General features: G+C 36.0%; 2 protein-coding genes across 2 annotated transcripts; both read right to left on the reverse strand.

Annotated features, from left to right (window-relative positions):
* Positions 1–6,875: 6,875 nt before the first annotated feature.
* On the reverse strand, positions 6,876–17,865 carry LOC111505084 (uncharacterized). The gene is made up of 2 exons (XM_023159830.2): positions 17,713–17,865; positions 6,876–10,691 (listed from the first exon to the last, which is right to left on the reverse strand). The coding sequence occupies exon 2, from the start codon at positions 10,646–10,648 to the stop codon at positions 8,405–8,407; it is 2,244 nt and encodes a 747-aa protein (XP_023015598.1). The 5' UTR covers positions 10,649–10,691; positions 17,713–17,865; the 3' UTR covers positions 6,876–8,404.
* Positions 17,866–18,467: 602 nt separating this feature from the next.
* On the reverse strand, positions 18,468–19,046 carry LOC141482853 (uncharacterized). The gene has a single exon (XM_074176716.1). The coding sequence runs from the start codon at positions 19,044–19,046 to the stop codon at positions 18,468–18,470; it is 579 nt and encodes a 192-aa protein (XP_074032817.1).
* Between the last annotated feature and the right edge of the window lie 53,043 nt (positions 19,047–72,089).

The following is a 72,089-nucleotide window of genomic DNA, read 5'->3' on the forward strand; positions in this document are numbered from 1 at the left end:
GAGAAAACGCTTGACCAAAAATTGATGTTAGAAAATTAATATGCAAGAAACAAATTTTTGTCGCCGAAAATGAAATGAAAAACACTTTTTTGGTGAACTAACTTCTATTGTTGGTATACAGTGTCCTCCCCAAAGTATGCACCAAATGGGAAACTTCTTCATTAAGAGTTTTTATGATTGATAAAAGTTTGTGCATTCCCTGAAACTAAACATTCACCAACAAAATACAGTGAAACCCACGTAATATACGAGGAGTCTTCAAATATTTGATTTTGAGATGAGTAAAGTACTTTTATTTTGAAAAATCTTGGAAAATGTTATGTAAAAAGTTGTTCAACATTGGAAAATACATCTAGATTGGAAGTCATGGCCATCTAAGTGGAGTTTTATTTTTTGTGCCCATTTTTTTTGAATGGGGACTACGAAAAGAAAATTTTAACGATAAAAAGACACCATTCTGTATACGAAGTTTTATATTGAGAGCCTGCAATATTACAAATCACACAACTATAGTGTTAACAACGGTTAACTTTTTTGAAGAGTAAAATAATTTTAAAAGTTTTTGGTGCAAAGTTATTTTTATTTTTTGTTAACGCCGAAAATTACTCAAAATTATACAGTATTGTAACAAGAACTCAATATTCAATAACATGAAATCACAAAACATCAAAATAAAATAAGTATTTCGAAACAAACTCATTGATATTCTGGAGATTTTTTTGGAGAATTATTTTGGACAAGAAAATCTTCAGAAAATCAACGAGTTTGTTCCAAAATACCTATTTCATTTGGATGTTTGATTTTGAGTTATTTTTGTTGTTAACAAAAAATAAAAATAACTTTGCACCAAAAACTTTGAAAAACAATTTTTCTTTAAAAAAAATTGACCGTGGTCAACACCATAGTTATTTAATTCGTAATATCACAGGCTTTTAAAATAAACCGTCTTATACAGGATGCTATCTATCGTTTTAGCAATTTTTTTTTCGTAATGTTCATTTAAAAAAAATTAAACTATGGCCATGACTTCAAATCTAGATGAATCGATATTTTTCAAAATAAAAGTACTTTACTCGTGGCTCAAAATCAAATATTTGAAGGCTCCTCGTATATTACGTGTGTTTTAATGTATTTTGTTAGTGCATTTTCAGTTTTAGGGGTTGCACAAACTTTTATCAAGAACAACTTTTTGTCGAAAAACCCTCAATAAAGAAGTTTCCCATATGTTGCATACTTTGGGGATGACACTGTATAATTGACATTTTATTGTTCAATCCCTTTACTGATTCATTTCCAGTTCTGGTCATTATTTTAATTTTGAATAACTCACCAGAATAATTCGATCCGGTTAATAATACAGACAAGCATATCATTTTGATTTCATTCCTTCTTTCACAGATTTCTGAACTGTTGACTCCTTTTCAGACAATGGAAATCGGAATTTGTAACATTCTGGAAATGCGTGGCTTATCCGGATAACTACCGTTCTTGTTTATAATTTCTTTCTGTTAGACTTTCATTAACGGTTTTACTAGTGAAATCACAACATGGTACTAATTGCCTATCACTTTTGAAATATTTGCTGCTCGATTGAAAAAAAGTTGAATGAACAAAGATTCCGATTCCAGTTCCGATTCCAGTGGCAACTGTTGCACTTGTAGTTTAAATCTAGCCCCTTTTCAGTGGGCTAGATTTAGACATTTGATAATCATATTTTGTAGATAAATTCACCGAGATACCTAACCAAGGTTTGGTTGATTGGCTTTGAGTTTGTGCATTTATATTATTCATCTGAAATGTGGCTTAGAATATTTTTTATTTTCTTATATGTATATGTTTGAAAATTGATCCTTGATAGTATTCTTCTAGAAACTGATGTAACGAACAAATTAGTAGTATATTTATGTTCTGACAGACATATTTCTGTTTCGTGAAAACCTGTAAATAAAATAAATGAATGAATGAATGGTTTGAATAAATGGTTTGATTTTTCAGAAATTTTTTCATATCTATATTCCTTTGACCAAATGGAGATACAATATAAACAAGTTTATTTTTCAGTGATATTCTAAGTGGGACAATATTGGTTTTTTCTGAAATCAACGCGACAATTAGCCATAACAAATTTTCATGAACATTCTTTTGAAATATCAATATTTGGAAAACTAAGTTGAGATAAGGTATTAATTCCATTCATATCAAACAACAATTTGAATTCAATCCATCCTCTGTGAAATATATCTTTCAATAAAATTAACAAAAAATTAGACTAAGAATTAACAAAGTATATATAAGTACACAGAGAACACAAAAGTTTTGGAAAAAATGTATTCATTCTTCAACATATCCTTGCAGCTCTGTACACGTTACCGCCATCTCTAGGTCAATCTGTGTACTTCTGCGACCACCCTGGTATAAATATCAAGAAGTTATTTCAAAAATAATTCTTGGTTTCTCTGTATAGCATTTTTTTTTAGAAATCAGGCAGATGTGGAAAGCTCGAAATTTTTCAAATCATTCCAAGTTACCATAAATAAGACTATACACTGCATTTCTTTAATGCCATTCTTTAATGAAATTAATGCATGAATACTTTATTTTGAAGTGAAATTGACAGACTGCGACTGGGCGCCACCTGAGAAAAAAAATTAAATAGGAAGAGGGTTCTTGTGACACATTATTTTGAAGCTCCTGACGAATACTTCACAACCCTAGAATATGAAGTCAATATATTTACCTACTACAAAATGGCGGAACATTTTATAATTTCCTGAAGACAGACATTAATATCGATATTTTTAGAAATATTTATTTTTATCGGCCATATGGCAATTCCAATAATCCAATAAGGTTGTTGAAAAAGTTATTTTTTGTTTATAAAAAATTGAAGGGACACCAACCCCTACATTTTCCAGGAAACACATACCCAATATCCAGTAAAAATTAACGTTTGGGAAGGAATATTGGAAAACCATATTGCAGGATCTCTATTTATTATTCAAAATTTAACAGAAGAACTGTATTTGAATATGCTGGAAACTACTATTGACCCTCTCATCACTGAAATCGTCGAAGCGAATACTAATCAATTCGATATGGATGTTTCGGGCATTTCGATAAGTCCGGGCACTATCAATAATGGCCGGTTTGTATTCATAATGCCCGACTCAATTGGGCAATGTGATTAAAACAGCATGATTAATCACTTTTCCCCGCCATTATGAATAATGCCCACCCTATCTTGGGCAAAGTAATAAAATAGGTGAACTGTAGTGTTTTTGTTTATGAAGAGTAACATCAACTTTTGGCACATCGTCGATCGAAATTAACTTTTCTTTGCACACAGTAAACTCATTTCTGGAGTACAGTTGGTTTAAAATACCGTGTTTAGTTCCAAGTTTGTAAAGTTTTTCTTTTTCGACAGATATAATAATAGCAATTAAATTACGATTATCCGTCTTGGCTCTATCTAAATGTGGTATCCCAACGCGAACGCTTTGGCCTATTTCTGCAATAGGAAATTTTGTATTTGAACGCGCCAACATTTTTTCGGCTTGCTTATTAATTAGCAGCGTTACGAGCCTTCCAAATTTTGTTTGATTTTGCGTTGAGTAAAGATGCATCCTTTTTATTATCAGAATTTTCCTTTTCATTGCTCATATTGGCAGAAGGTTGTTGATCGGCTGCTCGCGGGTTTCCATTTATTATGTCCACACTCACAGTGGGTTGCTGATTTTCTGGTAGACTATCGGCAGAATGTTGTTCCAGTTCAGAAGGCTGTTGATCGTCTGGTCGAGAGTTTTCATTAATCATGTCCAAAGTAGGTTGCTGATTTTCTGGTTGAATATCGTCAGATTGTTGTTCTAGTTTGGAACGGGGTTCAGGTTCAATCGTAACAGAAATAGAACCAGTAACAGCGGCTGAGTTTTCATCTATGTTATCGCTGTCTTCGTATACGGCATCATCCGCTCTGTCCATAATTACGTTTTGACCTTCACCGGAATCACCATCTTCCAACATTGCCTTAAGGTCATCTCTACTTACTCTCTCCGTTAACCCGTCAAATGATGGCAAGACTGATTTTAAACCTACCTTTAAGATTGGCTATGACGAGGTTTGCCGTGTACCAATTCATCACATTGCCCGACAACAAGAAGAGAATTATTCATACTGCCCGGTCAAAGTCATAAATTCAAGCTATCTCAAACACTGACTTATTACATGGACCACGGGCCGTCGGGCATTATTGATAATGTCCGGTCAAAGTGATGAATTAATCAATTTGCCCATCGCTCTTGGGCATTATTAATAATTGCCGGTCCTTATTAATAATGCCCAGTTGATCACGTTGCCCGTAACATGGATATTGTATTCCAAGAAGATGGAGCACCACGACATTACTCCAGACAAGTGATAAACTATTTGGATACTACTTTTCCCGGTCGTTGGATTGGCTGTCGAGGCCCTACAGAATGGCCAGCCCGCTCGCCAGATTTGACACCGTTGAACTTTTTCTATGGAGCTATTTGAAGCAAAAGGTGTACGAAACTGAAACTGCTTCAATATCGGATATAATGTAGATAATGATAAATATTTGTAGATATATTGACGTTACTGTGTTCGAAAATGTTCAGCATGAAATATCGGATAGGCTGTTCATATGTCAAGAAGGCAACCATTTCGAGCATCTTCTGAACTGACCTCACACTCATTACCTTATATTATGTAGTTAGATGTCAATGTATTCAAGCAATTATCAAAAGTTCCACCATTTTGTAGTAGTTGAAGATAGTGACATTATATTCTAGGATTGCGAAGCATTTGCCGGGAGCTTCAAAAAAATGTGTCACAAGACCCCCCTTTTCTTTTAATTTTTTTCCCAGATGGCGCCCAGTCGCCATCTTAAAAGTTTCATCTGTAAATTTCACTTCAAAATAAAGTATTCATTCATTAATTTCATTATCTGTTCAAAAATCTGTTTCTCCGTTAATCAGCTGTCGCCCCCATACGAAAGACAACTCTCAGAAGTTGAGAAACTCGTGCGAGCTAAGGACTAACGAGGTCTCACCTTTTAACGTGTGATTCCCAAATTTCAATTTTTTGAGTTGACCCGTTCAAAAAATAAAAGGGGGGACATTGAAGAAATGCACATTATGTGAATCAGAATAACGAATTATAATGAAAAAGTCAAATCTCATACTGAACTCAACAGGAAACAACCTCGTTCATGGTGATTTATTTGACGTTTTGTTTACACTTCCATCATCAGTCGACATTGTCGCCATAGAAATATTACAATATTAACCATTCAACTTTGGACGGTAGCCTATCGATTCGACGTGAGTGCTTTGTTCACTCAGTCAATCAGCCAAAGTGTGAGTCGATAGTTCAAGCCACAGACTGAACGATCGATTTTCACTTGCTATCGTCCAACCCGTGTTAGGAATCACACTTTGAAAAGTAAGACCTCGTTAGTCCTTAGCTCGCACAAATTTTGACTTCTGAGGGTTGTCGTTCGTCGGGGTGCGACAGCTGGTTAACGGAAAAACAGATTTTAGAGAGATTTTTTTTGAACTTGATAAAAATCACATGTGAAACTAAACTACTAGGACATGTATACTTACTGAAAAATAGTGATAATTCCAAAATGCTAACATCTTTTATTTAATTGTATATACATTTTTCGTATCACAAGTCATAACTGCAAGGAAAAACACTTTCTGCCAAAAATTTTTGTTTGTAAAGAAGGCTCAAAAAGTATTGTGTATATGGTTCAAAAGATGGCGGATGAGCCGGACAATACTATATTTATAGAACCGAATGAATTGATTAATGCAAAATTGATTTAATTTGATTCCCATACTAGTATTGATGCATTCAAATGAGAAAAATTCAGGAAATTTTCTGTGGAGATTCCTGCACTGACGCCTGTCGGATATAATCCAACGCCCTTCGTGGTATTAGCCAGGGAAGTAGTTGTTTTCTGATAGGCGTCAGTCCATTCAACCTACTGTGTAGGTATGTATATTCGAGACTGGCTTGAGCGTTCAAAGTTCATTTCTTTAGATTTGTTCACTGCCAGTCTCGAAGCATAGCCCACTGACTAATAAGAAAAAAGTAATATTGACTAGTATAACTTGACATGAAATTGTCTCAGATGAATGTTTTTTTCAGATAAATTTCGTTATTTTTGAGCAATTCCAATCGAGCAACAGACAATAGATACTGGTCCTATGATCTCTTTGTTTAATCACGCTGGTTATGTGATGGTGTTACTATAGAAATGTCAAATTATTTGTTACAAAATTCAAATTCATGGATACAATTTTGAGGTTTATGATATTATTTTCGATTCAACTTGATGCACACGGAATATAACCCTTGATTATTCCACGAAGTGATCTAAACATGATTTCATGAATTTGGAGACAAGTAAGATTTTTCTTTTGATAAAAGGCAATCGTGAGGAAATAGACCACTGTGAAAAATATGTTGAAAATCAATAATATACATTATCATTTGAAAATCTAAATTTCAATAAGCTCACTTGTATTTTGGAATTGTTTGATATAGCTCAGTAAAATTTGTATTTTGTGAGTTGAATTTTTTCACATGTCACACACATGTCATTAAAATGGAGAAAACTTTCAAAATAACATAATGATAATGATGTTATGTTACTTTTATTCGAAAAGGTTCATAGGTGTTGTAGAAAATTGTATTCTATACTATATAAAGTTCTTCTTGACAATTCAATTTTCAAGAGATTGTAGAAGATTTGGCAAGATACACTGTTATTGTTGCTGCCCACTTTATTGCTTCTTCACACAGAGTTTTCTTGTCGTGTTTACTATTTTGTGAAATGAAACAATATGAATTATAAATATATTATAATTGTTGTGAATAAAACAATAAGTGTAATGATCATACATCAGTCACTGAATGGATGAAAATATGAGACATATAAGTACAAATAGGTAAAATAAGATACTAAAAACATAAATAACATATTAAAACAACATTTTCATTGAAGGAAATTCTTATATCTATTTTTTAATTTTGTTATTGTAATATGTATAATTTTCCTTCCTAAATAGTCTTCGTGAATGATTATAGTTTGAATTCAATAAAAAATATAAAGAAAATATCAAAGACCTATTCAAAAAGAAATTTCAATAATATCACAGATTTATATAACAAAAATTGTGGTTCAAAAATTTTCATTTCCATTTCATATAGCTTCAATTTGATTCAGTCACTCCTGGTTGGGTCAATGTTAAAGCATTATAAAAATTAATTTTGTTTCTTCTACATCATTGTCAGAAACTTTGTTTGAAAGTTGTGTGTGCCAGTCTAAATATGTGCTGATCTCTTCTCCAGAGCTCAAATACAATTTCTACATGAAAATGGAGGCTATTAACAGAACGCTTTGAAAAACAAAATTACATACAATGCTAGTCAAATTTGAGTCTATGCATAGGTATCTCAGAAACAGTAAGAAAACGAGTCGAATCTTGGGAAAGTTGACTATTTTTAAGTACTTTTGAACGATATTAAAAATCGACTGTTGCTCTTTTGGTCTTGAAGATTCACGAAAAAAAAAACCAGAAGAATCACCAATTTCATTTTTGACTGTATTATGACAATATTTACATTTTGGATTGGCTTTGATATTCCTGAGAAAAAAATTTGTTGATCATCAGTTGAATTAATTTTTTTCATCATGGCCCTGATAATTCACCCCATTCAGCTTTCACGGTGTTCAATAGAAACTTTAGGCTATGATATCTCGTGGAAATTGACTGGTAATGAAAATATGACATTTTTGTTGAAGAGAAATGAGCTGGCGATGATTCAATTCGTCTCATGTAAAGCTCATCCAAAGTTCTTGAGAGGAATTGCGTGCCTATTCCAGAAACCAATAATTAAAATTCCAGCACATTTTTTGTTATGAAGGTACTACTGAAAGAAAATTAGATATTAACTTCTTTTAGTACTCCTATTTTGGTGAATTTTCTGATCCTTAGAATCCCTCAGTAACTTCGTATATTATTTTTTCATATTTCTAAAATAATGAAGAATTCATGATTTTTTCGGTATATAAATGAACATAACCTCACTACTATCCATAGGATTGGCAGGGCGGTATTAAACAATGATAATTTATTCGATGCTTGTCGAATGCTTGGGAATATTGGAAAGAAATATCTTCGCAAATAAAAAAAGTGTCAACTTTTTGGTATCGTTCAATAGTACCCAAAGAGGCATAATGCGACAATCACACCTATTACATCTTCAGTCATTCACGAAATCTTCATGAATGAACTCTATCATTTTGTCGATTGTTTACTGTACAGCCTCAACGAGACATTTTTCTTTCCATGTATTCAGCTCGTTCACTCTGTCATAACGAGTTGTTGAAAGAAAAACTGTTGGAAAGAGAACTACTGGAAGAACTACTGGAATCTGACCAACTTTCAGAACAGCCTTTTTTTTCAGAACATCTAGAACGTTTTGATTTTGTGCTTAAAGCCGGCATAGAACTGGAACGTTTCGGTGCCTTCCTTGCAGAAGTGGAGGGAATGGGAGAAATAGGTCTGTTCACGTTTTCTTCCGTATCTGCAGACGGGGAGGGAGGCGCAGAGATTGTGTTCGTTGAACCAACTCGATTAATATGCCTGGACCTGAAGTAACCTACAAGTTTATCTTCACTACGACAAACTAACCGCCATTTGAACAGACTCAGAATGTCGTCATTCTCATAACGAATTCTGGACGTGGATGCTCCTTCGGGCGTTTCACTTTGGGCGCGTAGTCTATTTTCAATTCTTTCTTGGATCAACCCCAAACTATTGAGTCTGTACCTCCTCCGGGGACTGGACTCATTCTCTCTCTCGAACCAGGGAACAATTGTTTTACTAGAATGAGTTCTGTCTTCGAACCTACTCGGAGAGCCTGTACTACAGCTTGGCAAGCTACGTCGTAATTCATTCTGTTGAAGAACCTCATCGGCAGAAGTAGATGGGGCAACGTCACATCGAGAAGGGTTATCACTGACATTGTCGTCATCTTTCATACGTTTGCCATATAAAGTAGACATAGGCAGACCGCGCTTCACAGGTTTTCTCTCAGAGGGTGGGTAGCTGTCTGGTTGTTTAGATGTTGACGTGAATCCGAAACTAGAGGTACTCGCCATCGCAATGTCCTGAGGAGCTGTAGGCCTCGGTTCATCCCGACTTGCATCTCCATCTACATTAGAAATATCCTGAGAGGTTGCACTATCCCCTTCGAGGATTTCCATATTTGCTGGTGAAGTTTTGGATGTGCTCTCAGACCTGGACTCTTCTAGATGACATGCACTAGGACTGAATGAACCCAATCGAAGTTCATCTATTATTGCCTCTACACTACTAGAGTCAGATGTTTGCGGATGACAACTCTGAGAGGAGGAACTGTCTTTTGTCTGGTTGAGACAATCACTGTTTTCTTCACTTTCGAAATGACTGCGAGATCTGCGACGAGATAAACGACTGCTTGAACTCGTTCTGGATTCATTTCGAACAGCTTCTGCATTATCAGTACGAGATGTTCCAGGTGAATTGTTTCGAGTTTTCTTGATTGCTGTTGAACTTTGAGAACGATTTCTAGGCCTAGACTTTCTTTGAGAACGAAGGAGTTTTTTTCTTGTGTCGTCTAGGTCTACTTCCATACTAATCGGAGGAGATGCCGCTGTGGACTGCCCTTCATGGGAGACCTCTGTATTATTGGAACGAGTTGTTCTGATAGGACTCTCCCGGGAAGAGGAGCTACTTCTTGTTGGGCTGTGGGATCGTGGATGGGTAGAAATCAATGAGGTATTCCTTAGCAGATGGGCAGAGTTGCTCTGAGATATAGAACTAGATCCGTCTGCACTCTCAGAATTGTGTGCTCTAGAACTATTCTGTGAAGACCTACTCCTGGATGAACTGTCTGACATGGGAGGGGTGCTTCTTCCTATCAAGTCTTGTTCTATGCGGGAACTATGGCTACGTGAGCTCAAACTAGATACTTCTTGTTCCTGTAAACTACTAGAACGACTGTTTTCAGGGGAAATATTGGGAGGAGATCTACTTATCGATGGGCTATGTGATCTAGAAGAATTGCTTTGTTCTCCGAGTTCGCCAGAACTAAGGCCGGGTATCCCAGATTCCCGTTCAGATGGAATTAAACGAATCCGTGTACCATCCAGTTCGCTTTCCTGCAGTAGTTCAATCGCATTCATCATCCCAAACTGAGAAGTAAAATATACCCTTCCTTCATTTCCCTGATCGGGGTTGACTGAAACGAAAAAAACCTCCCCAGCTCGGTTCATATGATCTCTGAGCTCCCTCCAACCAATATTTGGTGTTAAGTTTCTAACAATCAGGCAGCTGTCGCCATAGAAAGCACTAGGAGTTGTATCAAGTGTAATACGTTGTCCCAGAAAATTTGCAGTGCTTAGCTCGGATATGGCAAGTTCAGCATTGGCTGTACTTCGGAACTCTACGAAAGCATGCTGGTTTCTAATGAAAAGTACCCTTATGGGGCCATAAGGTCTGAAAAAAGACTCCAAGTCTCTGTTATCCGTCTCACTGGGAATTCCAGTAATGAAAACTCTATGTCCTTCCATTGGGGAGATTGATATTTTTCTTTTTCAGGTTTCTAACTCTATCCTGAAAACAAAAAAACTGAATAAAATCACACAAACCTTGTGAGGTTTGAAAGACAGGGAGGTGTGCATGAAAGTCTCGCTGTAAAAATTGCCCCATAATATTTCACTAGCGGAAGATATAAAGTATGTAAGAGCCAAATGGAATAAATTCATTATTTCGGTTACTGTACATATATAAAAAAATCCCGAAACACGTCGAATGTAAATTATGATTTGACATTCATCAACATAAAAATGCCACTCCTCTCTTCAACCCCCTTGGAAATACAGGTACAACCCTCAATTTTTTAAATGGAAAGTATAGGTTTGTGATATATCGTTCGAAAGGTCTCTCAATCCCCTATTTGAAAATGTTATCGCTTTCAAATTTATTGCAAAAATTGAGATAAAATAAATTAAAATCATGGGGTTACCGAAATTCTATAAGATACAATCAAAAACTGAATGAAAACGTAATGAAATGTAGAATACGAAAAAGAACTATGTACGTTAACAAAGTAGATGTTCAAAATGTTCACCGCGAACGTCTTGGCTACATCCTAATCTCAAATAAAAATGTCTTATAACATTATTTAACATATCAGGCGTGACCAACCTGATCGCAAGCGTTATTTGTTTTTATAAAGTCATTCAAATCTGAAGGTTCAGTTCTATACACATTGCTCTCCACATATCCCCATAAAAAGAAATCTAATGATGAAAGATCAGGTGATCGCGCAGGCCATTCAATCGATTCTCGCCTCCCTATCCACCGATTGTGAAATGTTGTATCGACGTATTGCCGGACATTAACTTGGTGATGTGGTGGTGCTTCATCCAGCAGGATGAACTTGAGGGTTTCCTGGATGAGGATAAACATTTGCTAAACTTAAGTTGCCCTCAATGAAAAAGGGACCTGCCAAACCTTAACCTTTTGAGGGTACTGCGTGTGTTTATCTCTCATCCCGTGAAGATTTTCCGTTAACCAGTAGCGGCAATTTTGCCGATGAGCATGACCGTTAAGAGACAAAATACACTCATCAGAAAATATAACGTCTTCTAATTGGATGATATTGTTATCCAACATATCCATCATTTGCTGACAAAAATAAGTTGTTCTATCAAAAGCCTTCTCCATGATCTCCTGAGTAGGTATCAATTTATAGAAATCGATTTAATTTTCTTTTAATATGTTTACCATTGATATATGGCTAACATTGAATGTAGTAGATGCCTGTCTTTTCGATGTATGTGCGTTTTCCTCAAACTTACATCTAATTTTAGTTCATCACTTATTGCATTGCCAGCTGCTTCTTTTATCTGCCCCATATGACCATCAAATTCTTGCTCCGCTACTCTTTATTATCTACACATCTGACTTCTCCAAGGTTTTTAGTTATTCAACATCCATACATATGCAGACGACACTAACCTGTATTAGGTACTCCGATGGAGTTAGTCAGCTTATTGATCATGGAACATCACTCAATAATGATATGAAAAATCTTGTTCAGATTTCGGAGCATCATTGTCTTAACCTTAATCTGAAATATCTGTATTCAGACACTATCTTAGCAGGTCTTTTAAAATTACTCTTTCAGACGTACTGATTCTATCCTGTTCAATTATTGCGATGTCGTATATGGCCCTTGTATCAATTCTATAACTACTACAAGAATTCAGAAAGTACAGAAAGCCTGCATTTCAATAATATTCAGCTTGATTTACAGAGATCATGTGACCCCTTCAATCAATCAAATAAACTGATTAAAAATGCAAAACAGAAGAGAATTGCATTTCACTTGTTTCATTCACGAACTGATAAAAAAAATCAACCTACTTATTTGGTGAAAAAACTCCTTCTCAGATATCAAATACATTCAAGAAACCTTAGATTCAACAATAATTTTGACATTCCGAGTCATAACAGCACCATCTATGAACGGTCCTTCACGTATCATGCTGTAATAATGTATCATTCATTCAGTGAATCTTTGAAAAATTCATCACTACCGCTATTCGAAAGTAAACTTAAAACTGAATTGCTCAGTCAACAGCGATCCAAATACAAACATTTGTATTTAATTTTACTTTTGTTCTGGAATTGCCATTTATTTTTTGTAATTTTTTTTCAAACGTGTTTGAGTGGAAGAATATCACTTTGCTAAACTCCGGCACGTAAAATGAAGCCTATTTATTATTATTATAAATATGCGAGCTACTTCCTGTTGTGTTCGTGTTCTATTTTCGTAACCAATCATTTGTGAAACTGTTATTTCACGCATTTCCGTTAATCTAACCATTTGTCAGACTTGAAGTTAACGAACTTGAAACTCAAATTGAAATACTGACAACTGATGTAACAAGTTGAAAAGGCGTTTTAAACTAACGTTGCCACGAAAATTATTTACAGTTTTTTAAAGGATACCATCTAAAAAGATCATTGCTATGTTTTTTGCTTAGGTACTTTCTTATTATCAATACCTCAACATGAAATAAGTTTTGAGTATATTTCAATAAGTTATGAGTGTATTTTATCGAATTTCAGTAACCACATGATTTTAATTTATTTTATCTTAATTGTTGCAATGAACTTGAAAGCGATAACATTTTTGTATAGAGAATGAAGAGACCTTTGAAACGATATATCACAAATCTACACTTCATATTTGAAAAATTGGGGGTTGTACCTGTCATTCGACGGGGGTTGGAAGTAGGGGTGACATTTAAATTTGACGTGTATCGGAAAATTGTTGAAATATGTACCGTAACCGAAATAATGAATTCATTCCATTTGGCTTCTACACACTGTATAGGGTTTTCCAAAGAGACTTCTGAACTTTGACAATCGAAAACGGTCATCTTGTTGAAGCTACATTTGTCAAATTAGTTGTCACTTATTTAGTCTGCTTTTCCAAATCATCATCAAACGTGCAAATAATAGAATGATTTTATCAAACAATACGTGATATGTGAACAAACAAAATTGTCGAATTTGGGACGATACCAATCCACATAAGATCCAAGAGCATCCAATGCATGCGAAAAAAGTCACTGGTGTGTATTTTGGGCTGGCAGCGTCAACAGTCCATATTTTTTGAGAACGACGTTGGCCAGGGCATCGCTGCCATAGACCGGGAGTCCGTGACAGAAATTTTGACTCCATTTTTTACCGTCTGCCTTTTTCAGAGAACATATTAACAGCTACAAGCAACAGTATTATGCGTTGAACGAATTTTTTTCTCATGTTACACATGCTTAAACATCAACTCTAGTTTGCACAAAAAAATCTTCTTTGACCACCATTTTACCGTCTGCCATTCACGCGACCAAAAGGCTAGTTTACGCAACCCACAAAAAATAATTGGCAGACGGTTACATGGTGTTCTGGCTAAAGCATGCATTTTTAATATAACCAAAATCAATTTTTCACCGTCTGCCAAGCACAACGTAGACTAACAGTGCCATGAAATAAACGAATGTTCATAACGCAGCCGGTTTGCCGGTGTATTAATAATTTATAGCCATCAGTTGATTAACAATTTTTTGCAGTGTCTCTGAACATTTTTTTACCGTATAAAACTTGGTAAGATATAAACTTCAGTATTAAAAATACAGAGAAAAATTAATGGCAGACGAATAGATCGTGTTCATACAACTGAAAAAAATTTTTTGATTTGTTAAAAAAAGTAATAACTTTTACCGACATTTTACCGTCTGCTATTGTTTCCTTGCAATATATATTATTATTAGGTAGACAAATCGTCAATCGGCAGACGAGTAGATCGTGTTTATACAACTGAAAAATATTTTATAATTTTCAGAAAAAAAGTAATAACTTGGACCAACGTTTTACCATCTGCCGTTGTTTCCATCCAATATATGTAGATGAACTGTCAATTTTCAGAAGAATCTTTATTCGAGAGTGGTAGACAATTTGTGATGATACAAGTGTTAATGTTACTTCACAATTTGGTTTTGGAAACAATTGCAGATTCATAAATGCCACATAAATCGGCCGAGCTCTTGGCTTTCAGCTTTATGCTGGTTTACCTGCATTCCATGCCTTAACCGGCTGTTATTTTACAGCAGCTTTTTACAAAAAGGGTAAAAATAACCTTTGTCGATTTTAATGGGCAATGCAAAGTTTGAAAAAGCTTTTGCTTCTTTGGTTGCCGACACTGTATCAATAATCTAAGAATTTATGTGCCGTATGTGTTAGGAATCATACCTCAAAAGGTAAGACCTCGTTAATCCTTAGCTCGCACAAGTTTCGACTTCTGTGGGTTGTCTTTCATAGGCGTGCGACAGCTGGTTAACGGAAAAACAGATTTTAAAACGATTTTTTTTGAAGCGAGAGTTTGGATATTTGAAAGACATTACGGAGTGAAAGATGATATGGCGTCTTTCAAGAAACAAGTTTCATTGTTTGACGCTTCCAATCTACCACCATGTGCCAGAGAGTTACAGCAACAAATTTGAAGAACAGCATACATTAACATCTCGACCAATTGTTTTGAAAACATTCCATCTCAATTAGACTCATTGAATTATGGCTGGTGTCACAATGATAATGGACAGTATACATTTAACTGGTACGAATGACCTGATACGCCTGAAAATGTTCAAGAACCAACACCATCATGTAACCGTCTGCCAATTATTTTTTTGTAGGTTGCGTAACCTAGCCTTCCGGTCGCATGAATGGCAGACGGTAAAATGTTGGTCAAAGAAGCTTGTTTTTATGCAAACTAGAGTTAATGTTTGAGCATGTGTAACATGTGAAAACATTCGTTTAACGCATAATACTGTTGTTTGTATCTCTAAATATGTCCTTTGAAAAAGGCAGACGGTAAAAAATGGGGTCAAAATTTCCCAGTCTATCAACAGCGAGCACTATAGGTCGATGATCACCAACTATTTTGGCCTGAATTGGATAAACTGGGCATCAACAACATGTGGTTTCAACAGAACTGCACTACGTGCCAAACAGCTCATGTGACGGTGATGTGAACTGGCCACCAAGATCATGCGATTTGACCCCTTTAGACTTTTTTTGGTAGGGTTTCTTAAGTCGCAGATGTATGCAAATGCCACAGACCATACCACAGACCATAGCCATAGCCATAGAACACAGTCAACATAACCCATGTCGTTAGTACAATTCATCCTGATTTATGTGCCAGAATCATGGATAATTGGACGTTTTGGAGGCGCTCCAGCCAGAGAAGCCGCGGCGGACATTTGAACGATATCGTAGTTCATGGTGGCATCAATAAGTCTTTTGAACGATCCTGTATAAGAAGTTGGAAATCAAATACTATTTTTATGATTTTAAAATGAAGTTGAGGGGTTCGAGGCAGAATGATATCAAAACAGTGTGAACATGAACGAATAATATATTTTTTTAAACTAAAAGAAACACAAATACAGGGTGTTGCATTTTGAATCCACCAAGAGCGTACATATCAGAAATACGCAACGGACTGTGGATGCTCATCGTTTTGAGGTTCAACCTAGAACACCTCGAATTTCACTGTTCAACAACTTTTATCTTGTGAAAAAGAAGGCTGAAACTTTTCTGAAGTTTGAAGGGTTGTAACTTGGTAAATAAGGGAGAACGCAGCTTTTTCCTTTCGGATTCATAATCTACACATCAAAATACGTAAGTACGCTAAAAAATTTTTTCAAAATCGCCGAGTGTCCTTAAAACGAATATTTACCCAAATAAATTACAGTGTGACATGAAAAGGTGAATTTTCACTAAATTTCATTTATTTTTTCAATATAAAAATAAAAAATCAAAACTTTGGTTATTTGAACTTTTCACATAAATTGTGAGATTATGTAGAAAAATTGTGAATACAAAAGTTGTGGATCTTTTTAATGCCTACAACTTTGCCATTCAATTTCGCCCGTAATTTATTTTTCTTTAAATTTTCATCATATTCTCCTCCTTACTGAATGCGTTAATGAAAAATGCTTTTTGGGGGAAAATTTTGACCAAAAATCGCTAAAATTTGAGTTTTGTGCAAACGCTGATAAATCCAATAATCATTCTATTTTTGAAAAATGCTATAGAATCAATTTCACCAAAATCTCGGGATTACAAAGATTAACCTTCATCACGTAGATCGCCAAAAAATTACTCAAAAATATACCAACGATTGCATATAATACACGTTTTCTTCGATTTACTCAAAACTACAGAGAAAGTGGATTCATCAAATTCGCACTACACCGCACCAGTTCGCAAATATCTCAATTCGCAATACCCCGGTCGTTGGATTGGAAGAAGAGGTCCTATGGAGTGGCCTGCCCGAGCTCCTGACCTAAACCCTCTGAACTTCTTCTTGTGGGGACATCTCAAGTCCAAGATTTTTGTGATTCACCCTGAAAATTTGGACGAACTACGCCAAAGAATTATGAATGAGTGTCGTCAAATAACTCCAATTATGCTGAACCATGTCAGAGACGGTTTTCAGTCGAAATTGTATTATTGTATGGAATTCAATGGAGGACAATTTGAACATTTGATTTGAACACGCAGATTTGATTTTTTCGATTGCAGGCATGATGATAAAATCATTCAATTTTTTCAAGAATGTGATTTTCTGAAAATTGTTTCAGTTTGTAAAGAGGGCTTGATATCATGAGATTTATGTTTTTGATACACCGTTGTAAATAGGCTTCCAAGTCCTTTCGAATAAAATATCAGTCAACCCCTCTCCCCTAATCAAGTTGGAGGGGTTGAAGTGCCCCCTATTAGGGGGTTGCTCGTTCAAGCCTGAAATATACGTCAAAAGATGTCCCCAAACAAAATGATTCGACGTGTTTCGGGAAATTTTTCCACTCACTATAGGATAAGAAATATACGGGATGGCTGTATATACTTCACCAGAAACACCTTTATAGTTTTCTTTTGAAACAAAGCCTTTCGGAAGGCTTTGTTTCAAAATTTTGAAATTTCAATATTCATTTACGACTGATTTCAAAGATATATATTGATCTAAAAAAATCACTTGATAAAACATTTAAGTTACCTTAAATTGATGTTTTCGTAGATCATCCAGCTTCTTTCGTTCAACTACTATATCAATTAAAATGGCGGATTGGAACACTTCACACTTGATCAATTGTACTGGATAGCAAACTATTCATGACCTGGGAGCCGAATGATTTTTTGTTCCGTTTAGTCCACTTTTTCACGTTTACGACTTAAAAACCATATTTTTTCGATAAATTATTAGAAGTTGAACCGAGCGTTTCTGAATCTCGTGACAGGCCATCCATTTTTCTCATCTTGAAGTTGGGTCAAAATGTGTAATAATAAATACTAACATTTTTTATAGCGGTTCAGTATTTGACATACTTTAACGGCTGCACTTTACTTATTGGGACAACACCTACACAAGGAAGCGGCATATCAATCGAAAGGAGATGATAAGAGGAACAAGATGGTAGGGATTTCAGAGCGATAGAATAACTATTCGAAAAAATTCTCAAAATATGAAATTTGATATCCCTTAACCTCACCTGACCTAACCTAATCTGACCTGACCTAACATAACTTAACTTAACTTAACTTAACTTAACCTAACCTAACCTAAGATAACATAACCTAACCCATTCTAACCTTTTTTTTTTGGTGGGGTGGAAACCCTCATGGGCACTGATCGCTTGGTATCCATCGCGAAACCAGTAGTGCCGGACTTGTACCGGCTAAAACCACCCCTTGCCTTCCCTCATACCCGGAACTGTCCTCACGAATATACTCAGTATGAAAACTAAAACTGACTTAGCGCTGGTCCTGTCTCCGTTTCTCCTCGGCCTGGGACTCCCTTTCTTCCGTCTCCTTCTTCTTCATAATAGTACTAATATAGTTTGCGGTCAATTCATAATTCGCCGTTGACCCTAACATATATTGTACGATGTTATCTGGTGTCAGGTACCTCCCAGCATCCATTTCGAACCTGTGTCTATTGCTTGCCCACTTAAGGCATTCGAATATGGTGTGTTCTGCGATGTCTACGTTTTTGCAGTATATACACAGATTGTCATTAGCCTTACCAATTCTGTTTGTATAGACCCTGAAAGATCCGTGTCCTGAGAGAAACTGGGTGAGAAAATATCCTGTTCTTCTTTGCCTACACTCCGTCCACGCCCCCAGATGTGGGATCAGTCTTTTGGTCCATTGGGCTTTATCGTTATTTCTATCCCATCTTAACTGCCACTCCTCAATGGTTCTGAGTCTTTCACGTTTTTTAAGGGCAGTTGTGACTTCAACATTGGCTTCATCAATTCGTCCCCTTTCCTGCACTAAAAGGTCAATTGGGGGTATCCCGGCGATAGCACAGAGAGCCTCTGCCGACACCATCCTGTATGCCGAAACCGTTCTGAGTATAATTTTCCTTTGCGATGCAGTTATCATTCTTCTGTAGGTGTCAATCCTCATCGCATTTCTCCACACAGGCGCAGTGTACAGCAGGACCGACTGTACAACCCCGTATAACAGGCGTCTCTTTTGAGTACTAGGTCCTATTACGTTCGGCAGTAGCTTGGACAGTAGCGGACAGTTTGCCTGTCCGCTTTCTCACAGGCCTTTCTCGTGTTCTCGTTAAAAATTAGCTTGTCGTCCAGCCACACTCCCAGGTATCTAACGAACTTTTTCGGGACTATACTCGACCCGTCCAGCTCAAAGGCTATACCCTCTCTTTTCCTGGGCCCCCGCACGATAATCGCCTCTGTTTTATTTGGGGCAATTTCCAGTTTTACCACGTTCATCCATTCTTTAATAACTATTAGGGATTTATTTGCTCTCTTAATAAGCGTCTTTATGTTGTCAGCTCTCACTATTAATGCGAGGTCATCCGCATACGCAGCTGTGTAACATCCCGTAGGAATGTTTAGATTCAAGACCCCGTCGTAAAGGATATTCCATAACGTGGGCCCAATTATACAGCCTTGCGGGACGCCCTGCGTCATCTCATGGACGTATTCTCCACTTTTGAGTGTTCTCAGCGAGAGATAGTTTGCCAGGACTACTCTGAGATAGTCGCTGATACCAATTTCCTGCAGCTTCTCTATGATTTTTGGCCACTTTGCAGTGTTGAAGGCGTTTCCGACGTCTATAAAGATTTTTGCCCCCCAGGTGGTATCTCTGTTGCTAGCTAATTCTAGGACGTGTTTAATAGCGTGTACCGTAGATTTCTTTGGGCTGAATCCTAATTGTGTTTCTGATATACCATTCTTTTCCGTCAATTCCGTCTCCAGTCTGCCTTTCAGAAGATATTCGTAAAGCTTGCCAATGATATCAATAAGACAAATTGGCCTGACCTTTGACCGTTGGTCTGCAGTGTTACCTTTAGGAATAAGAATGATTTTTGCTATTTTCCACCTCTCGGGGAACAAACAATCTCTCAGCAAATCGTTCATAACTCTCAGAAACACTTCCGGGCACGTGTCGGCCGCAATTTTCACAGCCACGGGTAGGATTCCGTCCGGTCCGGCTGCTTTCCTCACCTTTATGTTCGACACGGCTCTTCTTCTGTAAAGGCCATCGGGGGCTCATATTCTATATACCTATATCTATTTGGAGAATCATCGCTATTATCTTATCTTTTATAATTTTCCAGGCTGGTGTTAGTGGATACATAACAGCTAAAAATCGTGAAGCTGTCAAACTTAATCAATACATAACCCAAGCCAGACGAGTGCGAGACAATCCCACATCTCGGGTTCACACAGAAAACTGTAGCGCAACCCGAGCAGACCACAATCCACTTAGGATTATTCGACGTCAATCTAGAATTTGGTTCTTGCACCAGTGCTAAGTCTATGTCTTTTTCAACCGCCACTTTACTCAAAAAATGATGGGCCGCCACCCTTCTATCCACATTAATCTGGATAATTTTTAGGGTCATTACCGTGTCATAATTCGGCCCCTCCGTAGCCCGTGACCCGTGACCTAAGTTAACCTAACCTAACCTAACACTGATCATCGAAAGCAGTTGGAAGTGGATCTGGCTATGTACACGTGAGAATATCTCTGCCGTCTAGAAATCCGCAACAATGAGTGAGATCATTCTTAGAACTGATTGAATGTATCAAAAATTCATTCAAACCAAAGTACACGTAAATGTTGAGCATTGATAAAACACTTTTTCCATTTCCTTGCCCTGAAAATCCTACCATTATGTTTCTCTCATCACTCCCTTTCGGTTGATAACCCACATCCTCTTGTGAGTGTGGTTCCAGTGACTGAAGTCATTCTGCTTCCACTTTCAGCAATGCATTTCGGTCAAAATTGTTGTGAATCTGTTGCTGAATGCTGAATGAAACAATCAAAACCAACATCAGCACCATAAACTAATAAACATACAAGGCATGCATCTAAAGACTAAATGCATAATTGACTGCAAACTTTTTGAAGACCTCCAAGGAGTGAGTAAAAAATTAAGTTCTGATGCATTAGCTTTCCGTAACATTCATGACATTGGACTATTGAATCCATTATTGGTAGAATGTGAGTTATCACCGGAAACAGCTTCATCCCTTGTTACTCTTTGCTTGACTCTCAGGCCAACCAAAGAGAGAAGTTCTGGGAAATTAATTTGACCTGATGAGCCCATTTTGTATGCAGCACTACACAAAAATTTATTTTGAACCTTTTAGTTTTCTATACTAAGTGAGAGTGACACCACGCAATGGATTCATATTCTAAATGTGACCTAATTAATGAACGAAACAAAATTTCAATTGTGCTTGCCGTTGAGTCTTTAGCAATCCTACCTCTATATTCAAGAAGTTTGAGTGATTTCAAAGTTATTTTATTGATATGGAATGAGAATTGTTATATGAAAATTGCCAAACCGATTATCAACAGCATACTTGGCTACAAATAAAGAGGATCAGATATGAATTGTCAAAATATGGTCATATCTGAACAAAAAATGTATTATTGTTTCATTCAGATATATACGCCTACATAACACTATGAAAAAATCTAACGGATTCAGGTCCGGAGATTCTGTTGCCCATTCTAAGTACCCATGTAAATCATTTATAATATCTAGTTATAATAAAAATCACCAATACTCATCTAGAACTCCTCAAAATGAGTTTTTTTGCAATATTTTTTTTAGGTTCTTCGGATTGAGGGATTTCAATGTCTTTTGTTTATTCTGAAACAAACTGATATGGTTGGTTATTCAGTCCATAATATAATCATAAGTTTCAAGGAGCATCTTTTGATTTTGATCAGAAACAAAGGAAAGGAAAAGCATTTTCCGGCGACCGTCCGGGAAAAATCCACTTCCCGGACGCTTTTTCTTTGAGGAAGAAACATTTTTTCTGCCTAGTCCGGAAAGTACGTACTTTCCGGACTAGGCCGGAAAGAATCACAAAGTTGTTTTCAAAGTAAATATAAACATCTTGGTAGGTATGGTTTTGATAAATGTGAATGTAAAACTATAATAGATGTAATTTTTGCTTAGGTGGCGCAAAAATCAGAAACTGTCAAATCTTCTACCTTGTGTAGCATGTCTTCAACAGCGGGCAGAGCAACAAATTCATTAGGGAAGCAATCAATGAAACATATCTAACGCTGAAGGTGATTTTATTGAAACATTACGATTGCTTTATTTTCGAGTAGCGACAATTATTGGATTTACCGGTGCGTGGAGACGAGAACTAACAAAAATGTCAATTTATCTAATAAACGACAAGGGATACATGTTGCTGTAGAAATATCAGATTCCAACTCTTGTTGTAATTGGGCAGGAAAAGCTGCTATTGTATTGGTAATATTTAGCTTCTCGGCCATCCCATAGTTCACATAATAGATTATTCGTGAAATATGAAAAAGGAATCCTCAAAATCCTCAAAATCACGAAGGCAATAAGATTTGTCAAACTTCATTGCAGTTATTTACTAGTGTGATGATCGTGATGAAAACATTTGGAGAGACATGGTGGCTGGAAGTCTACCATTGTTGCGGAAAGATATAAACACAAATCACTTACTAACAAAAATAAAATTGTGAACTATTCAAAAATTATCAGATGTGAACAATCAATTTGAAATCGAAACTGTACTTTTTTGTTCTGACTTCAACAACAGGCAAACTATCACAGGGTTGATATGACTATTCCATCAATACTTAAATCTGCAATCACTGATCATCATACTGTCATTCTACAAATTATATTGGAAAAATTGAAAAATCAACATCAAAATAATTATAAAGAGTACACGAACTATAAAAAATTAAACAAAAGTATGCAAGAAATCTCATGGGACCTCGTCTATTCACAAGAAGATCCAAATGCCGCATCGAAAGCCTTCATTGATGAAATAAAATTAGCAATGGAATATTGAACTGAAAAGAAGGTAGTTGAGCGTAGAAACATGCCTTTTGCACCGTGGATCACAAATAGTATGCTGAGGATGATAAATAAGAAGAATGAAATGTATAAATGATAGAGACTCAAACCCCAAAAACGAATATAAATTATACAAAAATCAACTCACAAACAAACTGAAAAAATGTAAACAAAACTATTATAAGGAGCAACTAAAGAAATAAATCAAACACAAAGTACTGGGACATGGTACGGAAACTCTGTGGAAAGAAAGAACAACGCAAAATCATTGAAACTATCTCAAATGATAATGGGGAACTCCTAACAAACGATGAGGAAAAAGCAGACTAATTCAATAGTAAGTTTGTTAGTTTTGGGAAAATTCTTGCTGACAAAATTGAAGGAGATTCTCACTTTGTGAGCACATCAAAGATTTTGCCAAATAATATGCTGCTAGCTCCTATGAACGCTAATGAAATAAATAATCTAATACATGAACTAAAAAACAATAAATCTCCTGGAATTGACAACATAAGAGCAGAACTTTTGAAGGAAATATCATACCACATCTCAACCCCACTATCATATAATATATATATTATATAATCAATAACAGTATTGAAAAGGGAATATGGCCTGATGCCCTAAAAAGATCTGTTGTAGTGCCAGTTTTTAAAAATGGTGATACAACATCCGTCGGTAATTATAGACCAATTTCTCTCATTAGCCATTTGGCAGAAATATTCAAAAAACTTCTTTAAAACAGAATAACTTCATTCATAAATAAATTTAAATTGTTGTCTGATAAACAACTTGGATTTAGGAAAAAACCTCGACTATAGATGCCATAATCAAATTAAAAAACAAAATTCATACATCTCTAGACAGAGGAAGGATTTGTCTGTGCCTTTTTATTGATTTAAGTAAGTCTTTTGATACTGTGAGCCACCCGTTACTAATACAAACGTTAGAAGACATAGGTATAAGAGGGATGGTTTTGAACTTATTCTGAAGCTATTTGAGTTCAAAGAAGCAAATTGTTAAAGTGGGCGATAAAACAAGTCGAAAATTACACATTGAATATGGAGTACCACAAGGAACAATCTTAGGACCGACACTGTTCAATCTATACCTCAATGACTTATTCAACTTGAAAATAACTGGAGAGATAATAGGTTTTGCAGACGACACTGCTGTGTTTTATGAAGCTCATACTTGGCACAATCTAAGGAATAAAGTAGAAAAATACATCAAGGTGATAAAAGACTGGTTCGAGTACAAACTCTCCACCAAGAACCTCGAAAGAACCAAATTTCTACCCTTCAGTTGTAATACTGCTAGTAGGACAAATATGCAGAAAATTAACATAAACATAATTGGTAAGATACATGGTATCCAGTCAGTGGAAGAAATGAAATATTTAGGCGTTTACCTAGATCGTCATCTAAGATGGGATAGACATTTAACTACGTGATAAAAAATTACAAAGTATAATTTATACCTTCAAACATACGAAAGAGTACCTACCTTTAGAAAATTTGAAAACCTTGTACCTTGCACTTGTAGAGAGTCATCTCAGATATGGAATACAGGTATGGGATGCCGCTGCACGATCACACATCAATCCACTTGAAGTCCTACCAAAAAGGTTCCTGAAAATAATCATGACAAAACTACGTATATATTCTATCGAAGACCTGTATAGTACGTCACAGATGATGGATATTCGTCAGCTTTTTCTTGTGAATGCGTGTATAACATATCACTTCAGTATTGATAAAGCACCCCATCCAAGTCATCAGTACACGACTAAGGGACGTCAATTACTTACTCACCCACTATTAAAAAACGATATCACGGAGAAGCTATTCCTATATTGGTACTAAAATGTATAACTCTATCCCTAGAAGCATTAAATCTATACGCAACAAAAATACATTTAAATCGCATTTAAAAAAGTTTTTACTGCAGACGCCCAGATCAATTACCATTACCATGATAGAATCCAATGGTTGAATGAAATCACAAAAATTCTATAGTATATTCAGTGTATTGTATTTATTATATTAAGCTGCATGTCATTGTGTTTCATTGTATCGTTTTATATCATGTATTTATTGTAGTGCTAAATTGGTTTCATTGTAGTTTTACTAAGTATATCTGTTTTTGCTACATTCTTTACATTTTACATATTCATATTACATCTTACATTCCACATCTTACATTTGACATTCTTTATTTTACATTTTACACGATACAGTTTTACATTTTCTCAATTGTTTGTAGTGTATTCCTCATGCATTTCCTATATATGTATATTTATGTGTATATGTGTATAAATGTGTGGGTGTATATGTGTATATGTTTATATGTGTAAAATTTCACCACATTTTATTATACTTATTTTCATTTTATCATTATTATTATATTTTCCTCATCGTTATTTTACCTGCACTGTGTATATGAGAAACAAGTGCTTGCACTTATCTCCACACTATTTTATTTAGAACAATCATGTAACCTTTCAATCAAAATTATTTCCCTTTACTGTGAATAAAGATATCATTATTATTATTATTATTTTGATTTACCAAGTATTTCAAGCAAATTGAATCCCTCCAATTTTAGCAACTGCTCGAATTTCAATGTAAATATTGATACATTCGAGAATTGGGATGTTTCGTTACTACTGTTAGAATTTCAATATTCAATACAAATAAGAATTGAAATATTCAAAATTTTGTTCTACGAAGAAATATATTGGAGAAATATGTCTCATTTACTTGATATTCTACACGGTTGTCAAAAAAATTGTGTACGTAACAAGCCTGAAAATAGTTTTTTTTTTTACTTTCAGGACTCGTCTATAGCTTGTTTCTTCTCACTTGAGATAAACCAACCAATTGGTTAATTTCTCACCAAGTCCAACATAGTACAGTAAGTAGGAAGTCAATTCAAATAGTTACCGAACGTCGGCAGCTTTTTTGTATGGCATGGGTGGCGTGGTATAGTTTTTTCAGAATTATTCAAATTTCTCATGAAACTACATAATTTCACCACTAATACAAGCAAATGGTTCGATTGCAATAACAGCCATAGAAAAAGCAAATCTATTGGTTGAACAATTCCCGTCCCACCCCACAGTTGATTTTCTGGGAAAGGCCCCACTCACTATTCCCACACTAGAATCCACAATGCCGGAAATGACTTTTCGACAGCATCTAGTCAGGCAAATTTTGAAACAGCTCAATATATACGAATTTAAAATAGTAGGTGACGACAGATACCAACCGCTGAAATGTCACTAGTATCTAACCTACAAATATAAGAGTGTCACCAGGAGAAACATTCGTTTTCAAATTAAGTTTTTTATAAGAAAAATGTTGATTATTGAAGTGAAAAGTGTTAAAGAAGGAGGAATAAGGTGTAAAGGTGACGTAGTGAATAAATTCTTGTGTTTTTAAATAGTTTATTTGGTGAAAAAGAAGGCTGAAAAGTTGCCCTTTTCTGAACTTCGAAGTGCCGTAACTTTTTAAATAAAGGAGAGCGCCGCTTTTTCCTTTCGGATTCGTAATCTACGCATCAAAATACGTAAGTACAGTCAAACATTTTTTCAAAATCGCCGGGTGTCCACAAAATGAAAATTCACCTTTCCGTCATATCTTCGTGAGAGAAACTGTGGAGTTGCATTTTCTCCATATTATCATCTGTTGATTTGGTAAATTTTCGTTTTGTGGACACCCGGCGATTTTGAAAAATTTTTTGACTGTACTCACGTGTTTTGATGCGTAGATTACGCGTAGACGTTTTTCAATTTCTGCTAGACGTCTTTCCTTCTCAAGTTCAATTTCCAAGTGTCTGAGTCGAATAGATTTACTACTTGGAACTTTGCTACTTTCTGGGACTTCAATTGATATTTCTGAAAGTATTTCTTCCTTTGTACTCTCAAATTCTGCCGGGATTTCTAGTTTTTCCATATTTTGCAAGTTTATGGTCTTAGATGTGTCATGGATTTGACAGCCGTTGTCAAAAATTTCTGGTACTTTTGCCTTTATCCTTTCACTTCTTCTGAAAGGTACTGAACGTGAAGCAGACATCTTCCACAGGATTGTTCTTATTAAAAACTAGAAGAACCACTTATGTATCTGACTTGGTTTTACTTTTCGACGGTTTTGTTTAATATGAAGAAAAGAGAAGATAATTTTTTTGTACCGTCAACAACAACTTTTAATTCACAAATCTACCTCTCAATTGTCTTTTATACAGGGTTAAACAGGAAACTTGACACAAACATACTACAAAATTAAATGAACAAGATCAACAACAACAAACGTTTTAAAATAAACTTCCGCAGGAACAGCCTTTGACCATGTGTTGGCCAAACTTCAATGCTCGTCTTCGATGGCTTATCGGATCATTTCTGTGTATGACTCTTCAGCTTCCTGAAAGACCCTTCCCTGCATGTGGCCGTCGATGGATATCTCTATAATACTTTTACTATCAACGTCCCCAGAGATCAAATTGGGGTGAAAAGAACTAGGTTCAATTCAATGCCACAAAAACTCAGGCATTGGGTTTCTCCAGAAAGATAAATGTCAGCAACTTTTGATGCCTTACGGAGCTCAGATCACACCTTCTTTGGAGTATTTTCCTCATGTATGGAGCTCCGCCCCCAAACATACTCTTATGTTGTTTGATTCCATTCAGAAAAGAGCCATCCGCCTGACTGGTGACGCAAACATCACGTGCAACCTTGATAGCCTAGAACATCGAAGAAAGGTTGGAGATTTGTCTCTCTTCTCTTTAAAAAATGTTTTCATTAGTAGAAAAGAGTAACGCCATCAGTCTTCTATTTAGTTGTTCGGATTAACTCCGCATAGACTATATATTCAAACATCATATTTTAACTTACGTGTCCGTTTACTAACCGACATTGAATCCATTTATAACAATGAAAACATGATGAAACCACCGTCACCGATTCAATATCAGAACAATAGATTCGAATGAAACCGGAATATGTTGGTGACAAATAACAATGAATAATTACGACCCTTGTACATAAAATCGTGTTTTTGTTTGATGTTAAGTCATGGCATGATCGATCCATCATAACTCCTTCCCAGAAACTTTTCAGGCATACGAAATGAGAAGTTACACCACAAGGAATTGGGATTGATGGATGATGAAGATAAGGTGACAAGTGGATTTGGGAACAAGTAATGTTGAAGGCGATAGGTTCATTCAGGAATTGAGAAAAAATTGATTCAGATTCTTCATTAACCATTTGTAGCTAAGCGGCGCTTGGATATGTCAAGTCATATTACACTTAGTAGCACATTATTGATGTTATGCAAAACAATTTTTGAAAAATTAGAAATTCAATAAATTATTTTGAAAGTACAATATTCATACAAGGGACATACATACAAGTATTTAATACTTGCATATTTGCCATAGTAAATTTGTAAATTTTTGCAAAAGTTCACAAATTCTTCAAGGCTGTAGAAAGCATTCATTGTCAGCATTTTTTGATTTTTTTTAAGAGACTGTGCAATAATTCTTTTATATTATTTGATATATAATTGTATAGTGTAAGTCCATTATATTGTGGTGATTTTGTATACAGTGTCACCGATAAAGTCCGCATCAAATGGGAAACTTTTTATTTATCGTTTTATGTGAAATTTGATTTTGGCAGTAGATTTTGCTTAAGAAATGTTGTCAAATGACGCCTACTAAATAGGTCACGTGGTTTCCTTAACCTGTCAATATTGACATTTAAAAAAAGAAACATCGAAAAATGACATTATTCTTCAAAATATCCAAAAATATCAAAGGATAAAAACATTTTCTTTTGTAATTTTATACCCACACACCAAATTTCAAACCCATAATAAGTATTTTATATTTTCACTATTTTTCCGCATTCCTGCTTTTTCTACTCATCAAAATTTAAGCACACCTGTACTAAATCATTTATTTTAACTAAACTCGTCACCGAATTTCTTTTTTTGTAATATAATAATATTTTAAGAGCCTCTTTGATGTTAAAAACAAATTTTGAAAAATAAAAGTTGTCAAACTTGATGCAAAGTTCATCTAGTTTCAACGGGACTTTCCAAACTATACAGTACCTGAGTTTTTTAATGAGCAAATGGCCTCACAATATGAATTAGAAAAAAATGGAACATTAGGAAACAATATCTTAGAGTGTTTATTGTTTTTTCAACAAGAAATACAGTGGAATTTAATCTTAATTAAAAGGAACTGAAAATAAACATGTACCTATACCTAATAGCAAAAAAACACGAAAAAAAGACTCACGACATTAAATACACTACATTTCTGTTTGTCTTCCATCGCGTTCTATGCAGATAATTGTCCTTCTTGATACATCTTTTATTGAATTGCTGATACTCACAGGGTTTATGTTTAAAATAGAGTTTCTAATAACAGTTTCTAGGTGATTCACGTCACGAAAAGGTCTTTGTTTATAAACGATTTGTTTTAAGTAACCCCACAAGAAAAAATCTAGTGAGGTTAAATCTGGCGACCTAGGCGGCCATATTTGCTTCATATTTCGCTCAATAACTTTGCCCCTAAACATTTCTAATAGTTTCTCTTTGACTTGTCTTGAACTATGAATAGGAGCCCCGTCACATTGATACCACAGACTGTGTATTATTTCAACCGGCATATTGTCCTTAAATTGTGTCTAAAAAAGAATGGTCCCATCACCTGATTATTTAAAACACCGCACCACATATTTGTTTTAAATGAATATTGGTCCCGACATTCTATCACAAAATGAGGATTTTCCTGAGCCCACCACCTACAATTCTGGGAACTGACTACGCCATTCGATGTGAAGGTAGCTTCGTCGGTCCATAGGATTTTGTAAGGAAATTTTCTGTTTAATTCTACTTATCCTTGGTACCAGAAAGAGAAATCTAGTCGAACATCGAAATCTCTTTCCTTTAAGGTATTTATAAATTTGGGTTTGTAGGGTTTGAATTTATTTTTATGTAAAATTGCTCTTACGCTTTCTCTTTTAACGCCAGTTCTATCTAGAATATTGGTAATACTTGATTTTCCCTGTTCGATAACATCCAGGCAGACAGCCAACTGAACCTCATCATTATTGCGTGATGGATTATGACGTTTTTTAAAAGTATTTTCAACTGAACCAGTCAGTTTAAATTTTTTCAAAATCCTACTCACAGTGGATTGCTGTACATGTCTACCAGGATGTCTTGCGTTAAAAATATCAGCCACTTGTCGATGCAATGTGTTTTCACCACAAATTAGCACAATTTCAATTTTTTCTTGTAAAGATAACATATTATTTTAATTTTCATACATTATACATTGAACTAACGGGCATTAATTTATTCAGTGACAGTGAAACTACATAATGTGTTTTCTAAAACACATTATGTAGTTTCATATTTTTTCACAGCCTGCCCAGTTTTTTTAAATTAGTGTTGTTAGCGTAGTAGGTAAATGTAAATACTATGAGTTTTTTTCTTTTATTGAATGGGCTTCAAGAATCACGAAATGATGTTTCCTAATGTTCCGTTTTGTTCTAATTCATATTGTGAGGCCATTTGCTCAATAAAAAACTCAAGTACTGTATAGTTTTGAAAGTCCCGTTGAAACTAGATGAACTTTGCATCAAGTTTGACAACTTTTATTTTTCAAAATTTGTTTTTAACATCAAAAAGGCTCTTGAAATATTATTATATTATAAATAAAGAAATTCGATGACGAGTTTAGTTAAAATAAATGATTTAGTACAGGTGTGCTTAAATTTTGATAGGTAGAAAAAGCAGGAATGCGGAAAAATAGTGAAAATATAAAATACTTATTATGGGTTTGAAACTTGGTGTGTGGGTATAAAATTACAAAAGAAAATGTTTTTATCCCTTGATATTTTTGGATATTTTGAAGAATAATGTCATTTTTCGATGTTTCTTTTTTTCAATGTCAATTTTGACAGGTTGAGGAAATCACGTGACCTATTTTGTAGACGCCATTTGGCATCATTTCTTAAGCAAAATCTACTGTCAAAATCAAATTTCACATAAAACGATAAATAAAAAAGTTTCCCATTTGATGCGGACTTTATCGGTGACACTGTATATGTGGTTGTATTTTGTTTCTTGTTTCATATCTGTGTTCGTCACCATTTTCAGCATAGAAATCTTTATTATTATGTTTATATATGTCAATGTCAATATATCCTTTTGTTTAAATACTTCTCGGCATGAGTCAAAAGGTATAATATTATACATAATGAAAAATTCGTTAAAAGTATATATCTTCAAATCCATTATATTTTCACGCCTCTGTGACTCACTAGGATGTTTTTGAAAAAAACTTTCGAGAAATAATCAATAATTGAGAGACAATGGAAATTCATAAACACAGTAATACTTCGATAGAAAAGAAGGGGCAATGAACATTAATAGATTCTGACTGCCTGTACTTGAAACTACCCAAGATGAAAAATAACTCAAACACCAACTCGGGCACTGCGAGCGTAACCATATCTACCGCAGTAGTAGACAAAACATCATACATTAAAACCTTCACACCACGGTCAAAAGAAACTTGGAAAATAGCTTTCAAGTTATTTCCGGCCGTGAAAATTTACATTCTTTGATTGAGTGACTACATTGCTTCAAAATAGTATATCCATCTCTGAAATACTTCTGTACTAACTGGTTCATATAGAGACAGGCTTGTCTGGCCTTCAGTTATGTCATCAGTACTACACCGTCAGCGGCCACAAACAAAAACTTTACTCACCCTCTGAGCATAGCGAGTTCTATCAAAGAACTTGATTTGTCACATTAATTTTCGTGATAGACCATTTTAAACGAATATTTGCAATATTTTTTTATCAACTCAAAACTTCAGGTTTTCAACTTTTTTAACTCTATTTTTCCCTCTTGACGGTGGAAATTCCTGATTCCCTTTCTTGATGCTTATTTACGCTACACAAAGAACCTACTTGCATATTTTAAGATTCAATGTTCAGTAGCTTCGGTTGTACGTTAATATAAGAGCGGGCAATAGATAGTAACTTTTATTTTTACTTTGAAAATACAGTAACTGAGAAAATAAGCCAACTGCATAGGTAATAAATAGCTTCGAGATTCGAATTAGTTAACCTATAAAAAAATTAGCAAAACTAACACAACTGTCAACAACGTCTGCCCATATGCGTCTGCTCTCGTTCGGGTCACATTCTCGGCGATTGCGCTTCATTGCTTAGACCGCCCCCCGCGTATCGTCTCCTGTCGTCTTACAGTAGACGCAACGCGTAATGGCTTACTGCGTTGCGTCTAGTTTTCTTATCGTGATAACTTTTAAACGAATGGTCTGAATTACTTAGTGTAGAAGATAACATTTATGTGGAAGAAAGTTTTTGGCCTTCTACTTCTTCATCTTGAACAAAAAATGCGGGAATCTTCCAAAGAAACTAAAGAAGCAATCGATTTCACAAAACTATATACAAAGATGTGTAGATCATGTAAAAAAGTAACTTTCAGATGAAGTTAATCTGTATCAAATACTTAAAACGACATTTTTGACAGGGAGCAAGAATTTTTTCAACTTACTTAATACTCATCGTTATGTTGTGACCAAAGTTACACACAACCTTCGTAAATTGTAGCCTATTTGTTATTCTGATGTATAAGCTTTATTTATGTGTTCATGGCAGTGACATTTAACATAAATGTTTCATTTTTTTCATTTCGTGAGTTTATTTTTCGTATCGAAAGAGACAAAGTAAACAAGTGAAGCCTGAATTTTATTGCATGCTTTTTTTTCTCGATGAAAATATTCACGTTTCGAATGAAAATATTAGGTAAACTTGAAAACTCTTCAGTATTTAAAAAAAAATCACGATATCAGAAATCCAAGTTGATTTTTGAGATTTATGTCGATCTATGAATGTAGTGTCCTTGAGAGAAATAGTCGTTAATGCTGGCAATTAACAATTTTCTACACTAGAATATTTCAGTTTTTCAGATTGTTCATTATACAGGGTGCAACTAAATAAGTGTTAAACATTTAAGGAGGTGTTTCCTCATAAAAAAAAGGATCTTTCATATAAAGAAATTTCATTGGACCACCCCTTGTTAAGATACAGCCTCTTTAAGGGAGTACATGAAATTTGTATAACAATTTTTTACAAGCACTGAAAGAGTTACGATATTGAAATTAACCTGACGTTTTGTAATACAAAAAAAGACACTTAGCCAGGAATTTATTTGGTTTACCCCATGGTTGTAAGGGGTGGAAAACTCAACCCCTAAAATTTATTTCCAATGTAACTTTTTGTCTTATTATTTGTTCATCATTTGAAAATCCATTTCCGACAGCCTGTTTCATTGTAAATAAAAAATGTCTCTTGGGTTTTTTGCCGAAAATAAACCAGTTCGGAGCAAAAAATTATTTTAGGAAGAACTACAGAGATACATCGTCATAAATGCGAAAATATTCTTGTTCACTTGTTATTAAAATGGCATACACAAATGAGGAAATGGCTGATATGCATTACGTTTACGGTCTGTCGCAGGGGAATGGGTTAGAAGCTTCTGGAAGATATGCTGAAATATATCCTCAACGGCAGCATCCTTCACATATAAAATATTTGCTTGACTTCATCAACGATTACGAGAATATGGTTCATTCGACAAAAAAACGCAGGATTGTGGTCGCCATCGAGAAGTACGAACACTACAGCATGAGGAAGCAGTACTTAATTTTATTGAAGAACAACCTACTACCAGTACTAGAAAGATTGCTTTCCAGCTAAATGTTGATCATATGACGGTATTTCGAATTTTAAAGGAACAACTCTTATACCCTTACCATCTGCAACGAGTACAGACACTGTCACCGCGAAACTTTCCGGACTGTCTTGAATTTTGCAATTGGATGCTGGAATTGATTAGAAGAAATTGTGACTTTCTGAAGACGATAGATTTCACAGACGAATGTGGTTTTTCTCGGGACAAGATTATTAATTTTCATAATTACCACATATGGGCTGATGAAAACCCTCACGCTATTGTCGAAACTAACCATCAAGAACAGTTTTCTCTTAACGTGTGGCTCGGAGTTATTGGGGATGATTTGATTGGGCCTCATTTTCCACCTCCTCGATTAAATGGTGAGGCATACGTTCAATTTTTAATAGAAGTGCATCCAGTACTGCTGGAGAAAGTTCCTTTGGGCGTCAGAAGGGAAATGTTTTTATGCATGATGGGGCTCCCGCCCATTTTAGTCAAGTAGCACGTCAGCATTCAATTGAAACATATGCAAATCAGTAGATAGGTCGAGGAGACCCACAGAACTGGCCCGCTCGATCCCCGGATCTCAATCCTCTCGATTTCTCTATTTGTGGCCATTTACAGCATTTGGTTTATCGTACTCCTGTTCGCGATGTAGAGGACTTAAGAAACCGCATCATCGATGCATGTAGGGTAATCAGAGAGACTCCAGGAATATTTGAGAGAATACGTGGTTCAATGCATCGACGTCTAGACGCATGCGTTATGTCTGAAGGTAGACATATTGAACATTTACTATGATTTCTATATGTTGTGTGTTTTGTTATTATTAAATTAGTTTTGTTGATTACCCTTTAATCGTTTAATGCAGGTACCAACTACAAAATAACAATAAATCCAGTTCGTATTTATGACGATGTATCTCTGTAGTTATTCGTAAAATAATTTTTTGCTGCGAACTGGTTTATTTTGGACAAAAAATTCAGGGAACATTTTTTGTTTAGAATGAAACAGGCTATCGGAAATGAATTCTTAAATGGTAAACAATTAATAAGACAAAAAGTTACATTGGAAATAAATTTTAGGGGTTGCGTTTTCCACCCCTTACAACTATGGGGTAAACCAAATAAATTACTGGCTAAGTGTCTTTTTGGTAGTACAAAATGTCAGGTTGATTTCAATATCGTAACTTTTTCAGTGCTTGTGAAAAAAATTGTTATACAAATTTTATGTACCCCTTTTAGGGGAGGTTTCTTAACAAGGGATGCTCCAATGAAATTCCTTTATATGAAAGATCCTATCTTTTTTTCGATGAGGAATCACCTCCTCGAATGTTTGACACTTTTTCAGTTACACCCTGTATTATTAAAATTGAGAAAATGTGTGAGAACACAATGTTGGTGCTATTTATTTGAAAAACCAGAATAACAATTTAGAAATTATTCGAATCATTTGACCGTTCTTTCGAAAATATTCGAAATCTTTTGTATTCTTTTGATTGACAAAATTTTTTTATTGTCCCTGCATATGGCAGTATTCCTTGAGAACATCCCAAAAGGATTTTTTCAATTACATTAAAATACTCCATTTTCCCGCATCACCACATTCTAATTCGAAACCCAAGCTATCAACAAAAAACTCAATTAGAATTAGAAACGAGGCAGATTCCCCAACAAGTTGACGTTTAATTGGATCCGGTATCCGGAACCCAATCGAGAACAATGAACGAAACGTCAGAGGAGATGCATAACGGAAAGTCGACAAGATCGAATCGTTAATTACACGAGATACACGGATTAAGATATATTAGCCTAGAAGAATATTTCAATACCTCAACTTTTAGCGAGGTGTTCTTCAAACGAGAAAGTTCTAGGTGAGTGTTCACATAGCGATTTGATAGATTTTGTCAATAACTTATAAGTTCAGTAATGGACTTTCTTTAAACTTCCTTCAAAAACAGTCCTTCGTGTGATTGATTTCAGCTGTAGATTACTTGATGTAGTGTTGACATGTTGAAATATACTCAGCCATTTCCAATTTGTTGGTTTCTCCTGGCTAAATTCTTCTGCACTTGTACTTACTAATACAAACCTTTATTGGTCACTCAGTTACATCCTTACAGAAATTGCTGCAAACTCATAGTATCTGGTGAACACAATTTTTGTAGTCTCTTTTCATGTTTTGTGGCTTGGTTTTTGGCTAAACTGCTACGAATGGTGTGTCTACTGGTTCATTTCTATTGGATATTTTTCCTGTACTCACTAATAGAGACCTTGAAACGCTATTTGGATTCATGGTAACAGGATTTGCAGCCATTACATGGTATCCAATAAACGCAACTCCTGGAGACGTTTCCTTTGTCTTTGATGGCTTGGTTTTTGTGAGGCAGCCACAGATGATGTGTCTGTTGTTTTTTTTTCATTGGATGCGTTTTTTGTACTTACGAATATGGATCTTTCTTGCTCATTTGAATCACAAAGTAACTGGTAAACACAGTTTGTAGTTTCTTTCCATGTTTTGTGGCTCGGGTTTTGGCTAGACTGCTACGAATGGTATGTCAACTGGTTCATTTCTATTGGATGTTTTCCTTGTACTCACTAATAGAGACCTTGAACTGATATTTGGATGCATGGTTGCAGAATTTGCTGCCATTACATGGTATCCAATAACGCAATTTCTGAAGATGTTTCCTTTGTGTTTGGTGGCTTGGTTTTTGTGAGGCTGCCACAGATGATGTGCCTGTTGTGTTGTTTCATTGGATGCATATTTTGTACTCACGAATATGGATCTTCAATGCTCACTTGAATCACATAGTATCTGGTAAACGCAATTTTCGAAGTCACTTTTCATGTTTTGTGGCTTGGTTTTTGGCTTGACTGCTATGAATGGTATGTCAACTGGTTCATTTCTATTGGATGATTTTCTTGTACTCACTAATAGAAACCTTGAACAGCTATTTGGATGCATGTTCACAGAATTTGCTGCCATTACATACTATCCAATAAAAGCAACACCTGGAGACGTTTCCTTTGTCTTTGATGGCTTGGTTTTTGTGAGGCTGCCACAGATGATGTGTCTGTTGTTTTTTTCATTGGATGCGTTTTTTGTACTTACGAATATGGATCTTTAAAGCTCATTTGAATCACATAGTAACTGGTAAACACAGTTTGTAGTCTCTTTCCAGGTTTTGTGGCTTGGTTTTTGGCTAGAATGCTATGAATGGTGTGCCAACTGGTTCATTTCTATTGGATGTTATTCTTGTAATCACTAATAGAGACTTAGAACAGCTATTTGGATGCATGGTTACAGAATTTGCTGCCATTACATGGTATCCAATGAACGCAACTCCTCTGGAGACGTTTCCTTTGTCTTTGATGGCTTGGTTTTTGTGAGGCTGCCACAGATGATGTGCCTGTTGTATTGTTTCATTGGATGCATTTTTTGTGAGAATATGGATCTTTAATGCTCACATGAATCACATAGTATCTGGAAAACGCAATTTTCGAAGTCGCTTTTCATATTTGGTAGCTTGGTTTTTGTAAGGCTGCTACGAATAATATGCCGACTGGTTTATTCACATCTTCAATTGCCATTAAGATTTATCGTAACACAACTTGCTACAATGATATGTTATATGCTCATCATATTTTTTGGTTGGAATGTTTGTTTGCGTTTGGCTGTTTGGTTTTCGTGAAGCTGCTATGGACGGTGCGCCTGGATTTGAAGCACGTTTATCATACTTCTTCTTTTCATCTCCAACACTCCTTCGACATGAGCAAGGCATAGCACTAGTTGTGATGGCTTCTTTTCGTTGCGGTTCAGTTCAATTTCAGTCGTGGCAAAATACTTTCTGATAACACTTGAATTATCCTATTGTAGGATTGAAACTTTCCTGAAGACTGCAGGAAGCTGTGAATTTGTTTCGAGAGGAAGATCTGGAACAACCTTTTATTTTTGCAAGAAACTTTTCCATTCAGAAGAAACTACTCATATTCAGTCTTAGACACCTCATCTTTGCGTCAAAGTCAGTTCTTTTTACACGCTTTTCATTAATTTCACCTGTATGTTTGTTTGTTTGTATCTCTCAAGATCGGGATCTGTATTTGACAGAATTATCAAGATTATTGCTTGATCTATTCGCGGGCAGATGGCGCTGTGCGTAACTTCTTGATATATCGACATAATTGTTTGATTTATTCGCGAGCAGATGGCGCTGTACGTTACCTTATTGATATATCGACATTATTGCTTCATCTATTCGCGGGCAGATGGTACTGTACGTGACCTCCTTGATATAATTCGAACTCACTTCACATTCATTTCTTCATTCGAAAAATTTACTACACGCCCGCCTGCTGCCTTGGGCTTGGTAGTTGATTTTCAGGCTCCCTCTCTGCAATCGGAAAATATTAATAATCATTTGTCTAAAGAATATATGGCTGATTAATCACAAAGTTTAGATGAAATGAATGTAGTTTAGGAAGACTAAAAAACACGCTTTTGTAGCAAACGAAAGTAAAAAATGAAAAATAAATATAGTTTAATAAACTAAAAATATTTTTTTTTAATAAGCTTGAAACAATAACGAACAAAAAATACTAGTATTATTGTGAAAAAGTCATGGGGGCTTTGTGCCATATTTTTTGTATCAAGCGCTTGTTGCGTTTTTCACAATAATACTACTGTTTTTCGTTGGTTATTGTTTCAAGCTTATTTAATTTCTCTCAACTTTTCAGTCCTATGTTCTTTAAAAGCGTGTTTTTTAGTTTTCCAAACTATATTTATTTTTTCTAAGGTGCAGGCCTTTCTTCACTATTTATTATTTATACAAATTGAAAGAATGTTGAAACCGAACTCCCAAGATTCATCAGAAAAGTTAGCTACTTGATCACAAGTTTGTCTTTCCTCACACCGTTTCAATGCGCTGGATCTTAGTAAACAATACCAGTAGCACCCTGATAGTGTTCTTTAGATAGTTTTGGCATTTTATATATGTTTTCATCAGTTTCAAAATATTTCAATTTGCAAATGATTATTTTCACCACACTATCACAAACATTGACACAATTCCCTGGTCTATAAACCACAGGCGCTCGATCGAATCGTTAATTTATCGAAACACAAGTTCTACCATGTTGGAGCATATTTGTTTCATATTAGCAGGGAGTTTATGCGGTCCAATCGCCATAATGAATTTGTTGGCTAGCAATACGATGCAGATGAGTTGGCGTTGCATTAGTTGTAAACTAGCCGAACTATCGCACTAGTCGAGGATATATGCAAACTTCCTGACTATCATGTAACATCAAGAGAACGGGTAGGGGAAGTATTATTTGAATTAATACAGTGACGTATGAAACTTCCCTTCACTTTCTGGAAACCTGCCGTCTGACACTTGTTCATTTCTTCCAAGTCTCAGGAAAACAAACTGGAAGACTGATGTGTACCTACTGACCGAACAGGAAATGAAGATTTCTCTCCGTTCAGCATTGGCGGGAAGTTTCATTGCCCCAATGATCGACAAAATATCTGTAGAATTATCTCTAGAACATGTAGTTACAAGTAAAATCTTGTGAAAAATTCAACTCCACAGATCTTTCATTATTTCAGAATTCATTACCGATAATGAATTGGCACGAGTAACGAACTGACAGCGATGAAGAATATGATGAAGAAAGTTTTTCAGTTACATATATTTTTAAGGATGTTCATTGATATTTTCGATTATTACTTCATTTGCAACATAAGTGTATTTACATTGAAGGTTTTTAGGAAAAAATATAGTTTGATTAACCCATTAACGGCCAAAACATTAGAAATTTGTAATTTAGAAAAAATATTCATTGTGGCACATTTAGAATACTTAAAAAAAGAAAAATTCGTCATTGAAAAAAATATAAACTCACAGTATTGAAAAAAACAAGTGGGTGCGTAAGCGCACCTTTGGCTAAAAATGGTTAAAATAATCGAATGAAAAAAAAAAAATAAATAGAGTAGGTGTCCTATTTCTTCATATGATAATTTTCGAAACAATCTGGGTGCACATGTACTTTGCATTTCCTACATAAATATATAGTGATACTTTTACAAAATCAACATTTTTTTTTGCACTGTTGATATGTCTAATTATCACATGTCCGACATTATCGAATCTTATATCATCTGGTAGAACTGATTTAGATGGTCTTCCGTATGATGGATTGGTTATGGCACCATTCGAGGTTTCATTGGTATTACTTGATTGCCCACTACATTTTAGTAGACTTATTAGCAGTTAAGAACGAAACTCCAATTGTGATATTCTGGATTCATTCGCAATTCTGTGAATTTTCCAACTATTCACAACCATACTGTCGATCATATTAGTGAACAATGGCCACCACCACTTTTTTTCTCTTATCCTAATTCGATAGTTGGCAATGCCATTGTCATGGAGGTCTACTCCTCCCATATATTTATTAAACTGGTGTATAACATTTGGCTGGGGTATTAGAATCTCTTTATGTTCTTTTCGATTGTGATGTTTAGCTTCATACGTATTGGTCATCACAGTTACAACAGAATTGTCATTCCATCGCACAACTAGAACTCCGAGGATGGGATCGAAAGCATAAGTGTAAAAACCTCTTTTCTTTTTAATCATTTTTTCACTATCTTCAACGGGGCATTTAGCAGTGCGATTTTCCCTCACTGTTCCTGTTGCGAAAAATCCTTTTTCTCGCAAGCTCACAAAAAGAATTTTGCCGGCACATGAACGACATCAATCCGATCATAATTTTGATAATCCAACTCTTCCTCTAATAAAGCACTTAACTCTTGCGTCGTCAGTGCTCTCTTCATTTTCCATTTCGAAAACGGACTATAAGAATAAATAATGATAATGAAATACCAAAATCTATGCTCGAGTTATGATTCTTACCTCATTTTGACAATTTTTTATAAAAAATACAAGAAATCTTCCCTGCTGATACTGATTTGCACTGAAATAAACTCAATTAAGGCTAATTATCAACTGACCATCGTATCCTGATATTTCTAAACTTGTCAAAACTCGCATACTAGTGCATGAAAATGTTTACCATTATCGGCCAAAGGTGCGTATTCGCAACCAACACAAATACATGCAAAAATGTACGACATCCGAAAATATTTACGTGAATGAGAATACACGTTAGCAGTATCAGTATCAGTATCGAAAAAAATTGATTTTATTAGAGAATTACCAGAACGGTCAATTTATAACATTTTCAAATTCATTTCAGAAATTGAAAAAATCATGTTTTGGATTGAATAAAAATATTTTTACTTTTTCTGGATTATTATTATGAATATTCATCAGAAAAAACATAAATAGGTAATATTGATCCAAATCACAAAAAAAAGTGTATAGAAAAGTTGCGTTGACGCACCTTTGGCGATTAATGGGTTAATGTTCGTATAAAAAATTTACTAGTTGATTACCCATTAACCGATGTATAACTTTCAGTGAAATGACGGATGTTATTATCATCACATATACTGTTTAGCATTCACTAGTTCAATCACCAAAAATATTCTTTGAAAGGAGCCCAGATTCATTTTGTAATCATGATTCTTCTTTTCTTTCATTAATTTATCATTTTGGCATCCACTACTGAAGTCAATTACCATTTTGTAGTATTCAATAACTGTTTATATTTTGTTGAGGTTTGTTGCTTTCAGAAAGTTCAACACATTTATCATTGGTACTAAGACAAGATCTGATATTAGGCCTTTGACCTTGTTTCCCATCAGCTACTGTTAACAAAGCTAGAACACTATGGCGTGAGAGGAAGCCCACTTAACATTTTCAAATCTTACCTATCCAATAGACTGCAATGTGTTTCTGTCAATGGGGGTAACTCTGAACAAGCAAGTGTCCAATACGGAGTACCACAGGGCTCCGTCTTAGGGCCACTATTGTTCACCATATATATCAATGACATATTTAACTTTCTCTTGCCAGATATGTGTATTGCTTTTGCGGACGACACTTCTCTGCTCAATTCACATCAGAGCTTTACTACATTCAAAACACACATGACAGCCACGAAATCTAGAGCAGAACTCTGGTTTAACACAAATCAACTGAAAATGAACAAAGATAAAACCCAAACCATCACATTCTCCTCTAACAAAAATCTTACCAATGGGTCAACTGCCAAACTGTTGGGAATAATACTTGATGACGGTCTTAAGTGGAATAGCCACATTGATAGTTTGTGCAATAAACTGTCCAGTCAGCTATTTGTGTTACGCAAACTTAAAAAAATTGTCAGTACTGATGTACTGCTTATCTCATACCACTCCCTTTTTCACTCTCACATATCCTATGGAACCCTGCTGTGGGGTAACTCCACTCAGGCTATACGAGCATTTCGACTGCAGAAGAGAGCACTGAGAATCATCGATGGAGCACGTTTTGATGAATCATGCAAGCAAATTTTCATCAAACATAAGATAATGGCACTACCTTGTATTTACATATATCAAACTCTCATTGAAATTCATAAAAATAAAGAAATGTTCAAGCTGAACTCTGATTTTCACAGCTATCCAATACGCAGTGGCTGCCAGCTGCGACCACTAAAGTTGAGATTGAAATCATCACATTCTAATACATTGAATCTCAGCCTCTACAATAAAATTGATATGAATGCAAGATGTCTTGGTTTGCATGCGTTCAAGACAGTTATTAAAAAAGCACTCATTGATAACTGTTTTTATTCCGTTAGTGAATATCTGGAGGCAATATCAATTCAATCCAATCAATGCTGATGCCCCCATCGCATATATTTTTTTTATATATATATTTTATTTCTTTACATAATTGTTTATTTTTTGTCTTTGTCTACTGCGAATAAGTATGTGTTTATATAAATCACGGGATGTTTCAACACTCTTTGTAAATTGACGTACTACTCATGTATATTGTGCATATCGTAGTCAATAAAGCATTTCTTTCTATTCGGTAAGTAAGTCGATAACCTTCATATTTGTGGCATTCTAAGAGAAGGTGTTTGACAGTCATCAAGGTTGTCAATTTTTACAGCATAGTTTTCTTTATCTTCTCAGTAAATAAGAGGATGTTGAGTTCGTATAACGTATTCTACGTCGTGTTATTATGGCTTGTTCTCTTCTCGTTAGCTCATGTGGTAGTCTCATGGCTACAATATCAGATTTGATATCTTTCAATTTTGAATCGTGGTTTGTCCATTCAAATTGTCATAAGTTGAGTATTAGTTTTTTTCGTGAATTTTTTTGTGACATTTAGACTAACAGGTATATTCACATCGACATCATTTTCAGTTGCAGCTCTTGCTACAGTGTCAGCTTTCTCATTTCCGTCAATTCCTATGTGGCTAGGAACCCAAACAAATATAATCAATTTTCCTTTGGACTGGAGACAAATTATCAGTGTTATGATTCTTTGTGACAGCGGGTGTTTAATGAAAGAGTTTTTATTGCTTGAATAGAACTTAGCGAATCTGAGCAAAGGATGTTTGAACTTAAGTTACATGAGGCCATGTATAGTATTGCTTGCCAGATTGCATATAGTTCTGCTGTAAAAACACTCGCTTGAGTCGGTGGGATCCAGAAGAAGGTCAATTCCGAACATGCATTTCCAGTTCCTTGCTCAGTCTTCAACCCATCAGTGTAATCTATATGACGGTTCGGGTATCTTTAAATTATTCTTTAGAGTTCGTTCCTGATCACTGATGATGATTGTTATGAGAAAAATTGGTCACATAAACGATACTTTCTATCAGAGAGGAAATTATAGCTGATAGGTCCCGTGGATTGGGCTACCTATCAGGCGCGTCCCCAGGTGGCGGCTATGGGCAGACAGGGGACTGAAGGCCCTGTCCAGGAAGCCAATGGCCTTACGGACGGGGTCGCCGGACTCCTGGTCAGTGGCAGAAATAAGTAGGGTGAGAGAAACCAAAATTTTCCAAAAGCCTTTGCAAAACATGCCACCGTGTACCAGCCTACCCAAGCTATGGTGTAAGGAATCGTGCCGACAGATGAATGGCCGCAGGGTGATATACGATTACGAACGATCTCCTTGAGGAACTGGGCGAAATTTCATTGTGATCAGCCTACTTCTGGTAATGTGGGGCTCTGCTAGAGGTGACCAAGTCTTCCCTTGCTACTCGTGGGAACACACTTGAATGAAAAAAAAAACGCAAAAACACAAACAACAAAAACGAAAACCAATCCCGAGGCTGGACAGAAGTGCTCACCTCAATCTAAGGCGATGGCTGGGGATGAACAAAAATATCCTTTACGGCGCCGAGGCCAGAAGGAGGAAGAGAGCAAAGGAGGCAGGAGTGGCAGCAACTATAAGTGCACCCTCCTCCTTCCCCACTCCATCTCCAACAGCAAGGGCACTTCCTGCGACGGGTGCCGAAAGCTCCACCTCAAATAAAGGCAAGGAACAGGCTGCCTCTGCAGGAAAGCTCCCTCACTTGTGCACCTCCACGAAGGGAACACCAGAAGAAGGTTGAAGACCTTCCAAAACCTTCGCGGAGGCCACCGTGAAACACCTCAAGGTTGCCAAAGAGAGCGTGTATTCGGAGAGTCTTAGCCTACACCTGACAATATAAAGGAAATGTCTCCTTGTGACCCGTCCAGCTTCCTGGAAAGCACAGGAAGGATGATGACCTAGGAGAAAAACTCCTCGGGAGGGTGTACAATGGGTCACATGTGGTCTAAGCGCTGTGGGTCTACACTCACCCTCTCTACTCTACAGATACAGAGAGCTAATGGGTGGGGGAAACTTGCATAACTCATCGAGTCAAATTACTAACACCTGAAACATATCCTTCTCACACTGGAACCACTCAGTGAAAAAGCTGTCTATAGCGACTTGTTTCTTTCTTCTTCTCTCTGGTTGAGAATGAGTTTGCTAACCAAATAATCCTGTTTTCATTCATCCACCTCTGACATCAGAGTTATCTTATTTTGTTGAACAACCCTGTCATTTCTCTTTAGAGAGGACAGAATACATGCACTACAGGAATATGGGGATCCATTAGATTAATCTCTTATCCTATTGTATTGTACCCTTTTTTGAAGTAACCATGTCCAGATGGTAGTTGTGCCAGAAAAAAAAACTGTCTCACCCACTACTCGATTCTGAATATATGAGTTTTTTGGTCTATTGTTCATACATTCCATGAGTCCGCTCTCTTTGCTACTTTTGTACCCCTTGTCTCTCTAATTTTGAGAGTTTTATGGGAGGTTCTCTTGGCGTAAAATCTGTTGCTTTTGGCGATATCGTTTTACGAGGGGTTGCGTACTACAAAAAATCTGATTAGTCTGAAAGGTGTCCCCCTTTAATTAGAAATCGACGTGTCCGAGCTTTTTTTGAAAATCCAATTTTTACATTCAAAAACGGCTCTGTGGGGTTTTCGTTGTTACACACTGTATTCGTATTTATACAAATATCAATCAACATTCTCAACAGAAAACTCAACATGAATGATGAAAAATATTTTGGTGTGATCATTTAAGGTGAAGCAAAAATATCAAATTTCACTGACTTGCACCTCCTAAAAGCCCTGCATGGAAAATTAAATCTTTTTTGGCAACCCTACAACCCTCCCTTGCTGAATCCGTATCTGAACGATCATCAAAGCTCCAAAAATCTCACATTTATCGAATTTCGTGCTCTATCAGAGTCTGTGATTCATTTCTCCTCAGATGATGAATTTCTGGAAGCACCTTTCCCCATTTCTGTAAAGTGAAATTTATTATGGCCATAAAAGGATCGAATTAGAGGACGGGGCGCATTATTTTTCATAGAATGTAAATATATCTGAGGGATGATATCGGTGGCACATTGGGAATTAATGATATCAGGTAGGACGTGATTTTAACATACGCATTGGGATTATACCGAATGAAACCTGTACGGGATTTTATTGATCACAGATTTATCCGGCGCGTCCGGAATGTTGTGATCAGGTTCGTAATTATTTATTATAGGCTAACTACTTCTTTGTGTCTGGGCACTCTTTTAAATTGTTGGGCCTGTGAAATTAGTCTAATTCAGGTAAGAGAATCAAGGTCATTCATCCTATTATATTTTTATCATATTGGATGTTTGTTATATACTTCTGGAATTGATTTATGATACATATACATTCTTGCTTCCTATAATCTAGTACTTCACAATTCCGTAATTCATGAAGAGGTATCAGTATTTTCTTTATTTTTTTTTCAGGTAGCTTCGGAATATACAGGAGCAAGTTATTCAACCTCAAAACATTTTGAGCCAATCCAATCTGTCTGTTGAGTAAGGAGGGTGAGTGTAGGACCACAGCACTAAGGCCACATGTGACCTATTGTACATCCTCCCGAGGAGTTGCCCTCCTAGGACAACTTCTTCATCCTGTCCTTTCTAGGAAGATGGACAGGTCATTAGGAGACATCTCCTTTGTATCCGCAGGTGTAGGCGAAGAATCGCCGAACAGACACTCTCTTATTGACGATAACTCCGAACAATCGCATAAGACATGCCTGACAGTTTCATCTTCCTTCCATAATATGGAGGTGTTTTCTTAGTTGACAGCGGGCAGTCAGAAATTCTACTGTTAAGCGTAGGTTTTTCCTGGTCATCGCCAGATATTTCTTCAACGCTAGCTTCCCAAGGTCGCCCAGGCTGACCCTGGCAAGACTGCATCCTTTGACTCCATCCCATCTCTTCAGGGATTGAGCATAGGTGTGGCGTTTGACTGGATCCGCAATTGTCGGAGTCATTAGGCCGTAGGTATCACTGGGTCCTAAAATTCTCAGTATAGTCGCTTCTTTGGATAAAGAGTTGGTAATGCGACTACTATTACTCCTGTCGTATCATTTAACCCACCTCAGGATAATGCTGTTATCTACCGAAGCTTTGGCTAAAACTTATTGGTACTCTAGGAACGGCCCTAAGGTAACACGTTGTCTGTTCAAGGCTGATAGGGCTCGTCTACTATCAGTACAGATTGTTATGTTTTTGCCAGACATTTATTTCCTGGTTATTTCTTTTGTGGCGATTGAGATACCATAGGCTTAGTGATCTGGAGTAAACTCCACATCCTGAGCCTTCTTTGGTTTTTGAGCCATCTGTATATAAGCGTATTGCATTTGAAGCATCTAACTCTGTGTTCTGTATATATGCGTATTGCATTCGTAGCACCTGACTCTGTGTTCTGTTTTATTCGTATTTTGTAGGGTTTATCAAAGACAAACCTCGATTCAATTGCATCACTGGCAACCTGCAGCAGAGGTTGTGCAGTAAGCGCTTCTCGCCATAGGCTTAGCCTTAATTGACACATTCCTACTTCGAGGTTTACACCAGCCGTGCACAATTGTAACATTGCCATTAACGCAACCTCCTTAACATATTGGTCCAGAGGGGTCAGGCTAGTAATCAATTCCATTGCCGCGGTTGGTGTTGTTCTCATAGTTGTTCTCATGTTCTCCTGTGATGTTTAAACAAGCCAATCGTTGTATTCTCATGTTCTTCTGTGATGTTTAAACAAGCCAATCGCTGTATTCGATATACTTTTGGATGGCTGTTGCTTGTAGAACTTTCGGTCTCCATACAATGGCTCCGTATATTAACAAAGGTATCATCATTGCAGTGTAGATCCAGGTGACCACACGGGGTGAAAGACCCCATGTGCGTTCCACTGTCCTCCGACATTGCTCATAAGCCACATATGCTCTTTTTGCTCTACCCTGTAGGTGAGAGTTCCATGTTAGCTTCCTGTCGAGGATAGTACCAAGGTGTTCCACCTTTTCAGAGGAGTTTACTTTGCCTTTGAAGATTTCGGGAGGTTGTAAACCCAACACAGTTTTGGGAATTTCGAATTGAAAATCACAGAATTTTCAAATTCACCCAATCCTAAAAATTACACAAGTCATGGCATTCGTCGAAATTCAGAGTGACGTTAGTTGCTGAAGAAAATGCATAAATTTGCGTACGGCTCGTTCTAAAAATTTGTCAACTCGTCCAAAAAACAGTATTTTTCGAACTTGTTATGTAAATTACTATCATCAACTAGCCACTTCAATATACGAGTATAAAAAGTTATTAATGAAAACTGGTGAACACTTGTGACAATTACATTTTTCCAAAAAGGTAGACTTCTTCTTTTTGAACATCTCACAAGTTGAATACTAGAAAATATGGCGTGGAAAAGAATATAACCTATTGAAACACAAACATTTTCACAGTATTTCTCGAGAAGTATGAACCAGAAGTTGCCACTACAAAATTAATTGCATTCGTGTCAAATTTTCACAAAAAGCCATAAACAGAAAAGTAATATAATAAATACTTCACCACAACTTTTCTTTGGCATATATTGGATACTTTCGACAGACGATATAAAATTTGTTCACTTTACTAGCTCGTAGTTTCTTAACAGAGTTACAGAATTCGTTTCGAAGCAAGGGAAGTTTTTAAGTGCTGAAACTGTCTGAACTTTGGATGTGAGATGGATTGTACGGGTAGACGTATAATATTTCAATCACTATAGAGGTATTTGAATAAAAAAGGAAATATTTTTAGGATAGATTGGTCTTTCCGGCGACATGAAGTCGCAATCTTATGATAGAAATTAGTGCTTCGTATTGTAGTCTTATTCCGAAACTTCGAAGTACACCATCAAGAATGATAGTGTTCCATATAAGTGAAATTTTATATTTATAGTCTTCCATAATAATAATAGTAATGATTGTAATTTATTGAATAAAATTACAATTTTGTTCAACTGGCTATACAGTCTTCCATATAATACATTGTGTAATATTTCTATGAATGATACGTGTTTCAATTCGGTGAAGGATGTTTGTTGAATTTATTGTATTATATGGATGTCTGTTATTCGAGAACTATATTTTATTTTCGAGATAGACAGGAAACATGTTATTTATGAAACTATATGAAAATATAAACGTATTTAGATATATTCTCCATTAAAAACTGAAAATTTCAAGGCACTCCTGCATCCACGTTACTTTTCGTAATTGTATTCTCGTTCAAAACAACTCTAATAGCAATTTTATAAAGTCTCTGTGAAATTTCCATCTGATTTTCATTCAATGAGAAGAAGATTGTTGATCAATATTCGAAATAAGGCTCAATGATATATCGAACTATCTTCAATTATGTTTCATTTCTAAAGAAATGAACTTTAAACGATAAGGCCAGTAGGTTGAATGGACTGACACCTTTCAGAAAACAACTACTCCCCTGGCTAATAGCACGAACGGCGTTGGATTATATCCGACAGGCGTCAGTGCAGTAATCTTCACAGAAAATTGTCTGCTTATGCAATTTGGCAATACAATTGAAAGAGTCGACCTTCAATTTTGGAACCGGCACACTTGCAGACCGGTTTCGGGCTCATTAGCCACTCATCAGTGCAAGATAGTGGCCATCATCGACCTAAAATCAATGATATTCCATAATTGAAAATCGGAATTCTTTCAGAGTATTTCATTTCTCTTTCTAAGTTGGAGCATAGCCCAATGACTAATAAGAAAGTTTCTCTTCCTTATTCAGAGGAATCGGGCAAATTACGGATATCCAGTTGGTTAGTACCTCGTCCACTAGATGGAGTGACATTTTGTTGTTTCGCTCAAACTTAAGAAGAGGAATGAAATACTCTGAAAGAATTCCGATTTTCAATTATGGAATATCATTGACTTTAGGTCAATGATGGCCACTATCTTGCACTGATGAGTGGCTAATGAGCCCGAAACCGGTCTGCAAGTGTGCCCGTTCCAAAACTGAAGGTCGACTCTTTCAGTTGTATTGCCAAATTGCATATGCAGGAAATTTTCTGTGGAGATTCCTGCACTGATGCCTGTCGTATATAATCCAACGCTCTTCGTGGTTGTGGCCAGGGGAGTAGTTGTTTTGTGATAGGCGTTAGTGCATTCAACCTACTGTGTAGGTATATTCGAGACAGGCTTGAACGTTTAAAGTTCATTTCTTTAGATTTGTTTACTGCCAGTCTTCAAGCAGAGCCCACTGACTAATAAGTATGTTTCATTTATTGAATATTTTCATATTTTTGATAAAAGTCTGATTTATGTAGAAATTTTTCGTGTGAGCTATTTACAAATACACCTAAACTTTGAAACAATTTCAATTTTTTCATTTTCAATGAAGATAGATCTGAAATTTTGTATTTGCCGGTGTGAAAATCATAACATTTTGATATTGTTTTCATGAGGTTGTCCGTTTTGATGTAATGTATTCAAATAACTTAATGTTGAGATACCAGCCAGTTCTGTTTGAACTACGCTGGTATTTTTTCCCATTCCCCACTTGATCCGTAGGCTTAGTGATCTGGAGCCACATCATGAGCCTTCTTTCGTTTTGAGCGTATTGCATTTGTATCATCTAACTCTGTGTTATGTTTTATTCGTATTCTGTAGGTTTCATCAAACACAAACCTGAGTTCTATTGCATCACTGGCTGCCTACAACAGAAGTTGCGCAGTAAGCGCTTCTCGCCATAGGCATAGCCACAATTGACACATTCCTACTTCGAGGTTTACACCAGCCGTGCGCAATCGTAATATGGCCATTAACGCAACCTTCTTCACGTACAGGTCCAGAGGGGTCAGACCAAACATATCAACTTATTTCAACATTTACTAGCGACAACTCAGTAGTGGCGAATTTGTAAATGGGAAAATTCGAAGAAAGAGCCATCCAAACTTCACAAAAACGACCGAAGAACTGGTTGAGGTATGTAGATGACATGTTTGTTGTTTGGAGCCATGGGAAAGAAGAACTTCAGAACTCAATAAATCATCTGAATCGCTTTCATCCAAAAATCCAATTCACTATGGAGTTAGAAGAAAACCTCCAAATTCCATTCCATGATGTTCAGGTCAACACGAAAGTGATCAACTAGACCATACAGGAAGACAATACACACAGATTGATACCTTCATAATGGATACAATCATCATCCAAAGCAGAAAGTAACCGTCAACACCCTAGTGAGCAGAGCTTTGAATATGTGAAAAAAGATATCTCGACGACGGAATTGAACACCTAACAACTATGTTGCAAGCGAAAGGCTACGACGAAAAAGACATAGTCCGTGCTAAGCGTCCAAGAGAAAATAAAAGGAACATCAGTGAAGAGCAATCCCAGGGCACTGTTTATCTGTCATACATAGAAGGTATCACCAACAGAATTAGGAAATTCTGAAGAAGAAGAAAGTTAATACCGTCTACAAACCAACCAAGAAAATGTCAGAGTATCTGAGATCAACAAAAGACAGCAGAGATTCACTTAAATCAGCGGAAGTTTGAAGTTTATTTATTTTTTACCATAGTATGCGCTGGTCAGGCCCTATCCCCCGAAGCCCCCATACATTCGGAAAGGTGCACCAGCATTATCAACCAACGGCCATTCCCCACACCGTGGAATAAGTGATCGTTGGGAGCCAAGAATGACAGCCTTCTGCATCTGTTTGACTAAGATCTCTGCCTTAGTGCGACAATCGGAACAACCATGTTGACAGAGTAATCTGGAAAGAGTTTGCAGAGATCGAAGAGAAAATTTCGATATTTTATATGTTTTTCCTTCTCTTTTCGGATGATATTCCTCTCGCCAGGAAAAGAAAACACAACGATGAATATCCTCTTGCTCTGGTGGTCGAGAAGGACTACATCAGGCTTATTAGCTTGTATGAGCCTGGGGGCGGGGAACGAATAGTTCCAATAAATTTGGTACTTCTCGTTCCAAATAACGGATTCAATATCCCCTGGAGCGTAGGGCAACACCGGTGTTTCGTCAATACCAAAAGAGTGCCGTAGATGGTAATATAGCACTGTCAGTGCCGCGTTATGTCGGTGGATATTGCGGTAGACTAAGGTATTGAAGACATCATCCTGGCAAACTGTAATGAACCTCTCAGTTTTCGATTTCACCCCACTCGGCCTGAGGAAAGCGAAAGTGAGGCGCTTCGATAAACCAAGGTCTTCAATATAATTGAAGAAGAACCCATGCATTGGCTTATCCTTGTGAGGTGATCTCTGCGGCTTTAATATGAGCTTTTTGCTGTACGGGTTCCAACTCTGTGACAGAGTTGTGAGCACCTTGTTCAGTGTCGAAAACTTAACCAAGTTCATCAGCTGCTCGGGCAGCTGCCCTAAAGAAAAATGCTCCAATTCCTGATCTCTCATGGTCACGGACCATGCAGAGAAGAGGACTTTACAGGCTACATCCAGTACCATTCTGTCATGTAGACACTCCTAACTCAAGCTTCCGCGGCGTCCCCGTTGTCGGGGGAAGTGTAACCGTGGAACAGGAAATTTGTGATGCAAACTCTCATAGAGATGTATCATTTTTCGTGTCTTTACGTAGAGTTGATACAGCTTCTCCCGAGTCCACTCCACTACTACAAACGAGTAGAGTAATATTGGTATAGAGTATATTTGTTGCAGCAGCTTCGTTCTTCCCCGACAGTTTCGATGACCAGATCTGTCGAAGTTTGTGCTGATATTTGCCGCGAAAAGAGTTCTTCACTACTGTGAGTGGAGTTGGTACACTCCGAGGTAAGTATACGACATCCAAATGGGGTAGGATGCTTCCATCTACGAGCTGCACATCCTCTCCGTAGTACTCGCATCGTCCTCTTTCGAGATGGACCATTTTATCATTTTTATTATTGATCATAGTTTCAGCTGATACGTCAAGAAGAGTACTTCGATTGCGCCACTGAAGATGACTGCCACAGTTGCAGTTGAAACGTTTTGAGATTGTAACGGAAGGAGGCCACGGTAAACCCTGGAAACCAACCAAAACATCTTCATAACTGTTTTGTACTGAACATATTCTGAGCCTAATATTTTCAACACGAGAAATCATGAAAGAATGATAATTCAACTCTGAATTGAAAATCGAACAAAAAAATTATAAAATTTGGAATCGTTTCCCCTTAAGAAGTCGGTTTTTAGTTCAATACAGCATTATCTGATTATAATAAAACCATCAGAAAACAATAGGATTGTCATTTCCATTCTGCGTTCTGAAGTATGTTTCACACATCAACAAATATTCGGTTCATTTACCGCTTCCGAGAACTTCCATTCTGGCGAACAATTCGTGTTTTCTGAAAGAAAACTCGTAAATTGATCCCTTTCAGAAGTTCCCTCTATCTCTTTTATAAATCACCCGTTGCTTCAGTTTCCTCGGTCTTTTTTCGAACTAATGTTTATAAAATAGCTTGTTCCCTGGAGTTTTAATGTTTTACCCTATTCAAGTGTGTAGAAGTGTCATTTTTAAAGAAGGAAGCGAAACCAATATACGCTGAAGTCTTTTGATCGAGGGTTCTTGAACATCGTTTGGAAGTTTCTCGTCAGAGTACAGAATTTTAGGATCCTCAGAACGAATGAAGTACTAAACTGGAAGATTATCGAATTATGGCCTTCAATCTTATATTGTGGAAATGTTGGCTGAGGAAATTTGACATTCAAATTTTATGTGGATTGATATCGCCCCAAATTCATCAGTTTTGTTTGTTCTCGTACCTTGTAGTTTGTGAGCGGCGCGAAATGGACTGCCTCGGATTTTCCTGCACATTCTCACAGACAGTGGCGATGTTTTCGCCGACGTACGGGTGTTTGTCATTCGTTCACTGTACCAGTGGACTCAAATTTATCCACCACATTGCCAATAGTTCTCTCGGTTGAACCGGGAACCTTCTTCATAGCTGATATGACACTGTATGATTTGCTACTCGAAGTCAATTAGTTATTAATCCGAATATCTGAATTTCATATTCTTCCAGTTCGTATCATTTTTTCAATCAAATGGGTAGCGTTTGCAATTTATATATCCTCAGTTCAAGTAAAAATTATAGAACGTAAAGGATATCCCAGGTGCCGTACATTCATAACGCTAATAGATTAAAATGTAAATGTAATGAATGTAAATGAAGCCATAAACTCTTTCAGAAATTGGTGCAATGCTAATAATTTTATAGTGAACTTTGAAAAAACTGTATATATTCAATTTGAGTGCAGAAGAAATGGTCCTAGTTCTTCTCTTGCCGTAATTCAGAACTCAGAATCGACCAAATTCTTAGGACTCCACCTAGATCAATATATATCATGGGACAACCATCTTCAACACATAAAAAAAAAATCTGGATTCTTCGCTAGACTGAAGCTGAAAAAAATTGACAAAACTGTTTCATTGGACATATACTATTCACCAGTATATCGCCACCTCACATACAAATCATTCTATGTGGAGATTGCACTAATGCTGAAATAATTTTTGTCTGCCAAAAACGCATCCTGAAGCTTATGTTCAGTATGAAATCCGAAGATAGCTGCAGTACTATATTTATTGACAACAAAATATTGAATTTTCCTTGCATATACATCTATAAAACATTAAGTTATGTAAACTATGTAAATCCAACAAGAACTGCAGATGAATTGAGCGTAACTTAACATAAATTAACAAAATTTGAAAAAAGTCCAGGATATGTCGGAGCTAAGTTTTTTAACAAACTACCGAGCAGCATACAGAACATGAGTTTCAGAAAGTACGAACAAACAATTAAAAAATGATGTTACCAAAAACATATTATTTGGTTAGAGCAGGGGTCTCCAAACTTTGAAGCCTTCGGGCCATAATGATTTTTTCAGTTTGTTCCAAGGGCTAATTTCTGCCCTTAGCTATATTTCTAGACTAGGATAGTCGCAAAGTGCGTGACCTAAGCAAACTTACGCTTTTTTGCATTTCAATTATTGTGTATTGTGACACTCAACGACATCTAGTGGCGAGAAGTGGTACTATGTACTATCTTTTTCAGCTACCCGCTAGGTGGCATTAAACGTAATTAAATATTTGGAATTAACGCGTTGGTTCGAGAAAGTTCTGGTTCTAGCTACTGTATACCGATCACCTCAAGATGGCAGTAATAATTGCATATGAAAAGGCTAGCGGCGTAACTGCGAGTTAGTCTGCGTAGGAAAGGCGAAGGAAGCGAAACTGTCTATTGTGAAATAAAGTAACACCCGTCAATAAAAGTATTTTGATTTGACTTATTGTTTTTATGTGTGATTTGTTAGTATGGAAAAGAAGCGAAAAATCGACAGTGAATGCAGAACGTTACAAGAAAAATGGAACTTTCAGTATTTTGTGATTGAGTTCAGTAATAAGGCGCTATGTTTAATTTGTAATGAAACCATAGCTGTTCTCAAAGACTATAACATTAAACGACACTATGAATCGCGAACAGGAAGTTTGCGGAAGGAATAATTTGAAGTTATGAAACGCGGACTCAAATCGCAGCAATTTTTGTTCACCAAAGCGAATACTGAACAAGAGTCTGCAACTCGCGCCAGCTTTCGTGTGGCTCTTGAAATCGGAAAACGTGGCAAACTATTCACCGATGGAGAAATGATAAAAGAATGCTTGATTGCAGTAGCCGAAGAAATATGCCCCGAAAAGGTAAATTTATTCAAAAGTGTCAGGTTGTCAGCAAACACCGTGGCTCGGATGGTGCAAGACATCGCAGAAAATATATCATCTCAACTGTCTGACAAAAATGGACATTATGAGTGGTTTTCTCTAGCATTGGATGAGTCAACGGATGTGTCAGATACTGCTCAGGTGTTGATTTTTATTCGCGGAGTAGATAAAAGCTATGAAGTGTATGAAGAACTTCTTGATATTGATAGTATTCACGGCACGACAACTGGGGCAGATATTTTTAAGGGAGTTGAAAATGCCATTGATAAAAAGAACCTTCGATGGAGAAATTTGAAATCTATAACAACTGATGGAGGCAAAAATATTCATGGTAAAAATAAAGGAGTGGTTGCACTTGTGTCAAAGGCTGAAGAAAATGATGGTTCAAAACCATTAGTCTTACATTCATCAACAGTTCTTGCGCGGAAAATGTTTGGATATGTCTGAAGTTCTAAAACCAGTCATATCAGTTATTAACTTCATCAGATCCTCTGGGCTGAATCACCGAAAATTCCGCGAGTTCATTAACAGATTGGAGAAAATGATTTACCATATCATACTGCCGTGCGCTGGCTTAGTTACGGAAAAGTCCTCAAGCGCTTTTTTGAACTTCGAGCAGAGATCGAAATTTTTTTAAATGAGAAGCAGCGCCTCTTGCCGATTTAGAAAATAGTGAATGGATGTGGAAGCTAGCCTTCTATGTCGATTTGACAAATCATATGAACGAACTGAATTTGAGATTGCAAGGAGAAAATCAGCTTCTCCCTGATTTATACACCAATATCAAATCCTTCAGGCAGAAAATAATACTATTTCAATCGCAATTACGTAAAAAATGTTTCACACATTTTGAAACATGTGAAATATTCAGCCACACTACAGAGACTGAATTTCCCGTCAATTTTGCAATCGAAACTTTGAGTGCTTTGAAGATAAATTTTGATACTCGTTTTTCAGATTTTGATGTCATTGCGAATGAAATTAAGCTTAAATCCTTTTGATTCTGACATTGAAACCCTGGCTCCGGAAGTCCAAATGGAAATTATTGATTTACGTTGCAGTGATATGCTTAAGAACAAATATCAAAATTCATCTTTGTTGGAATTTCATAAGAGTCTTCCACTGGAACAATTTGATAATTTGCATAAATTTACTCGTGGGTTGTTTTCTGTTTTTGGTACTACTTACTTGTGTGAGAAAACGTTTTCCAAGATGAAGTACACAAAGAATGTTTACAGATCTCAATTAACCGATGAGCATCTTGAATCTCTTTTGATAATTGGTACAAGTAAAATTGATCCATAACTACATTTCAATTATTCATTAGTTATTAATATGCTCAAATTTAGATACTTAAGTTAAGTTTTTTTGTCATCATTTCTGTCGTAAAGTTTTACCTTGCAAGTAAATGAAACCGAGTAATTACCATTCTGTGTTTTCTTCTTCAACTTATCACAGCAATAGTAACAACAATTAGGCTGTCATTGGCTGTCGCGGGCCGGATTTGGCCCGCGGGCCGTAGTTTGGAGACCCCTGGGTTAGAGAATTCCTCAATGACTCGTTAGAATGAATCAGTCACAACGACCATTCACATTTACCATTATATATCATATTTTTTATTTTCAACTACCTGTTTCTAAATGTATTGTCAATTTGTGTGTGAGTGTGAAACATGACGTGTATATCCATCTTATAGATGGCTGCTGTTGCAATTACGAATAAATGAATTTGAATGAAATGAATGTGAATCTTGAATCAAATTATTTATTTCAAATTATAACAGTAGTTTGAAAAATTAGTTCAATAAAAATGAAATTGATTCGAAGTAATGACTTTCTTATGTGTGTTTGTCTTTTTTGTTGCATTTGTTTCATACTGACATTATAATTATGTTTCTTCATAACCTCAAAAGTTGTGTCCTCGTGACTTTTTTCTATCCAGTGTTTTCATATCAGGCAGAAATAACAAAGTATATGCTCTCGAAAAACTTATATTGTATTCAACAAACAAAACGATACATAACAGTTACACAACTCCGCACGTTCGTCATTTCAATAATTCTCAACAACCCTCCTCCAACTTCAAAACAATCATTACCTCCTATCTTTGTTTGTGGCCCATATCAATTCCGAAACGTCTAACCTGTTGTTGGCATCCTCTGCACACCATTTGATTACAATGACTCGAGGCTAGGGAGGGAAGGCAATCAATATTCTCAAATTAAATTAGCATGGTAACAATTCCTGCGAGGTACGAAAACTTGAGTGGAGTTCCTGCTACACACAAAGTTTCGAATGTTTTCTCCCACGTGTAATGTAGCGGGGATATCGGTGGTGTTCGAATTTGAATCGTTTTCGTTACAGCGGAAACGAGGGTAATGTTATCTAAGGGATGAATCGGGTCGTCGTTGTTACGGCTATTATTTGGATTCTTGTGTTGTTTATCGTAGAAATGACGTTCAGTTGGGGGATTTTTATTGTCTGAATTGCAAGTTTGAGGTGTTCGGTTCCAGAACTTCAGACGTGTAAATGTTCTTTTGATTATACAGAATTTTAGACATGAGTGAGAGAAAAATACATTGCAAAAAAATGTCGTACAATCTAGAGAAGCAACATATGTCACTCGTGTGTGGTGTAAGAAATGTGGAATATGAAGCAAAAACTGAGGTATCGATAGGTGTTCGGTAGTATTTATGTCGCCGGTAGCTACTGAAGTGAAAATTTGGGTATGGGGTTCTGGGTAATCACCATCACCGATCGTCTTGGTGGTGGGGAGTAGGCAGATTGAGACCCTAGCGTCAAGTCGCATCAATTTCTTGAAAATGGCTCCAAAATCGAAGCCGAGATGTCGAACACAAAACTACAGACGCGGTTCAATCCGAACTCAACGACAATATACTACCGACCGACTACCGACTACCGATATATATATATATATATATATATATATATATATATATATATATATATATATATATATATATATATATATATATATAGTCGATTGAAGACAAAATGAGAAAAAACCGCCTGCCCGGTACTGACGATGCCCAATAGGCTGAAACAGCTGTATACCGGTGGCTCTTAAATTGAAATCAATATGGGAATGATCAAAAAGTACTAATCTATTCATCTTTTGATTTTCATGGAATTATTTTCCAGCAGCTTGACTGCATTAACCTTTCTCGATATCATATCATTTCTAGAAACATGTGGATTCGTTTTCCGATGACATTTCAGGTTAGCTTCCCAAATTTCTGCCACCGCAGTTGTCGGTTGATTGGTCAAACCACCAACACTGACATAAAAACTTGGCAAGTTGACTTGGGTGTCACACCAATAGGTGGTTCCACTTATGTTGCGTTTACGCAGCTATTTTTATCAAGTACTTTCTTGGTTTTTTCTCATTTTGTCTTCAATCGAGGACCGCCTGCCCGGTACTGACGATGCCCAATAGGGTGAAACAGCTGTATACCGGTGGCTCTTAAATTGAAATCAATATGGGAATGATCAAAAAGTACTAATCTATTCATCTTTTGATTTTCATGGAATTATTTTCCAGCAGCTTGACTGCATTAACCTTTCTCGATATATATATATATATATATATATATATATATATATATATATATATATATATATATATATATATAAGCGAATAAAATAAAATAAATAACTGCTAGCGGACAGTACAGTATGTTTGAAGACATGACAAAACTAAATACTAGCATAAAATAAATATATGTATATAAGTGAATAAAATATGTGAATGCTAACGGACCGCACATTATATTTGAAGACGTGACAAAAGTTAGCACTAGCAATTGCGACAATATTCAAAATACTCATTCAGATCGTACGGTGTAATATGAAGTGAGAAATCTTTAGCTTTTTTCCTGAAAATGTGTGCCTGATTTATTAACTTCAATTCATTGGGGAGGACGTTGTATAGTCTCAATCCCATTATATCAGGTAGATTGTGACAGAGGTTTAGACGTGACTTTGGTAGGCGGAGCTCGTTTCTTCTTCTCGTGTTGTAACTATTTACTTGTTGTAAGTCAATACTTGTGAGAAACGTGTTTTTCTTTTTATGAATATATGTTGTGACTTCCAAAATATAGAGACCGTAAAAAGAATTATTTCCCAATTGCTTGAAGAGATTTCGACATGACTGCAGCTTCGCTGCATTTGTTATGCAACGAATTATTCGTTTTTGTGCAATGAATATATCTTTAGCGGCTGGAGATGTACCCCAGATACTGATTGCATAACTAATTCTGGATTGAACTTGAGCATAATAAAATAATAGTAGACCTTCAGTGTTCAATATATTTTTTAAACATTCTGATTTGATAGCATTTAGATTTCAGTGAGCCGGTGAGACTTTTGCAGTGTGTTTTGAAAGTAAGATCGTTGTCAAGAGAAATGCCCAAGAATTTAATAGTGGTACAGGGTTCGATAGAGATACCGCATAGGTTCAGGTTTGAGTCAGGTAAATTGAGGTTTTGTCTGGTATGGAATGTCATGTAATTTGTTTTGGAAGGATTGAGATATAGCGAGTTTTTACTCAACCAACCGTGTAGGATATCAGTGGTGTTCCAAGTGTTCAGTTGGCTCGTCAAGAGATTGACACGTTTGGAGATTATAACCAAAGAAGACCACAGCAAAACCCGAGAAACATCCAGAACATTATATTTGTTGACTTTCAAAATGACACCCAATGGCTCTGACTGATCATTTCAATAATTTTTGTATGAGATCTGTATGAAATCGACACCTAATCACTCTGATAAAATATTTTACTGATATTTGTGCGAGGTATACTACGTCTCTATCCATTCAATTATTGTTTCAGTCGAGTATACGACAGAGTTTCAAAGTTTTCTGGAACAGAATTGTACATAACGGGCTCCAAAAATAATCAGATTTTTCCCCTATTGACTTGTGTACGAATGATGCTATGTACTTGTTTATAATATTTCGAGTGGTGTAGTGGCTTATACAGTGCATTTTTTCAATGCCCCCCCTTTTATTTTTTGAACGGGTCAACTCAAAAAATTTAAATTTGGAATAATGAAATTAGTGCATGAATACTTCCATTTGAGGTGAAATTGACAAATGAAACTTCCAGAATGGCGACTGGGCGCCATCTGGGAAAAAATATTAAAAGGAAAAGGGGGTCTTGTGACACATCTTTTTGAAACTCCTGACAAATGCTTCACAACCCTAGAATATAATGTCAATATCTCCAACTACTACAAAATGACGGAACTTTTAATAATTGCCTGAATACATTGTCATTTAACTAAATAATATGAGGTAGTAAGGTTGAGGTCAGTTCAGAAGATGCTCGAAATGACTGCCTTGAACTTCTAAACATATGAACAGCCTATCCGATATTTCACGTCGAACATTTTCGAACACAGTAACGTCAATATCTCTACAAATATTTATTATTCTCTGCCGTATATCCAATATTGAAGCAGGTTCAGTTTCGTACACCTTTTTACAGTTTTTACTTCGAATAGTCTCATAAAAAAAAGGTCAAAGATGTCAAATCTGGCTAGCAGACTGGCCATTCTGTAGGACCTCGACGACCAATACAACGACCGGGAAGAGAAGTAGCCAAATAATTTTTTACTTGTCTGGAGTAATGTGATGGTGATCCATCTTGTTGGAATACAATATCCATATTTTATTCATTGGGATTCGCTTCGAGGATTTCAGTGACGAGAGGGCCAACAGTAGTTTCCAGCATATTCAAATACAGTTCCCTGTTGAATTTTGATCAATAAATAGAGGTCCTACAATATGGTTCCCCAATAATTTTGCTCAAACGGTAATTTTTTCTGGATATTAGGTTTGTGTTTTCCGAAAAACGTGAGGGTTGGTGTCACTCCAATAACGGCAATTTTGTCTGTGAACATTACCTTAAAAAAATACATCTGTCACTAAAGCAAATATTGTGGAGATAGGTAGGATGCCTTGCAATGGTTTTCGTCATGATTTAGCAGAATTCTGTCCTTCGATCAGGGTCATCTTCAGTTAATTGGTTTACCATTTTAATTTTGTAACACCTCACGAACATTTGCGACGGAATAGGTAGACTGTTCAGGATTCACTACCATCTCACCATTTATTTGCACTTGCTGTTCTTCTGGAATGGACGAATGACCTGGAGGCTTTTTGTTATGTACACTACTGGTAGTTGTGAATTTGGGCACAAGTTCCCTCAAATATTATCTACAGATAGGACGATTCGGAAAACGTTCATTGAAAATCCTTTCGGTCTCGTGAAAGTTTCGCACCGTAAAGAAAAATCACTTAAATTTTTTCTTTCAGTGAACGAGAATTGACCATTTTAGAAATTGTTGATGTGGTAACTTTCTACTAGTGAAACCGAAAACTGAATGAGAATATTCTAACTGAACAATGATGTTCATTGTCGTACTGACATTATTTGTCGATTTTATAAACAAAAAATAAGTTAACAAACTTCATCGCGTTGTTGGAATTGCCATATGGCAGATAAAAAGGAATGTTTCTAGAAATATTGATATTAATGTGTTTGTCTTCAGGAGCTTCAAAATGGTGTGTCACAAGACCCTCCTTTCCATTTAATTTTTTTTCCTAGATGGCGTCCAGTCGCCATCTTGAAAGGTTAATCTGTCAGTTTCCCTTCAAAATAAAATATAATAAAGAACTTAGATTCACGGAGATTGAGGTGAGTGAAAATCAAGTTGTGAAAGATATATGTGAAATGCCCGAGGTTTTAAACAAATATTACGTTGACAGTATCAAAGAAATAGTCAACAATATAGATTATATTGGTCCAGATTTTCCTATTGTAAATAGAACTAACAATATCTACTTAAAAAGTTTTAAATTAATTAACAGAGATACTTTAAAGGAAATTATTTTTGAAATGGCAAATAAAGGAAGTCCTGATGATATAAATGCAGAATTTTTAAAAAATTGTTTTGATAATGTTGCAATGCCCTTAATTAATATCATAAATACTTCTATAGAAACCAGTACCATTCCATCAATCTTAAAAATTTCAACTATAACACCAATTGCTAAAGTTGCTAATTCGAATAAGGCATCTGATCTTAGACCAATCAATATGCTCCGTACTATTGAGAAAGTATTGGAAAAAGTAGTCTATAGGCAACTTGTTGAATATTTAGAAGAAAATAGTTTGTTAAATAGTGTACAGTCAGGAATTAGGGGCAAACACAGTTGCGAAACAGCACTGCAGTATGTTTTAAATGAGTGGAAACTAAACCAATATAATAAATTAATCACAGGTCCTGTTTTTTTAGATATTCAGAGGGCATTTGAAACTGTTAACCGCTGTTTACTAATTAGAAAACTAGAAAGCTTTGGTATTATTGATGATGCTTTAAAATGGATGATGGAATATTTAGATAATAGAAAACAGAAATTAAAATTAAATAACATTTTATCTTTAGAAATTATAAACGAGTGTGGTGTACCGCAAGGTAGCGTGTTAGGTCCTCTTCTATTTTTATTGTATATCGATGATATTTCATTTATAATTGATAGATGCTTTGTTCATCTGTTTGCAGATGATACTTTGATATATTATGCATCAAATGATCTGCTTGATATAATTAATGTAATAAATGAGACACTAAAATCTGTATATAACTGGTGCTGCTTCAACTCGTTAAAAATTAATAAAAATAAAACAAAATTCATGATTATAGGAAATGACAAGCAGTACCATGACTTCAAAAAAATAATTACAATATTAAAATATCAAATGATAAAATTGAGTTAGTACGAAAAATTAAATATTTGGGTGTATTTGTAGATAATAGAATGTTTTTTAAGGAACATGCTTCATATATTATCAAAACAATAGCATTCAAAATTAATTACTTAAGTAGGCAATCTAAGCACTTAAACCAATGGTCGCTTTTACTTCTGTATAATAGCTTGATTTTACCTCATTTTACTTATTGTGGAACCATCTTGTACTTACTAAACCAAAATAAAATTGGAAGACTTCAGAAACTTCAAAATAGAGGAATGAGAGTAATATTATCTTGTGATAGAAGAACACATATAACAATAATGTTGAATACATTAAAATGGTTATCAGTAAAAAATTGCTTTCGTCATTTAGCATTAATATTTATTTTTAAAATTAAAACTGGTGATGTTCCTGTATATCTACGTGACAAATTAAAGTATAACTTTGAATATCATGAATACAATACAAGAAGTCGCAATAACTTTTATATACGTCAGACTAGTAATGTCAATTCAAATAATACAGTTTTCATTAAAGGAGTTCAAGCATATATATATATATATATATATATATATATATATATATATATATATATATATATATATATATATATATATATATATATATATATATATATATATATATATGTATATATATATATATATATATATATATATATATATATATATATATATATATATATTCATGCATTAATTGCATTTTCCCAAATTTCAATTTCTTAAGTTGATCCGTTCAAAAAATAAAAGGGGGGGCATTGAAGGAATGCACTGTATAATGTTTTCTTTTTCTTATATTTATCCAATACCAATGAACAGCTGTCAAGGACCGAATACTCCTGATTTTTTATATAAAATATCACTGGGATAACGAGGCGGTTTATTCAACACCTTCTTCCACTGGAGTGAAAGAATCGCAGATCTATTGAAATAGAAATAAAAATGATTAGTGTGCTACAATCTACAAGCTAAAATTGGTTCTACTTCGTTATAGAGACAGTCTGCCAACCATATGGAACGGATGGTGCTAGAATGAAATGTTGTGTGGATCATAACCAGGGAATCCTACTTCTTGTATTCAAAGTACAACCGTTGATGAAATAATATAATTTCAGAGACTTCATCAAAGACCAAACAATATGTTAATAACTATGTGTGTGGCTGATGTTCGGCAGAGGTGTTCAATTTCACATTACATTTAACATCATCAGAAACGTACAATAAATTAATATGTGCAGCTTTCAATTTACGCGCGGTCTGATTTGGGATAATTAACACTTTGAGTATGAAATATTCGCACCTCGTGATTTTCGTGAATAACAACGTAATGTACAATACAGCCGTATATTATTTCACGCAGTAATGGTAATCGATTGTCGACATGGTGTTTACACCTAACGATGCGATGGAAAATTCATTCACCGGGCTCGAATATACCGAAGAAAAGGAAATAGATGATTTTACCTAGAAAAACTTGAACAATTTTTTCTTCATTCATTTCATTCTGTCGAGCGCAGCAGCTCATCCTTTACGCATTTGTAATAAATCGAACATTATGGTACCTGATACCTTAATGTGGTGACTAGCAACACTTTTGTTGAAGATGATTGGAATGAAAAACTTCAATGCAGAAAAACGTTTTTATATTGAATTTATTTATTGAATTGGGATTCCCTAATATAAAGGTTAGCTAACTTGAAATATGATATAATCAACAAGTTATATAAATAATACAACTTTATACAGGGTGTAACTGAATGAGTGTAAAACATTTGAGGAGGTGATTTTTCATCGAAAAAAAGATAGGATCTTTCATATGAAGAAACTTCATTGGAGCATCCCTTGTTAAGATACAGCCCCTTAAAGGGGGTACATAAAATTTGTATAACAATTTTTTTCACTAGCACTGAAAAGGTAACAATATTGAAATTAATCTGACGTTTTGTACTACCAAAAAGACACTTAGCCAGTAATTCATTCGGTTCACCCCATGGTTGTAAGGGGTGGAAAACGCAAGCCTTAAAATTTATTTCCAATGTAACTTTTTGTCTTATTATTTGTTTACCATTTAAAAAATTGGGTCCGATAGCCTGTTTCATTCTTAACAAAAAATGTTTCTTGGGTTTTTTGCCCAAAATAAACCAGTTTGCAGCAAAAAATTATTTTACGAACATCTACAGAGATACATCGTCATAAATGCGAACTGGATTTATTGTCATTTTGTAGTTAGTACCTGCATTAAACGATTGAAGGGTAATAAACAAAACTAATTCATTGATGACAAAACACACAACATGTAGAAATCAAAGTGAATGTTCAATATGTCTACCTTCAGACATCACGCATGCGTCTAGACGTCGGCGCATTGAGCCACGTATTCGCTCAAATATTCCTGGAGTCTCTCTGATTACCCTGCACGCATCGATGATGCGGTTTCTTAAGTCCTCTACATCGCGAACAGGAGTACGATGAACCAAATGCTGTAAATGGACCTAAATAAAGAAATCGAGATTGAGATCCGGATTGAGATCCGGAGATCGAGCGGGCCAGTTCTGTGGGCCTCCTCGACCTATACACTGATTTGCATATGTTTCAGTTAAATGCTGACGTGCTACCTGACTGAAATGGGCGGGAGCCCCATCATGCATAAAAACATATCCCTTCTGATGCCCAAAGGAACTTCCTCCAGCAGTACTGGATGCTCTTCTCTTAAAAATTGAACGTATGCCCCACCATTTAATCGAGGAGTTAATTTCAATATTATAACTTTTTTAGTGCTTGTGAAAAAATATAATTTTTTTGCAATCTTTTTCTTTTTCAATATATTTGAAGTGGTCGTCGAATGATAAGCAATTATCAAGTTGAAATCCCAAATACTTCACTGATGTTACTATTTCTATACGTTCATCTTCAATTTTTATATTTATGTTGTTTGTATTCATTTGATTATATTTGAATTTAGTAGTAATTATCATTGCTTTTGTTTTTACCAATAAGGTATCATCTGCAAATGAGTTGATGAACTCACAGTCTGTAAATAATTGAATATAATTCAGATACAGAATGAATAATAAGGGACCAAGCACACTACCTTGTGACACTCCAGTGTGATTTGTTATATATGTCATACGTACTGTCTGTTTCCTATTTGATAAATAATCACTTATCCATTCATAAACCTCCCCTCAAGCCCATATCTTCTCAGCTTCTGAAACAAAATACTTCTATCAATCGTTTCAAAGGCCCTTTTGAAATCTAAAAAGACAGCTACAACATATTCACCTTTATCTGTATCATTAGTAAATTTAATTATTGATAACTGTAGTGCTGTTTCACAAGAATGTTTTTTTCGAAAACCAGATTGATTGGTAAACATGATTTGATTTTTGTCAATAAACTCTAATAATTGATTATATACTGCTATTTCTAAAACGTTCTCTATTGTCGGTAAGGTATTAATAGGTCTAAATTCACTTGCTTTTATAGTGTTTGTAACTTTAGGTATGGATATAATGGTACTTATTTTTAATAATTCGGGCAATTAACCACTCTGGAGCGATGTATTGAATGAATTGAGGATTGCATGACCAGCTGTTTCAAATACTTGCTTTAAAATTTTAGAATTCAAGATTTCATGGATACTACATTTCTTATGTAATGACCCAATTATATCATGAAGGGCATACCAAAAAGTACATATCAGAGCTGCCTCGAGGATTCTAAAAAAAGCTGTAACAAGTGTATATCTGAGGGGGATTACTTTGAAAGTGACAAAATAGAAATTGATGAATAAATAAATATTCGCTGGGAAAAATTGAAATTCACCTAATTTTTTAGACAGACAGCACATTCATGCCTAGACAATCATCTCGACTTGAATGCACTTCAATTTGTAAACAGGAGCAAACTTCTACTCTCTGATGAACTATGAATAAACTATGTAATGAACTATATCTGCTATCTGTAGAGTAGGAAGGGTGAGTGTAGACTCACAGCACTTGGGCCACATGTGACCCATTGTATATCCTCCCGAGGAGTTGTCCTTCTAGGTCATCGTCCATCCTGTACTTTCCAGAAAGGTGAATAGGTCACTAAGGGACATCTACTTTATATTATGGGCCAAGACTCGCCGAACACACACTCTCTTGGGCAACCTTCAGGTATCTCACGGTGACCTCCGCGAAGGTTTTGGAAGGTGCAGCGATATTACTGTCGATGCGCGGCTTCTTCAACATTCTTGGGGTTCCCTCTGTGGATTTGCACAAGTGACGGAGCTTTCCTGCAGGGGTAGCCGGCTCCTAGCCTTTATTCAAGGCGAAGCTCTTAGTGCAGCCGCAGGAGGTGATCTGTTATCTCCAGCCTCATTCCAAGCGGTAGATAGGGGTGGACATTTCTGTTCACCACCAGCCACCTCTTTAGGCAGAGGTGAGCACTTCTGTCCAGCTTCAGGACTTGTTTTTGTTTTTGTTGTTTCAGTTGTTTCATTTATGTGTATTTCCTCAAGTAGAAAGGGAAGAGTTGGTCATCTCTGGCAGAGCTCCGCATCACCAGAGGTAGGCTGATTACAATGAGGTTTCGCCCAGTTTCCCGAGGAGATCGTTCGTGGCCGCCCTGCGGCCATTCAGCTGTCGGTACGATTCCTTACATATTTGCTTGAGTAGGCTGGTCCACGGTGACATGTTTTGCGAAGGCTTTTGGGGGGTTTAAGTTCTTCTCACCCTACTTATTTCTGCCACTGAGCAGGAGTCCGGCCACCCCGCCCGTAAGGCCACATTGGCTTCCCGAACAGGGCCTTCAGTCCCTTGGCCGTTCCCCTATCCACCATCTGGGGACGCGCCCGATAGGTAGCCCAACCCACGGCGTGATGAACTATAAAATTTGTGAGTATTTTTATACAGTGCGAGTCTCTAACATGGAACAAATTCACTAAATCAAAGGTGTTATTTCTTTCGAAAATATACTCGGACACGTCGATTAGTATTTTGAATTGCCTTTATTTTATTGCAGATAAAAATTAAACAGTGTGTCTCAAATAAAAGATATGACTTTTATTGAAGGGTTGAATAAGTTGCACATGCCTGCCAAATTTCAATTTTTTACTCTTTATCCTCCAAAAGATATTTAACAAACATTATCTAATTCAAAAAATTAATTCAATTCAATAGTGTTTCTTTAACAAGTGTTCAAAATGTTGTCCATTTACTAACTGACAATACCCTAAACGTAACTGAAACTCGTTTTAAACATTTCTGATTACTTCGCCGGAAATTAGCCTACACTCCTGTTTCATTCGTTTTTTTAAATCCTCAATATCTGCAGGTTTGGTCTTATAAACTTTGCTCTTCAAGTAACCACATAAGGAAAAGTCCACAGGTGTTAAATTCGGAGACCTAGGTGGCCATTCATAGGGTCCTCTTCTGCCGATCCATCTGCCTGGAAATACATCATTCAGGTACTCACGGACAGGTCTTGCAAAATGAGGAGGCGCGCCGTCCTGTTGAAACCAGATGTTTCTATTCGGGACGTCAGCTTCTATAAGACAAGGGAATAAAATAGCCAAATTCGGAACTAGGTCCTCCTGCAAGAATTCTAAATATTTTGCTCCAGTAAGATTTTCTCGGAAAAAAAACGGTCCTATAACCCAATCACCAACAATCCCTGCCCAAACATTGACTTTTTTTGGATGTTGAGTGTGGCCTTCGCTCATCTAGTGTGGGTTTCTGTCTGCCCAATAACGACAATTTTGACGATTCACCACACCATTCAACATAAACGTTGATTCGTCAGAAAATAGAACGTTTTATTTTTGTATAACATTCCTGTCTAGTAGATCCATCATTTGTTCGCAAAACTGAAGTCTTCTATCTGGATCATCTCCGGTGAGTTCCTGGAGGATTGTTATGTTATATGGATGAAATTTTTCAACTTCAAGAACTCTTGCCACTGAAGACTGGCTAATTTCGAGTTCCCTAGCTATCTGCCTAGTGGGGACATGGGGATTTTCTTCGACAGAGAGAAGAACATTTATTTTGACCTCTTACGGTACTTCGCGATATGGGTGGTAAATCAGGATACTTCTCTCTGAATAAATGGGTAACTTCATTTTGTGTTCTTATGTTATCTCCGTAGCCAATCATCATTAGAATTTCAATCTTATGTGTTTCAGTTAATTTACTAATGGTGAACAACAAACTGTGAAACGACTAACAATTTTTGTGCACAAATATGATTGAAATGCGATACTACTCTTCTTACTAGGTCCAAGTATGACCAAGTTAGGTTTACAATTAGTGATTTCATATACTGGAAGTATCAAACTCAACTCAAGAAACTTAGGGCACTAACACAGAATCAACAACAGCGAATCAGTCGAACCAGATATCCAGTTCAGTGAAAAAATCATCAACTAGACCAAAGTAGAATTCAACAAAGAGGAAATTCCAACAATGTCCAAGGGGCCGAAATATACACCAGCAATAATTAATAAAAATAGTTTAGATACGTTGACAACAGATACAGCTATTGCATTGAAACAGACAGATAATAGAGATATAGGGGCATAGAAGATAAATGAAGTAATTCAGAACCATCCATTATCTTCATCAAACAGTAGAAAAACCGGCATAATAAAAACTATACAACAAAAAATAATGAATATTGATCTTGTTTTCACGAAAGCTGATAAATCGAATGCCATAGTTATCCTTGAACGAGAAGCATATATTCAGAGGAAAACCTTACTGTCATCAGGAAAGACCCGACGAAAAATAGTCAAAATGAACCGAAAAATTTCCTCTTAGAAACTAAACTAATTTTCACGGAATCAGAGAAACGGAGCATCACCAACATGAACCCCCCTTGCCCTAAACTGTGTGGCCTGATGAAAACACATAAAGAGGATAACCCCATAAGACCGGTAGTTTCGTATACAAATAGTCCGGTAAGAGAACTAGGAATACGTCTTAACAAGTTGTTCAAAAATATTACCGATTTCGTCCCACCTGACAGCATTAAAAATTCATCGACTAAGGAACCAAACCACGCCACATAATTCAATTTTAGTTTCATTCGATGTGAAAGAGTATGTTCTCCAACATACCGTACAACGAGTGGAACCCCCCATTTTAGACATATTAGATCAAGCCAAAGTAGACCATATCACTTCCTTTGAAGTTTCAACAGCTTTCGATGTGTGCCTGAATCAGAGTTACCTACAGTTCAATAACAAATTCTATAAACAGGATTCAGGTTAACCAATCAATGGGTTCACCCCTTAGTCCACTTTTAGCAGACATATTTATGAACAACTTGGAGACCAAGATAGTAAACTCCGACCTGGGTAAAAAACATATTCATTTTTGGTACAGATATGTAGACGATATTCTTGCCTGTTTCAGAGGTACTACACGACAGTTAAACCAATTTATGACATTCATGAACAATCTCAATAGCAACATTCAGTTCACACGCGAAACAGAGATAGAGAAACAGATAAATTTGTTAGACCTGGCCATTACACACAATCAGAATAAATTCGAGTTCAATGTTTTCAGAAAACCTAGCTATACAGACATCACCATCCCAAGCGATTCCTTCCATCCAGACAGTCATAAAGTAGCAGCCTACAATTCATTGCTGCACAGAGCATTCTCACTGCCTTTGTCTGCAGACAATCTAGCTAGGGAAATTGATACAATTACACAGATAGGTCATAATAACGGTTTCAACGCAGATACTATCCAGAAGTTAGTCAGGAAACAAAGCCGGAAATTCACTTGCAGATTAATATATCCTCAGGTCAAACAACCAGAAATCAAGAAATGGGTAACGCTAACATATTTTGGAAAGAGAACAGAAATTATCGCAGGTTTCTTCAGAAAAAACAATGTGGAAGTAGCATTCAGACCACATGCCAGGTTATCTCATTTTCTATTCAATGCCAAATATAAGGAAAAATCTGGAGTTTATAAGCTTAAGTGTCCGGAGTGTAATAGTGTTTATGTGGGACAATGCGGACGAAATTTTCGAAAACGGTATGCTGAACATGAAAGGTCCTTCAGACTTGGAAAAAATGATTCGACGTTTTCAAACCACTCCTTGGTATGCAACCACAAGTTTTCGAATCTAAACGGTACGGAAATTCTGCACTATGCAAGGAAGGGTTGCAAACTCAATTATTCAGAAACCTTGGAAATTCACAAACATAAACATTGCGGGTGCAACCTTTTAAATGACCAAATCGATTTAATTTACTCTCCGGTTTTTAAATTGGCACATGCGCATTGTGAACTGTAAATTCAGGTACTCAATCAAGTACCTGAATGGTATATATTAGCGAATGTAATGAATCATTCTTAGTTTATTGTTTAAGTTTGAAAATGTCCATATAGGACGAAACTGCAGTAACGTTAGTTACAAATGAAAGTGGTAAAAAACATAGAAATTTTCATTTCTCTCTTCTTCTTACTTTTTTTGATAACTTTTTTATGACAATGTCACTGTCAGGTATCCCTGACATTCTAAGCATTTATTGAAGGAAGACTATTAAATTGAATACATTTTTTGAATTAGATAATGTTTGTTAAATATCTTTCAAAGGACAAGGAGTGAAAAGTTGAAATTTGGCAGGCATGGGCAACTTGTTGAAAGCGTTCAATAATATTCATTGAAAAAACAGGGTTGTCATTTAAAACATTATCGATGAAGTCATATCTCATATTTGAGACACATTGTATAATATTTTTCTGCATGAAAATAAGGGCACTTCAAAATACAAATCGACATGTCCGAGCATATTATCGAAAGACACAACACCTTTGATTTAGTGAATTTGTTCCATGTTAGAGACTATATTTAATTTTAATGTTGTCTTACTTTATATTCTCTCATACTTTCAATTTATGTGCTATAAGTATAA

This window comes from Leptinotarsa decemlineata, unplaced genomic scaffold, assembly GCF_025532065.1.
Source record: "Leptinotarsa decemlineata unplaced genomic scaffold, Ldec_3_MD MMD2_tig00002082_RagTag_RagTag, whole genome shotgun sequence".
In the NCBI taxonomy this organism is placed as follows: Eukaryota; Metazoa; Arthropoda; class Insecta; order Coleoptera; family Chrysomelidae; genus Leptinotarsa; species Leptinotarsa decemlineata.

Coding starts and splice junctions, on each gene's coding strand:
- LOC111505084 (XM_023159830.2), bottom strand. CDS start 10,648: ATGGAAGGACATAGAGTTTTCATTACTGGAATTCCCAGTGAGACGGAT.
- LOC141482853 (XM_074176716.1), bottom strand. CDS start 19,046: ATGGTGTCGGCAGAGGCTCTCTGTGCTATCGCCGGGATACCCCCAATT.